At 43.6% G+C, this 72089-nt stretch overlaps 1 long non-coding RNA gene and 2 gene segments (V, D, J or C); all 3 read right to left on the reverse strand.

Annotated features, from left to right (window-relative positions):
- Positions 1-10601: 10601 nt before the first annotated feature.
- LOC147118595 (uncharacterized) lies at positions 10602-12431 on the reverse strand. Its single transcript, XR_015077822.1, has 2 exons — positions 11229-12431; positions 10602-11088 (listed from the first exon to the last, which is right to left on the reverse strand). It is a non-coding gene; the product is annotated as an uncharacterized LOC147118595 (long non-coding RNA).
- Positions 12432-15608: 3177 nt separating this feature from the next.
- Positions 15609-28175, reverse strand: LOC147118596 (Ig heavy chain C region-like). The segment is given in 5 exon segments: positions 15609-16064; positions 16585-16893; positions 18214-18525; positions 19773-20072; positions 28086-28175. Coding segments are annotated over 5 exon segments (1332 nt in total).
- Positions 28176-29316: 1141 nt separating this feature from the next.
- LOC147118597 (Ig heavy chain V region-like) lies at positions 29317-31114 on the reverse strand. The segment is given in 2 exon segments: positions 29317-29693; positions 31105-31114. Coding segments are annotated over 2 exon segments (387 nt in total).
- Between the last annotated feature and the right edge of the window lie 40975 nt (positions 31115-72089).

Genomic DNA, 72089 nt, shown 5'->3' on the forward strand with positions numbered 1-72089 from the left:
GCCTGTGTGTGTATAACAGTAAAGTGAAGAGAGCCTGAGTGTGTATAACAGTAAAGTGAACAGTGCTTGAGTCATAGAGTCATAGGCCTAGAAATTCAGTTGGCTGCGCCAGCCTTTAGCGCCTTAGGAGGAGCAGATCTCGAGCACTAGGCGCTTAGCGCCCGGGCGCAGCGTGATCTGCGCCTCACCCCAACTTCAGTAGACATTTAGCGCCGGCGCAAAGTCTTTGCGCGCGCTCATCTGCGCGCGCAGATCATGACGTCATTTCGTCGTGCAACGCCCTTTGTGCGCCCAGAACCGGAACTTCACTCGCGCCGCCCCATTGTGCACCGGGCGGCCCTAACGACTGTTGAGTGCAACGGTACACAGCCGAGGCGGGCTGCGGGGAGCGCAAATTTAAGGGCACTTACCCTGCACTATAAAGGGCAGCCATTTTGCAGCATTCACTCTTGTGCAACGGATTTTTGGAGAGAGACCACGGAAGAGAGCTTACTGCTTTGGCCCAACACTAGGACAGGTATTTTTGGCTTCAGGCCAGAGCTTTGCAATTATCTTTGCCTTCATTGAGATCTCAGTGTTTGCCAGCATATTATGGGGGCTGCATTGGGTGCCAACGCTGAGTTTCAGCCTTATGTCGGAAGGGCTTACAGACGCCGTGAGAGAGTGGCAGCCCTGGCTAGGCGCAGAGGGGGCAACAGGCGTCGCCAAGTGAGGCCTTACCCACCCAGGGTATACTGCCAGCAGTTCTCCTATCTCAACATGTCTGCCGCGCAGTGTGTTAGGAGGCTGCGATTCAGAAGGGAGGTGGTTGCAGACATCTGCCAGCTGCTTCACAGAGATCTGCGTCCACAGCTGATGCGCAGGACGTCTCTGTCGGTGGCAGTGAAGGGGACGGTGGCTCTCAACTTCTATGCCACCGGCTCCTTCCAATCCGCTGCTGGGGACATCGCTAACATCTCCCAGTTCGCCGTGCATTGCTGCATCTGCCAGGTGACCAATGCCCTTTTCAGAAGGAGACGTCAATTCATCACATTCCCCATGACCCTGGACAAGCAGCAGCAGCGTGCAGTGGAAGTTGCAAGAATAGCGGGCTTCCCCATGGTGCAGGGCGCCATTGACTGCACGCATGTGGCTTTGCGGGCACCTCTGGAGCATGCCGAGGATTACCGCAACCGGAAGGGCTACCATAACCTCAACGTACAGCTGGTGTGTGACCACAGGCAGCGCATCCTAGCTGTCAATGCCCGCTTTCCAGGCAGCAGCCACGATGCCTTTATCCTGCGACAGACTACTGTGGCTGACATGTTCCAGGCACAGCCTCCCCCAAGAGGATGGCTTATCGGGGCCAAAGGCTATCCTTTGTGTACCTGGCTCATGACCCCGCTCCGCGCGCCCACGACCCCTGCTGAAGAGGCATACAACGAGAGCCATCAAGCGACCAGGAACCTCATCGAACAAACAATCGGTGTCCTGAAGCAACGGTTCCGCTGTCTGGATCGCTCCGGGGGAGCCCTCCAGTATTCGCAGGAGCGAGTCTCCCAATTCGTCGTCGTTTGCTGCATGCTGCACAACCTGGCTATCCGCAGGACTCAGGCACTGCCACCTCACGTTGGACCACCACCTCAGGAGGAGGAGCATGAGGAGGAGGAGGAGGAGGAGGAGGAGGAGTACCAGCCCAGGAGGGAGGCAGAAGGTGCAAGGGCCGCCCGTCGGCGGCTTATTGAACGTCACTTCTAGGCCCCCTGTCAGGGAATGGCTTGTGCCAATGAAAGAACATGATTGCAGCCGCTCCGCAAGCCCTCAGCCGGTTAAGGCAACAAACACTTCAAAGATCAAACATGGACAATGTGAATAAATAAAATGGTTTATTGTACAAACTCAGGGCCCTTCCCACATGAAAACCAAAAACACATGAAACCCCCAAAAAACACACACACACACATGACTCACTCCCACAACCTGGGGAGGATTAACAAAAGATGTAAACAAAAATGGCCTTCATCCTCGGCCTTCACAAAACACCCATTCCAAAAAACACAACATTTGGACACACCCTCTATTTTGTGGCCCGCGAGGGCGATGCCTTCTGCAAACTTTGGCGGCCCCTGCATGCCCTGCTGCTCCTCCTCAAAGTGAGGCCAGTGGCTGTTGCAAGGCTGGGGGAAGGCTCCTGAGGGGCACATGTCGTGACGGCAGATGCCCTTGGGGGTCGGCCTAGACGAGGTCTGGCCGTCGAGGGGCCGGCTGGTGAATGCTGCAGCTGTGGCTGGGCAGCATCAGTCGCTGCAGCAGCTCATGGCAGCTCCACTGGGGGAGTGGCAGTGGCGGCTGGAGGAATGGGGGCAAGCTGGCGGATGGCAGGCGCTCGCTGGTCGCCTGAGACACTGGCACTCGCCCGGCCCAGCACTGCAGCATGCGCAGCAATCTGCCGAGGGACAGCCCGCTGTGCTGCTGCAGCGCACCGGGTGCCCTGGCGATGCCTGGCTGACACAGCGAGTGTGGCAGCAGTGAGTGCCCGTGTTGCCCTGTTCTGTGACCGCATCAGAGCAGCCAGTGACTGCACGGCACCACTGATCACCTGGCCAGTCGCTGCCTGACCTGCCCCGAATTCCGCCAAACTGGTGGCCTGTGAGGCGCCGAATTCGGTCACACTCCGAGACAGGGACTCGATGGCCTCAGGCATCCGTGCCACTACCCCCATGAGCTCCGTGTGCCGGCGCTCCGAGTCCGCGGACATGTCCTCGAGGCGGCGCATCTACTCGGCGTTGACCGTCTCCGGACTGGAGGCCGGACTCTCCCTCTGGGGAGAAGGCCGCCGAGCTGGCCGACCCTTCCTGCATTGCTGGACGACGCTGGGCCCAACAATTGGACTCCCCTCCGACCCTTCCCCCCCTCTGGGGAGAAGGGCGCTGAGCTTCGACCCCCCCTCCCGCGTTTCTGCAGGCCACTGGTCCCAGGAGCTACACTCCCCTCCGTCACTTCCCCCACGCTCCCCTCCAGGGAAGACATCTCCCCTACATTGGCATGGCTTGCCGTGGCTGAGGGTTCCCCTGATGGGCCGCCTTCCTCTTGCTCCTCCTCCTCCTCCTCTTCTGAGGGGCTGTCACTGGCAACTTCAGGGACCTCCTCCTCACCATCTGAAAGCAGGAAGGCACAAGAGTAGCTTTAGAGTGAGGAGAGGGCGTCAGCGAGGGGTGCATGAGTGGTGGCATTCAGCGCATTGGCCGGACAGTGGCAAAGGATGTAGATCTGATGCGCAAGTGGGACGAGAGAGGTCCAAAAGGTGATGTCCTTACCATTGGTGCCCAGAACAGTGTCGGCATCTCCAGATGCAACGGGGCCAATCACCTGGGCACCCATGATGTGCTCCATGCGCTGTTGCAGCTCGGTGAGTGGCTGGATCTGGGGCCCGCCTCCCCCGGTCTCAGTCCGGCTCCTCTTATTATTGGCCAGCTTGGCCTGCAAGAGAAAGGGTGGCCTCTAAGTACAGTGTGTAGCCCTGATCTTGTGTGCATCGCCTCCCATGGTGGAATAGCCTGGCCAGTGTGTAGCCCTGATCTTGTGTGCACTGCCTCCCATGGTCGAATAGCCTGGCCAGTGTGTAGCCCTGATCTTGTGTGCACTGCCTCCCATGGTCGAATAGCCTGGCCAGTGTGTTAAGTGCACAATGTGCAATTGATGTTCATGACTGTCCCATAGCTGCTGCATGAGGGCTGGCCATTAGGGCTTTCAGGTCCCTTTGCCCATAATGTGAGGTGCACATGCAAGGATGAGGAGGACACTGGAAAGGGTACTCACCCTGACAATCCTGGTGAGGTCATTTAGCTTTTTGTGGCATTGTACAGCACTCCTGGGGACCTCACTGTTGGATGTCACCCTGGTGGTGACATGCCTCCAGGCTTTCCGGTAGACGCGGGCCACCGGCTTCTTCCCATTGTCTGGAAACAAAATATGGCGTCTCTTCTCCACCGCGCCAACCAGCACCCTCAGACCATGCTCTGAGAAGCGCTGCGCTCATTCACGGGCCTTCTCCATCCTTTCAGGCGCTATTTGGGTCCAGCAGCAGTGTTCAGGCCTAGCTGGAGGGCTGCAGTGTCCAGGGCGTGGCAGCAGACCAACTCGACCCTTCCCCCTTAAGAGCTGGCCGGCGCCAGGGTGTCTGCTGTTAATCAAGAAATGGCCGCACCTGCGCAGCGCCCGGCCTCGGCGGTATCGCTCAGCACCTCTGGCTTAGCGCCTAAAGAGAGCCGTGCATCACCAGTTTTAGTGCTCGAGCAAACTCTTAGGGCGAAGCTAATGAATATCGGCGAAGTGGCCTCGAATTTGCGCCAGGCGCAAACTTTAGCGGCCGCCCGAATTTACCGCCCCAAAAGTGGCTATAATGAATTTCTAGGCCACAGAGTTTTACAGCACAGAAAGAGGCCCTTCGGCCCATCGTGTCTGCGCCGTCCATCAATCCCTGTCCAGTCTAAAACCATTTTCCAGCATTTGGTCCATAGCCTTGTATACAATGGCATTTCAAGTGCTCATCCAAATGCTTCTTGAATGTAGTGAGGGTTCCTGCCTCTACCACCCTTTCAGGCAGTGAGTTCCAGATTCCAACCACCCTCTGGGTGAAAAAGTTCCTCCTCAAGTCCCCTCTAAATCTCCTGCCCCTTACCCTGAATCTATGCCCCCTTGTTATTGACCCCCCTACTAAGGGGAAAAGTTCCTCTTTATCTACCCTATCTATGCCCCTCATCATTTTGTACACCTCAATCAGGTCCCCCCTCAGCCTTCTTTGCTCCAAGGAAAACAACCCCAGCCTGTTTAGCCTTTCTTCATAGCTGAGGCGCTCCATCCCAGGTAACATCCTGGTGAATCTTCTCTGCACCCTCTCCAAAGCAATCACATCCTTACTATAGTGAGGCGACCAGAACTGCACACAGTACTCCAGCTGTGGCCTCACCAGCGTTTTGTACAGCTCCATCATAACCTCCCTGCTCTTATATTCTATGCCTCGGCGAATGAAGGCAAGTATCCCATATGCCTTTTTAACCACCTTATCTACCTGTTCCGCTGCCTTCAGGGATCTATGTACATGTACACCAAGGTCCCTCTGACCCTCTGTACTTCCTAGGGTCCTACCACTCATTGTGTATTCCCTTGCCTTATTTGTCCGTCCAAAATGCATCACCTCGCACTTTTCAGGGTTAAATTCCATTTGCCACTTTTCCGCCCATCTGACCAACCCGTTTATATCGTCCTGTAGCCTGAGGCTTTCCTCCTCGCAATTTACCACCCCACCAATTTTCGTCTCATCCGCGAACTTACTGATCATACCTTTTACATTCTCATCCAAATCATTTATGTATATCACAAACAGCAAGGGACCCAGCACCGATCCCTGAGGTACCCCACTGGACACAGGCTTCCAGTCACAGAAACAACCTTCGACCATCACCCTCTGCCTCCTGCCACTCAGCCAGTTTAGGATCCAACGCACCAAGGCACCCTGGATCCCATGGGCTCTTACCTTCTGGACCAGTCTCCTATGCGGAGTTAATAACCGTAAAGTGAAGAGTGCCTGAGTGTGTATACCAGTAAAGTGAAGTGTGCCTGAGTGTGTATAACAGTAACGTGATGAGTGCCTGAGTGTGAAAAATGGTAAAGTGAAGAGAGCCTGAGTGAGTATAACAGTAAAGTGAAGAGAGCCTGAGTGTGTATAACAGTAAAGTGAAGAGAGCCTGAGCGTGTATAACAGTAACGTGAAGAGTGCCTGAGTGTGTATAACAGAAAAGTGAAGGCTGCCTGCGTGTGCATAACAGTAAAGTGAAGAGAGCCTGAGTGTGTATAACAGTAAAGTGAAGAGAGCCTGAGTGTGTATAACAGTAAAGTGAAGAGTGCCTGAGTGTGTATAACAGAAAAGTGAAGGCTGCCTGCGTGTGCATAACAGTAAAGTGAACAGAGCCTGAGTGTGTATAACAGTAAAGTGAAGAATGTCTCAGTGTATAACAGTAAAGTGAAGAGAGCCTGAGTGTGTATAACAGTAAAGTGCAGCGTGCATGAGTGTATATACAGTAAAGTAAAGAGAGCCTCAGTGTGTATAACAGTAACGTGAAGAGTGCCTGAGTTTGTTTAACAGTAAAGTGAACAGAGCCTGAGTGTGTATAACAGTAAAGTGAAGAGTGCCTGTTTGTGCATACAGTAAAGTGAAGAGTGACTGTGTGTGTATAACAGTAAAGTGAAGAGAGCCTGAATGTGTATAACAGTAAAGTGAAGAGAGCCTGAGTGTGTATAACAGTAAAGTGAAGAGCGCCTGAGTGTGTATAACAGTAAAGTGAAGAGAGCCTGAGTGTGTATAACAGTAAAGTGAAGAGCGCCTGAGTGTGTATAACAGTAAAGTGAAGAGAGCCTGAGTGTGTATAACAGTTAAGTAAAGAGAGCCTGCGTGTGTATAACAGTAAAGTGAAGAGAGCCTGAGTGTGTATAACAGTAAAGTGAAGAGAGCCTGAGTGTGTATAACAGTAAAGTGAAGAATGCCTGAGTGTGTATATCAGTAAAGTGAAGAGAGCCTGAATGTGTATAACAGTAAAGTGAAGAGTGCCTCAGTGTGTATAATAATAAAGTGAAGTGTGCCTGTTTGTGTATACAGTAAAGTGAAGAGAGCCTGAGTGTGTAACAGTAAAGTGAAGTGTGCCTGAGTGTGTAACAGTAAAGTGAAGTGTGCCAGAGTGTGTATAACAGTGAAGTGAAGAGTGCCTGAGTGTATATAACAGTAAAGTGAAGAGAACCTGAGTGTGCACAACAGTGAAGTGAACAGAGCCTGTGTGTGTATAAAGTAAAGTGAAGAGTGCCTCAGTGTTTATAACATTAAAGTGTAGAGAGCCCGAGTCTGTTTAACAGTAAAGTGAAGAGTGTCTGAGTGTTCATAACATTAATGTGTAGATAGCCTCAGTGTGTATAACAGTTAGGTGAAGAGTGCCTGAGTGTTTATAACAATAAAGTGAAGAGTGCCTGAGTGTGTATAACAGTAAAGTGAAGAGTGCCTCAGTTTGTATAACAATAAAGTGAAGTGTGCCTGTGTCTGTATAACAGTAAAGTGAAGAGTACCTGAGTGTGTATAACAGTAAAGTGAAGAGAGCCCGAGTGTGTATAACAGTAAAGTGAAGAGAGCCTGAGTGTGTGTATAACAGTAAAGTGAATCGAACCTGAATGTGTATAACAGTAAAGTGAAGTGTGCCTGAGTGTGTATAACAATAAAGTGAAGTGTGCCTGTGTCTTTATAACAGCAAAGTAAAGAGAGCCTGAGTGTGTATAACAGTAAAGTGAAGAGTGCCTGAGTGTGTATACATTAATGTGAAGAGAGCCTGAGTGTGTATTACAGTAAAGTGAAGAGAGTCTGAGTGTGTATAACAGTATAGTGAAGAGTGCATGAGTGTGTATAACAGAAGGGATCGAGAGGGAATATTTGAGTGTAACAGAACAGGTGGAGAGAGAGAGTTAGTTTGTTTGTATAACAGAAAAAGTGAAGACCGTCCATGTGTGTGTATAAAAGAAAAGCCTGTGTGTCAGATAGGCCCCAGACTGTTAGAACCATTTCCAGCATTTGTGCTACCCAGTGTGTCTGTGGCAGATATGTAACAATTGTGTACCAGCGCTGGGAGTGTTTGATGGGACAGTGTAGAGGGAGCTTTGCTCTGTGTCTAACCCGTGCTGTACCTGCCCTGGGAGTGTTTGACGGGACAGTGTAGAGGGAGATTTACTCTGCTATGTGCTGTACTGTATGAGGTTGTGATGGAGTAGAGCCCTGCTCTTTATTAGAACCTGGCATCTGTGTGTTACAGACCATAATATTAGAGGAGACAGCGAGGTACGCCTGGGCATTGTGCAGTCATTCATAAGAACATAATAATAACACAAGAATTAGGAGCAGGATTAGGCCATACAGCCCCTCGGGCCTGCTCCGCCATTCAATAGGATGATCCGAATCTAGACTCACGTCCACGTCCCTGCCCTCTCCCCATAACCCCTAATTCCCTTATCTGCTAGGAAACTGTCTATCTCCGTTTTAAATTTATTTAATTTTGCAGCTTCCACAGCTATCTGGGGTAGCAAATTCCATAGATTTACTACCCTCTGAGTGAAGAAGTTTCTCCTCATCTCAGTTTTGAAAGGGCAGCCCATTATTCTAAGATTATGCCCCCTAGTTCTAGTCTCACCCATCAGTGGAAACATCCTCACCACATCCACCCGATCAAGCCCCCTCACAATCTTATATGTTTCGATAAGATCGCCTCTCATTCTTCTGAACTCCAATGAGTAGAGTCCCAACCTACTCAACCTTTCCTCATACGTCAACCCCCTCATCTCTGGAATCAACCGAGTGAACCTTCTCTGAACCGCCTCGAGAGCAAGTATGTCTTTTCTTAAATATGGAAACCAAAACTGCACGCAATATTCCAGGTGTGGCCTCACCAATACCCTGTATAACTGCAGCAAGACTTCCCTGCTTTTATACTCCATCCCCCTTGCAATAAAAGCCAGGATTCCATTGGCCTTCCTGATCACCTGCTGCACCTGCATACTAACTTTTTGTGTTTCATGCACCTGGACCCCCAGGTCCCTTTGTACTGTAGCACTTTGCAGTTTCTCTCCATTTAGATAATAACTTGCTCTTTGATTTTTTCTACCAAAGTGCATAATCTCACACTTTCCAATATTATATTCCATCTGCCAAATCTCTGCCCACTCACTTAACCTGTCTATGTCCTTTTGCAGGTTTTTTATGTCCACCTCACTCACTGCTTTCCCGCCCATCTTTGTTTCGTTGGCAAACCTGGATATGTTGCACTTGGTCCCTTCCTCCAAATCGTTAATATAGATTGTAAAGAGTTGGGGTCCCAGCACTGACCCCTGCGGAACACCACTAGTTACTGATTGCCAGCCCAAGAATGAACCATTTACCCCAACTCTGTTTTCTGTTAGATAGCCAATCTTCAATCTTCCACCCATGCCAGTATATTACCCCCAATCCCGTGATTTTTTTATCTTGATCAATAATCTTTTGTGTGGAACCTTGTCAAATGCCTTTTGGAAGTCGAAATACACTACATCCACTGGTTCCCCTTTATCCACCGTGTATGTTATGTCCTCAAAGAATTCGAGCAAATTTGTCAAACATGACTTCCCCTTCATAAAACCATGCTGACTCTGTCCTATTAAATTATGTTTATCCAAATGCTCTGTTACTGTTTCCTTAATAATGGAATCCAACATTTTGCCAACCACAGATGTTAGGCTAACTGGTCTATAGTGTCCAGCTTTTTGTCTACTTCCCTTCTTAAATAACGGTGTTACATTAGCAGTTTTCCAATCTGCCAGGACCTTTCCTGAGTCCAGGGAGTTTTGGAAAATAACCACCAATGCATCCACAATCCCTACCGCCACTTCTCCCAAGATCCTAGGATGTCGGCCCGGGGGCTTTATCCACCTTAAGTCCCATTATTTTACCGAGTACCATCTCCTTAGTGATTTTAATCGTATTTAGCTCCTCCCCCCCCCATTGCCCCCTGTTTGTCCAGTGTTGGGATATTTTTAGTGTCCTCTACTGTAAAGACTGATACAAAATATTTGTTCAGCGTCTTTGCCATCTCCATGTTCCCCACCACTAGTTTCCCAGTCTCATCCTCTAAGGGACCAACGTTCACTTTAGCCACTTTTTTTCTTTTTATATAGCTGTAGAAACTCTTGCTGTCTGTTTTTATATTTTTTGCTAGTTTACTTTCATAATCTATCTTCCCTTTTTTAATTAATCTTTTAGTTATTGTTTGCTGGCTTTTAAATGCTTCCCAATCTTCTATCCTCCCACTAGATTTGGCTACTTTATATGCCCTTGTTTTCAGTCGGATACTATCCTTTATTACTTTACTAAGCCACGGATGGCTGTCTTTTCTTTTACTCCCCTTTTTCTTCAGTGGAATATATTTATCTTAAGATGTGAAATATCTCCTTGAACGTAGACCACTGCTCTTGTACCGTCTTACACTTTAATCTGTTTTCCCAGTCCACTTTAGTCAATTCTACTCTCATACCTTCATAGTCTCCTTTATTTAAGCTCAGTACACTGGTTTGAGATCCAACTCTCTCACCCTCAAACTGAATTTGGAATTCAACCATATTATGGTCACTCATTCCAAGGGGATCCTTTACGAGGACATTTTTTATTAATCCTGTCTCATTACACAGGACCAGATCTAAGATTGCCTGCCCCCTGGTTGGTTCAGTTACATACTGCTCAAGGAACCCATCCCTAATACACTCTATGAACTCTTCCTCAAGGCTGCCATGCCCAATTTCATTAGTCCAGTCAATATGAAAGTTAAAATCCCCCATGATTCCGCCTCTGGACCTTGACATAAAAAGGAAGGAGTAAAGGTGTATTTGCTCTGAGGGGGCACTGGGTGGCGCAGTGGCTCCTTAACCGAAGGGACTTGTGTTCAAACAGAACCCAGACAGGACGGGTGAAAAATACCGGTCAGGGAAATAAAACAATGTGTGATATGGAAAATGGAGCAGTGTGGAGGAACCTTGGAGAAAGGAATTCAGCAAAATCCAAATAATTCCATTTGTCATTCCAGATTTATTAACAATTTCACAGAGAAGAATTTACAGTGACTTTTAAAAAAGTTAACACATAATGAATATAACAACAGAGCGTCACATTGAGACCAGAACAGGCGGTCTGAGCTGCCAGCTCTCTGTACAACTGTAACAGACACCAGAGAGAGAAAACAGGGGCTCAACATAAAGGGAAGGGAACAATTGTGAAGTAGGAATGAGAAAAGTGACTTATTTACACATGAAATATTCAAACAACAGTGAAACTGTCAGATACATTTACATTATAGCCACGATTAGCTCAAACATTTCAAACACAGAGACGGAAATCCCGGTTATGATTTTCTCAGCTACAGTTCCGGATCTATTAATTGAAGGCATTTGACTCTGAGAATCACCAAGAGGATATATTTTATTTTCAGGACAAAGAGATGTTAATAAACAAATGAGGAAAATCCACGGCTTCCGAAATTCAACCGTTCACTTGACCTGTAAAAGAGGGATAAAAGAATGAAGCAGAGATTTAGTGGTTTGGGGCATTTATCTCAGGATTTTTATCAATGAAACTTTTAGAGATTTGTCAAACCGCTTCAGTCAGATCGAAGTGTGAGTGGATTGAATCTCCTCACCTTCACTAGAGTGACGGCAGCGCTGTAGGAAATGCTCAGGAAGAACAGGATGATGAATGTGGAAGCGGTTGTCCAGATGTTGCCGCTCTCTTCCTCATAGTCTTCAATGAAGATGTGGTCTGAGGAATCTATGGGATGCAGTGGAGGAAATATATTCAGATCGTTTATTAATCCAAGATATCATATTATATATTCCCTTTTCCTTAATATATAAGTTTGTTCTCTAATTTAATTTTCAATGTATATCTTGTGTTAAGCTAATCACTCTCAGCAATCTATCTCTGTTCCTAACTCCACAGTCGCTCTTCCTTTATGATCCTCCTACAGTCCGTGTTGGAAAATTTATTCAATGAAACACGCTAATTGATTTTGCATCAATTTCGTACGATCTAACATTCAGGAATAATATGATGAAATATCGAGGGAGGCTTACTGATTGATATCGATTATTTTAACGACACGTTTAGATAGCTATTTTCTTGGAGACGGTCAAGGGGGCTGGGTAAGAGATCAGATGTGAGTTATAATCTTGTTTATTTATTTTTTGTGGCAATGCTCTGGATATAATTAACTTGTATCAGTTTTCAACACGAACAATGATTCAGTGTATGTGTAGGACCAGAATAGAGAAATGTGAAATGTTATGGTATCAAGAATTATTCATTCAGAACAATCGTTGGAAACTGTGTTCGTTCAAAAAGTGCATTTTAATTCTACATTCTTCTATAGCCTGACGTTTTTTGCGCACATTCGTGTTTGCGTATGTGTGCATGACAATCTCTTGTTTTGTTTTATTCTGTGTTTGTGTGTTAATGTGTGTGTGCTCTGTATGTGTGTCTGTATGTGTTCAAGTGTAATTATCTGTGTGTTCGTGTGTGAGTTTGCGTGTTTGTGTAATTCTATATATGTGTATTTATGTGTAAGTGTGCGTGTATTTTTGTAAGTTTGTGTATGTTTATGTGTAAGTCATTGTATAAGTGTGTGTGTTTATTTGTAATTGTGTGTAAATTTATTTGTCAGTGTGTTTATGTTTAAGTGTGTGTGTGCTTTTGAGGAAGTGCGTCCATAGAAACATAGAAGATAGGAGCAGGAGTAGGCCATTCGGCCCCTCGAGCCTGTTCCACCATTCAATGAGTTCATGGCTGATCATCCAAATTCAGTACCCTGTCCCTGCCTTCTCCCCATATCCCTTGATCCCTTTAGCCTTAAGAAATATATCCAACTGCTTCTTGAATATATTTAATGTATTGGCCTCAACTGCCTTCTGTGATAGAGAATTCCACAGGTTCACCACTTTCTGGGTGAAGAAATTCCTCCTCCTCTCAGTCCTAAATGGCTTACCCCTTATCCTTAGACTGTGACCCCTGGTTCAGTACACCCCGCCATCGGGAACATCCTTCCTACATCTAGTCTACCTAGTCCTGTTAGAATTTTATAAGTTTCAATGAGACACCCTCTCATTCTTCTAAACTCCAGCGAGTATAAGCCCAATCGACCCAATCTCTCCTCATACGTCCATGTGTGTGTTTATGTATATGTTTATGGTTATGTGTGTTTGTGTATGTTCAGGTTTAAGTGTGTGTGTGCTTATGTGTAACTGTATGTGTTTGCATATAAGTGTGTGTGTGTGTGTTGAGTGTGAGTTTATGCGTGTGTTAATGTGTGTGTTTGTGTGTTTTTTTAAGGGTGTGCGCATGTGTATTTCTGCTACTCTTCAAAGTTTCAGAGAGTACCAATAACTGGGTCTGACAATCACGGTGCGACTTATATTCTGGGTATGTGTAATATTCTGTGTCAATGTGGTAATGCTTGTGTTTATGTGTAAGTCTGTGTGTGTTTATGTGTAAGTGTGCACTTACAGAAAACACACATACTTACACAAAATCGCAAACGCACTTACACATAAACATACACACACTCACTTTTACACGCATTCTTCCCCGTTCTGTGTAAATGTTTTCTGTGTGAGGCGCAATGTGATGTCAACCGATGGGCCTCAAACCATCAGGGACACAACCGTAAGAAATCCGCAGAGGATTCAATCACCAGTTCAGATTTGGACTATTAAAATTAAATCAGTTAGTTTATGAATAACAGGGAGAGATTTACCCCAAACACTAGTTAAAGCTAAGTTGTTGAATAAATATGTATTTTACAATGTGATTTTCATCCGGCAATTTTAATGTTTTTAGACTGTGAGTTAAAGCTGACTTTTACTGATTGTAATTGTGTTCATATAATAGAGATTGGTTCATCTCCCCTCTCTCTGGTGGGGGAGTGGTAGTGCAGTGGGTTAACAATTGCCCTTTCCCCTCTCTCGAGTGGGGGTACAGTGGGTTAACAATTTCCCTTTCCCCTCTCTCTGGTGGGGGACCAGGAGGTACAATAGGTTAACAATTACCCCTTCCCCTCTCTTGTGGGGGAGTGGGGATATAGTGGGTTAACAATTGCCCTTTCCCCTCTCTCTGGTGGGGGAGTGGGGGTACAGTGGGTTAACAATTGCCCTTTCCCCTCTCTCTGGTGGGGGACCACGAGGTACAATAGGTTAACAGTTACCCCTTTCCTGTCTCTCTGGTGGGGGAGTGGGGATATAGTGGGTTAACAATTGCCCTTTCCCCTCTCTCTGGTGGGGGAGTGGGGGTACAGTGGGTTAACAATTGCCCTTTCCCCTCTCTCTGGTGGGGGACCAGGAGGTAGAATGGGTTAACAATTACCCTTTCCCCTCTCTCTTGTGGGGGAGTGGGGATATAATGGGTTAACAATTGCTCTTTCCCCTCTCTCTGGTGGGGGAGTGGTGGCTGCAGTGGGTTAACAATTACCCTTTCCTCTCTCTCTGGTGCAGGAGTGGGGGTACAGTGGGTTAACAATTGTCCTTTCCCCTCTCTCTGGTGGAGGAGTGGGGGTAAAGTGGGGTAAAAATTACGCTTTCCCCTCTCTCTGGTGGAGGAGGGTGTACAGTGGGTTAACAATTGCCCTTTCCCCTCTCTCTCTCTGGTGAGGGAGTGGGGGTACAGTGGATTAACAAATGCCCTTTCCCCCCTATGGTGGGGAGAGTTGGGGTACAGTGGGTTAACAATTGCCCTTTCCCCTCTCTCTGGTGGGGGAGTGGGAGGTACAGTGTGTTTACAATTGCCCTTTCCGCTCTCTCTGGTGGGGGAGTTGGAGGGACAGTGGTTTAACAGTTGCCCTTTCCCCCCTCTCTGGTGGAGGAGTGGGAGGCACAGTCAGTTAACAATTGCCCTTTCCCCTCTCTTTGGTGGGGTAGTGGGTGGTACAGTGTGTTAACAATTGCCCTTTCCCCTCTCTTTGGTGTGGTAGTGGGAGGTACAGTGTGTTAACAATTGCCCTTTCCCCTCTCTCTTGTGGGGGAGTGGGGGTACAGTGGGTTAACAATTGTCCTTTCCCCTCTCTCTGGTGGAGGAGTGGGGGTAAAGTGGGGTAAAAATTACGCTTTCCCCTCTCTCTGGTGGAGGAGGGTGTACAGTGGGTTAACAATTGCCCTTTCCCCTCTCTCTCTCTGGTGAGGGAGTGGGGGTACAGTGGATTAACAAATGCCCTTTCCCCCCTATGGTGGGGAGAGTTGGGGTACAGTGGGTTAACAATTGCCCTTTCCCCTCTCTCTGGTGGGGGAGTGGGAGGTACAGTGTGTTTACAATTGCCCTTTCCGCTCTCTCTGGTGGGGGAGTTGGAGGGACAGTGGTTTAACAGTTGCCCTTTCCCCCCTCTCTGGTGGAGGAGTGGGAGGCACAGTCAGTTAACAATTGCCCTTTCCCCTCTCTTTGGTGGGGTAGTGGGTGGTACAGTGTGTTAACAATTGCCCTTTCCCCTCTCTTTGGTGTGGTAGTGGGAGGTACAGTGTGTTAACAATTGCCCTTTCCCCTCTCTCTTGTGGGGGAGTGGGGGTACAGTGGGTTAACAATTGCCCTTTCTCCTCTCTCTGGTGGTGGAGTGGGAGTACAGTGGTTTAAAAATTGCTCTTTCCCCTCTCTCTGGTGGGGTTCGTGTGTGGCCTTATTTCGGGTTCGTGTGTGGCCTTATTTCAGATCCCAGAGGGTGCGATGGTGCAAAATAAAACTGGCCCAAATTCTGAAGGCATGGACAGCACGAAAACAGGGACACTGAGATCTAAATGTGTTGTGTTTGTTTGTCTGAAATGGGAACTTTTTGATTCCCCCAGCGGGACGAAAGTTGCTGAAGTGACTTTGAGGAATCCTGTTGTGAAAGAGCTTCAGTCTGTCTCTAACCCGTGGTGTATCTGAGCTGGGAGCACTGGCTGTACAAGCCTTGGGCCCGAGACCGGCAAATATCCTGCTTCAGATAAACAGCCCTCCCCTTGGCAAAAGTAGGAACCAAAATTAATTGAGCGGCTGTGTGTGTAACTGACGATTGGAAGTAAAGGCCTTTATTGGTTTTATTCAAGAACTGAAATGCAATCGAGAGATTCTCATTGACAAGAATTGACGGTGTCCATCAGAACAAGGGAAATGTTGACAAAACTGGGTTTACCGCTGGATTTATTAACCGTTCTGTTGATGATCTTCAGGGGGATCGCTTCATGTCCCACCACACAGGAGTAGGAAGCGCCGCTGGCCCACTCCTCCGCTGCAATGGATAACAGGCTGTACATGAAGAAGGAACTGCTGCCGTTCTCCGCCATCACCTCGGTGTTCTTGTAGTTGCCGGAATTCACCGGCTTGTCATTGACGGTCCACTTGATGAAGATCTCTCGGGGGGAGAAACCTCTCACTAAGCAGGTGAGTGTGACGAACCTCTGAGCGGAGACTTCTTCTGCCGGGGGCAGGAGGACAGACACGGACGGTTCCCGCGGATCTTTAGCTGCAAAACAATCACAATAAAGGTCAATAAACTGGAGAATTCCAGAGACGGTGAAACCGGCGGTTAGATGTGAGAGAAATGTGCTTTGCGCTGAATGTTAAAGGATTCCCTTTTCCCCCTCTGTGTCCTGTCCGGTTTTCCAGCCCGGAGCAGAGGGAGATGCAATCCTTCTCTCTGGGAGCTTCAAGAGTTGGACTGGAAAATTATATAGAATTTACATCACAGAAACAGACCATTCGGCCCAACTGGTCAATGCCGCTGTTTATGCTCCACACGAGCCTCCTCCCACCTTACATCTTCTAACCCAAATAACACATCCTTCTATTCCTTTTTCCCTCATTTGACTTATCCAGCTTCCCTTTAAATGCATCATCTCGGGTCCCAGAGGGTTTAGTTAGTGGAATTACCCATTGAATTATCAGAGCAGTCCATTAAAACACTGAATAGAACGAATTGGGCCGTGCAGACTCGCCGGAAATAGTCACAGAGTCTCACTTATTGCTTCAATCTGACCGCTCACCTTTTTCCTTGTGGATGGAATCTCTTATAGGAGTCGGCATATCCTGATGACTCACCACGCAGGTGAACTCATCCCCTCTCAGCCAGGCTTGTGTCGAGATGTTTAAGTTGCTGATCACACTGTTGGGAGCCTCTCCGGGTTGGACGGCAATCTCTGATTTCAAAGTCTTCTTTTCTCGGGTCCAGGACACGTTGACTCCATAAGGAGCATTAGACACGACGCAGGTTAAGGTCACCGTCGCCTCCAGTAAGACCTGTTCCACTGACGGTTGTGGAAGAGTGATTTTTGGATCGTTACATTGGATCTCATCTGTGAAGCAGAAATGAAAGTCAAGGAAAGCTTCGCCTTCAGAATCAGGACACCAGTATTCTGCCTTCACTCTTTCACGGAGAATAAATCAAGTGCTTCCTGACGTCACCCCTGAACGGCTCAGTTCTAATTTTAAGGTTATGCCCTTTGTTCTGGACTCCCGCACCGGAGGAAATAGTTTCTCTCTATCTCCCCTATCATTTCCATGTATCAACTTAAACACCTCAATTAGATCACCTCTTAATCTTCTATAATCAAAGGAATACAAGCCTATTCTATGCAACCTGTCCTCATAATTTAACCATTTCAGCCCCGGTATGATTCGGGTGAATTTGCGTTGCATCCCCTCTAAAGCCAGTATATCCATCCTGATATGTGGTGCCCAGAATTGGACGCAGTTCTCTAAATAGGGTAGATGCCCTTTCTAGCAGTGGGTCCCTGGACAGTTACCAGTAAAGGGTTCCAGACACCTACTGCCGCTCCGAATATGATCAGCCAATCAGGATAAACCTGAGACCGAAGACACCTCATGTACTCTCTGACATCAGAGCAGAGGGAAACCTTCTTTGGCGAGGTTATGGAATCCTGAACCGTGAGGAATCCTGATTCAGAATATCGTGGATTCAAGTCTCACTCCAGATACTTAAACACACAATGTGAGCTGACACTCCCAGCACTGAGGGAGCGCTGCACTGTCGGAGGTGCCGTCTTTCGAAGGAGACGTTAAACCGAGGCCCTGCCTGCTCTCTCAGTGGGACGAAAACGATCCCATGGCACTATGTCGAGGAAGAGCGGGGGAGTTCTCCCAGGTGTCCTGACCAATATTTATCCCTCAACAAACATCACCAAATAATAAGACTATCTGATCATTGTCACGTTGCTGTTTGTGGGACCTTACTGTCTGCAAATTGGCCGCCGCGATTTCTACATTACAACAGTGACCACATTTCAGGAAGTACTTCCTTGGCGGAAAAGCGCTTTGGGAAAGGCGCTATGTAAAGGCAGTTCTTTCTTTTATTTTATATTGGAAGAAAACACAAACAGCATGATTGTAAATTAGAAATAGAGCTTTCTTGGGGTAAACCTGAGACTAAGGACACCTGACTCGCTGTTTGACATCACAGCTGAGGGAAACCTTTGTCGAAGTGCTGGAATCCTGAACCGTGAGGAACCCTGAGTCAGCACTGACATCGGAAGGAAACACAAACTGTGTGATTGGAAATTATAAATAGTTCTGTGATTTTTACTAATTCCAATAAAAGTCCTGACTGAGATCAGCGCTCAGAATGATCTGGGATTTCTCGGGGTTGTGTCTCTTACCCTTAGATCTGGAGATGTTTCGGCTTTGGGTGACACCTTGATGAGTGACCCGGCAGGTATAGACCGAGCCGGCGAACCACTCCCCGGCGGGGAATGTCAGCCGACTGGTCTCCGAGAAGTTCCCGTTCACTTCAAAGACGGGAGAGGTGACGATTCCCGAATCCATGAGTTGTCCATTTTGCAGCCAATTCACGGTCATTGACTTTGGACGGAAATCGATGATTGAACACACGGCGGTTGCAGACCTGCTGATGATGATTTCTTCACTGGAACTCAGGGTGAGGATCACCGTTGGATGATATACCACACGATCTACAAGAACATATATTTTATTGGGATTATTTGTTGCAATCCAAACAATTAAGAACTGTAAAGTGGTTTTTTACATAGAATCTACAACAGAATCAGGCCACTCGGCCCAACAGGTCGGTGTTTATGCTCCACGTGAGCCTCCCCTCTCCCTACTTCATCTCCCCATCTACACAACCTTCTATTCCTTTCTCCCTCCTGTACTTATCTGGATTCCCCTGAAACGCATCTCTGCTATTCGCCTCAACTACTCCATGTGGTAGCGAGTTCCACATTCTGCCTACTCTCTGGGTAAAGAAGTTTCTCCTGAATTCCCGATTGGATTTATTAGTGATTCTCTTATATTTATGGCCCCTAGTATCGGGCTCCTCCTCGAGCAGAAACATTGTCTCTACGTCTAACCTTTCAACCCACTTCATAATTCTAAAGACCTCTATTCGGTCACCCCTAGAGAAAAGATCCCAAGCCCGGTCAATCATTCTTGACAGTTACAATTATTCAGTTCTGGTATCGTCCTTGTAAATCTTTTTTTTCACTTCTCCAGTGCCTCTATCATTCTTGTAACATGGAAACCAGAACTGTACACAGTACACTAAGTGTAATTATGGAGATCAGACCTGTGCACAGAACACTAAGTGTGCTATGGATGCCAGACCTGTGCACCTAAACTAAGTGTGATATGGAGACCAGACTTGGACACAGTTCTCTAAGTGTGATATGGAGACCAGACCTGTACACAGTACACTAAGTGTGATTATGAAGACCAGACCTGTACACAGTGCACTAAGTGTGATAGGGAGAGCAGACCTGTACACAGTACCTTAAGTGTGATATGGAGATCAGACTTGTACACAGTACTCCAAGTGTGATATGGAGATCAGACCTGTACACAGTACTCCAAGTGTGATAGGGAGACCAGACCTGTACACAGTACACTAAGTGTGACAGGGAGACCAGACCTGTACACAGTACACTAAGTGTGATATGGAGACCAGACCTGTACACAGTACACTAAGTGTGACAGGGAGACCAGACCTGTACACAGTACACTAAGTGTGACAGGGAGACCAGACCTGTACACAATACACTATGTGATTATGGAGACCAGACCTGTACACAGTGCTCTAAGTGTGATATGGAGACCAGACCTGTACTCAGTACTCTAAGTCTGGTCAAACCAAAGTTATATAGAAGTTGAACATAACTTCCCTGCTTCTCACAGTTTCCCCCCTGTATCCCACAACACTAACCTGGCATTTCGACGCTCCAGTCGGACCCACTTTGTCGAACCTGGCAGTAGATTGTGCTGCTCCCCACCTCTGACTCGGTGATGGTTAACTGGCTGCTCAGGGTGTAGGTTCCCTTCTTGTTGAACACTGACGGGTAGGTCTTCAGTCCAGTGGTGATCGGCTCTTTATCTTTACTCCAGGAAAGGCTGGTGATTTCCGGGAAGTAGTCCATCGCCAAACAGCCATAGGTGACGGGGCCGCCGGTGTTGGGTTGTTCACAGGAGGCGAGCAGGGCGTAGAGGGTGGGAGGAGACTGTGTCGCTGGGAAATAATGGCCCATTGAACAAGTTAGACTCTGTAATCCGTGCTTATAACATAACCAATCAAGTCGACATGTGACTACAGGATGAACAAATTCCACCATTTGCCGATCAAAACCGAGATCAGCATTTGAGTTTCTGTGAGTTGTGAGACCCGACGTGAAACGCCTTCATGTAACTTCTTGTACATTAGAAACGTCAGGAGTCTGAAAGGGGCATTCTGTCCATGAGACCCCTTTATACCGAGTGAATGCCCGAATATTGTATCGGGACTTCCTCCAGCTCTTGATCCCCTGTTATGGAACACACCCCTCATTCCCCAAACACTTTCACATTCGATTCTTTCACATTCTGTCCACTGAGCTCCTCCCTACATCCTTTTGCTGTCAGCCTTTTATTATCAGCACAGAATCAGACTATTCCGTGATATCTAAGTGTTGTCATCTCTCCATTGTAAGACGCTGCCTTAAAACCTACCTCTTTGACCAAGCTTTTGATCAACTGTCAGAGTAACTACCCGCCATACTAAAGAATAAAATGATATCTCCTTATGTGGCTCGGTGTCAGATTGTATCTGCTGACGCTCCTGTGAATCGTCTTGGGAGGTTTACTACGTTAAAGGCGCTATATAAATGCAAGTTGTTGTTTTCAGGTGATACACTTGTTTGAATAGCGGTGGGGTTAGTTCTCCTAATCACACAACTCCTACAGCTAGATCTACTAGTTGTATTACCTTTAAAACAAATCCCAACATGTTTATAGAGCATGACCCAGAATTATAAAATAATACAACTTCACAGCACAGAAGGAGGCCATTCGGCCCATCACGCCTCTGAAAGATCTCTCCACCAATCCCGAGCAGCTTCCAATTCCCAATCTTCTTCTCAAATGTTCAATTTTATCAAGCTATTAAGGATTCTGCATGCAGCCCTCTTTCTGATAGGACATTCCATATTCAACAGCCCCTTGTGTAGAAAACTAGAATACCAGCTCCCTTCATTCTGTTGCTGCTGACTTTCAATCAGTGCCATTTACTCACCAACTCAACGACCCGGGAAATATCTTTCCCGAATCCCTTCATAAAACCTTTCATAATTCCAAAACCCTTTATCAGACCTCATCTAAATCTTCTTTGTTCCCTTGACAATAAAGGACGTTTACAATAAATGGGTGAAGTCTCCTTTAAAATGTGAACTAAATAATTCAGCGCACCGATTTGAATAGGGAACTTTTGCACAGCCTGGTTTTATAAGATTCAAGCTTTAGATCAATCGGGATTGATTCGAGTCTCTCTCTTTCCTTCTCAGAATTGGAGGGAGAACGATGCAGTGTGATTTGTGCTCTATCCCAATCTACTGAATGGATGTCTCCTGGGTTACCCCCTCCCACTCACTCAATTAAATAATCTGAATTAAATACTATTCCCAAAGCCGGTTATATGGAACGATGCTCTTTAAATGCTCCATTTAATTTTCCAAATTACTTTCCACCCTCCCACCAGTGAGAACAGGCGCTGCTTTCTGAGTGGTTACAGTCACTTCTTGTTGGTGTTTGTACCGAACATAATCTAAACATCGGGACAGGTTTCTTCTCTAAATATCTAATATTGGCAATCCTTAAACATTATAAATCCATTGGTTATCAGCGGGTTCTATGCAAGGAAGGACAAATGTAACTAATGTGCTGACTGCTGATGTGGGAAACTCTGGCTTCTGGTTTGTGCGGATAACTCAAACACCTGTGGCCTATTGGTCAGATACTGAAAGCTCGGTCTGCAGTGTGAAGTAACAGAGAGGGTTGGTGATGGTATTGCAATAAACGTTGTACATATAGACTTTCAAATGGCATTTTATAAAGTATCTCATAAAGATTTATTCGGAAAATAGATGCACATTGGATTAAAGGGATAGGGGTAACTTGGGGAACGTAATTGGCTGAGGGAGAGGAGGCAGAGAGTAGTGGTGACAGATGTTTTTCTTACTGGAGAGAAGTATGCAGTGTGGTCACCTTTGGTCGGCATTAGGACCATTGCTTTTCCTTTTTTATATATAAATTACCTGGACTTGTTTATAGGGAGTACAGTATCCAAGTTCACGGAAGATGGAAAACTTGGCAATGTAGTAACTTGTGAGCAGGATAGTAGCGAACTTTAGGAGGATATAGACAGACTGGTGAAATGGGCAGACATGTGGCTGATGCAACTTAATGCAGATAAGTGTGAAGTGATGCACTTTGAGGGGGTGCAAGAGCAGAGGGACCTGGGGTGCATAATCTCAAATCTTTGAAGGTGGCAGGGCAAGTTGATCAGGCGGTTACGGAAGTGTGTGGGATACTTGCCATTGTAAAAGGGGTATTGAATACTGAAACAAGGAAGTCCTGCTAAACCTTTACAAATCACTGTTTAGGCATCAGATGGAGTAATGTATACAATTCTGACCATCACAATTTAGGAAGGATGACAAGGCCTTGGAGAGGGTGAAGAGGAGGTTGACCAGGATGGCACCAGGGATGAGAGACTTTAGTTATGTGGATAGATTGGAGAAACTGGGATTGTTCCTTGGAACAGAGAAAGTTAAGGGGAGACCTAATATAGGTGTTCAAAATTGTGAGAGGTTTTGTCAGAGCAAGTCGGGAGACACGGTTTCCTCTGGCGAGTAGGTCGGTAACCAAAGGTCACAGATTTCAAATAATTGGCAAAATATCTAGAGGGGAAATGAGGCTCATTTTTTCAAACAGAGGGTTGTTAAATTCTGAAATGCACAAGGCAACTGGACATGTAGTTGAAGAGGACTCATTGGAGGGTTATGAGGAAAAAGCTGGGACGTGATTGGACAGCTCTTTCAGAGCCAGTACAGGCAAGACGGGCCGAATGGCCCCTTCTGTGCTCTGAGATTCTGTGATTCTACACGGCTCGGCGGAATTAGTTCTTCCCGATTTAATGGAAGGAAACGCTTCATAATGTTGATCACCTTTATCAGATCTATTTTATCGTGGGCTATAATGCAAGAGGATGTTTAAAATAAAGGAACTGCGGAATTTGACTCAAATGATCCAATCGGATCCCTTCACATAGTCTTAAAGCTTATTGTGACTGACGACTCATCGCAGGCTGACTGTGTCTCTTTAAATGTTTCACAGAGGTGCGGCTCAGTGACTGTGAGCCTTGTGCTGTGACCCAGACCAACAGCTGCACCTCACCCGAGTGTGTCCCTGCCTGTTACCTCTTTAAAAACAATTGAACGAAATAATGTTTTCAAATATAAGGTTCCCATGATGGTTATTTGGAGCGGGAGTCTAGTCATTCTCTATTTAAATTGTCAAAATATCTTCCAGTCTCCCATCGGATCAGAACAGGCGCTGCTTTCTGGAGCGTTACCGTCACTTCCTGAAACTGTTTGTTCTGAAAGTGAGCTCAGGATCAGGCCAATCTCAAAATCTCAAAATGTTTAAAGTTTATCAATTCATTAAAAAATGGGCAGTTTTATTTGCAATAAATAAGTTTCATCGGAGCAATGGAATGTTTTATTTTTATATATCTGGCTCGGAAACTCCCACTTTATTAGTTGGATGCACATTAAGGTTCCTTGAACAACACGGGACAAAGCACTCACAGATCTGTTACACTACAGATACAGAGTAAAGCTGCCTCTGCCCGGCCCTGGCATACGCTGTACCGTCAGGTATAGGAAGCGATTGAGTCCGAACAATGGCAAGTCTGCCCAGCACTGTCAAACACTCCGGGTAAGGCACCGCACTGGTTAAATACAGAGTAAAGCTCCCTCTGCATTGCACAATCAAACACTCCCAGGGCAGGTACAACATGGGCTAGATACAGAGTCATTTCGACCTCTACACTGAACCAGCAAAGATTCACGGGGCGTAACAGCACGGGTTAGATACAGAGTAAAGCTCCCTCTACATTGTCCCATCAAACACTCCCAGGGTAGGTACAGTACGGGTTAGATACAGAGTAAAGCTCCCTCTACACTGCCCCATCAAACACTGCCAGGGCAGGTGCTGCACGGGTTAGATACCGAGTAAAGCTTCACCTACACTGTCCTATCAAACACTTCCAGGGCAGGTACAGCATGGGTTTGATACAGAGTAAAGCTCCATCTATATTGTCCCCATCAAACACTCCCAGGGCAGGTACAACACGGGTTAGATACAGAGTAAAGCTCCCTCTACACTGTCCCATCAAACACTCCCAGGGCAGCTACAGCACGGTAAGATACATAGTAAAGCGCCCTCTACACTGTCCCATCAAACACCCCCAGGGCAGGTACAGCACGGGTTAGATACAGAGTAAAGCTCCCTCTCCACTGTCTCATCAAACCCTCCCAGGGCAGTTACAGCACGGGTTAGATACAGAGTAAATCTCCCTCTACACTGTCCCATCAAACACTCCCAGGGCAGGTACAGCACGGGTTAGATACAGAGTAAAGCTCCCTCTACACTGTTCCATCAAACACTCCCAGGGCAGGTACAGCACGGGTTAGAAACTGATTAAAGCTCCTTCTACTGTCTGCCAGACGTGTTTCTGAAATTCTCCTTCTGACTGTCACAAACTGGGTTACTGAGCCCATTTCTGAGAAACCTCCTCAAACTTAAAGTCAAGCTATCGCATTTCTCACAGATACAAGCTTCTGAAATAAATGAATCGAATTATACTCCATGAAACACACGAGAACAAACCAGCAGGTTTACAACCGGTCAGGAGGACTCCTGATTCTGAGAGTGAGCTTGCGCACAGAAGCAGAACAGAAACAAACGGTGCAACAATCGTGCTCTCGGCAGATAGATCTGTTCAATCTGTCAATTTGAATGAGGCAGTTTGATTTCTAATTGACCTCTTGTCAATTTTCGACCACCTCAACTCTGCACGTTTTTTGAAATTAAACTGATATTAATTTGAAAAACTCTCTCCGACTTCCAACCATTTCTCCTTCCCTGTCTACAATTTTGCAAACCGAGTAAGCTTTAGCTTCCCTGAAAACAAGTTTACTGAAATAAATCCCATTCCAGGGTAATTTGCTGCATAAAACAGAGACTCTGTGACAGAGTAAGAATTTAACGAACTTGGAACAACTGGGTTAATATAATTTCATAATTAAATATAACCAGCAAAATAACCGCGGCAAAACACGAAGTTTATTCATTAAATCTGCGGCGACACCTTCTCGAGCTGAGCACAGCCGAGTAAGGCATGTATTGTTTCTAAATTAATTTTAGAAATAATTAAAAATTCTCTCCAACCCTTGAGATTTTACAGTAACTGTAATCATGTCCAGTATACAACGCAATTGTGGGAGGTCATTTATGTTTAATAAATTCACACTGACATTATATTCTAAGTTAATATTGATGTTAGCTGCATTATATTAAAATTAGTTGATATTAATTTTAATCCTGTTTCTGCCTGGTAACTTGTGAACTTATAGGGTTTAAATTAAATTAACATGACACTCATCAATATTAAAATATTAAGAATCATATTAATAGATAAAGACATTCAGACAAATATGTTATTTTAACTTAAATCAAATTACATTTGAATAAGTTAAATGGTCACTAACTTCTAATACATCCCCGCTCTCTATCTACATACTTGTAAACTCTGCATGTATCGGAACTCCCTGATATAACATAAACTCCATCTTTTCTCAGAGTGGATTTCACATGATGGATTCAGGAGTGGACTATTTTAAATAGTTCAAAGTCTGGCCGTGGTCACATCTCAGTAACTACCGATGGACTGTAACACCGTGTGTTTACTAAAGCAGGGCTCTCGAGTTTAAACATTGTCCTCAATCTTAACTATAAAAAATATTTTCATGAATTAAAAGACAACCGGACAGTTTGCAGTCAGTAAAAGAGCCTCCGCTGTTTAATAACACAAACAAACATTTTATACTTTACTCCAGTAATTCACACAATGCCCGTAAATTAATTATTAAATATATTCTGCAATTTATTGAAAATGAGTTCCAGAATGATCAGTGTAAAACTGGCGGAGAACAAATCAGTCAGAACATCTGCGACACTGAAATTTAATGAGCAAATAGAGGAGAGATTTTGTTGATCAATTTAACATTATTGAGAATTAAACATAACTCTCAGATGTAATCTGTTCACTGTCTATAGTTCTATCCCGTATACAGCACAGTAATGGGAGACAAGATGTTGTTGTTAAATTCAAAACTAACATTAACCTTTTGTAATTGAATTAATCTGCTTGAATATCAATGAGTTATTTGTCTGTCTCCATCCTTATGCAGTCTGCACCTTCGGTGAATTTAAATAGAATCATATGAACAATTCTTTGACTGCCAGCGACGTCTATCTCTCAGCCTGAGATCTTACAAATTGTTTAAGATCAGTTTAGTGACAATTGTCTCGCTATCAAACAACAAATAATATTGAAGGAATTACATTGTTTCCGTTGTCCTGTAAGAATTTAATAACCTGGCAGGTTTCTTACATTTATAAACTTCTATTTACAACTCACATTTAATGAATAATTAAATACAATCTCTCATTTAGCTGTGTAAAACTGGGAGATAACAATTAATGTCAAACCCTCATTGAACTGAACACTGCGGTGGAATCAGTTTGCTGTTATTAAAATAATTTCAGACATCATCAGAAATTGTCTCCCGCCTCTAAAGTTCTCCGCTCAGGTTAATTGTGACCAGTGCTCAGCAGAATTGTGGAACGCGAATAATGTTTAATACATTAACATTAATACTACATCATATTTAGTGATATTGGGCAATATTACCGCATTCTAATTGTTTGAGTTATATTAATTTAACTCTCCTTCAACCGGCAAATTGTTAATTATGTAATTCGTAATTACAGTAACATTTCACCTATTAAATGTGAGCACCGTGAACCATAGATTAATAGTTGAATCTGTAATTCTCACTTAAATAAAAACACGTATTAAATTATTTTAAATGATTTTTGAATTATAAAACCGGCTTGTTGTCTGCCTACAATCATCTTTCAAACAGTTTTAAACAGATCAGAAAATCTGCAGCAGTTCGATGTCATCGAGATTAAACATTGCAGAAACTCCAAAGTTTCACAAACTTTACTTATTCAAAGTACCCCAGTCACACACTCTCCTCAGCAGATAAACAGCAAATCACATCACTGAGGGTCTGAATTCCGCAACAGAACGTTCTGTGGAGAAGCAGCTTAATTCTATAAACCCTTTCAGCAGAATCAAATGTAACATTGCAAAAAAATTTCAGTACAGAATCCAGCGAATCCATCTATCACTGAACGAATTAATTATTGAAATAAACATAATGATAAAATAATGACTGCAGAATTTTGAGTAGATAGATCATGTTTAATAAATTACTTTTGATATCGCATATTGTTGTAATATTGGGAGTAATTCATACATTAAAAAAATTAACTTATATTAATTTAAATCTGATTTAGGCAACAAATTTGTAAATTATTTAGTTATTAATTAGAATAACATTTCACGTATTGAATATGACCATTGGTGAACATTAGATTAATAGATGACAATGTAAATATCACAAATAAAAATACGTTAAAATTTCTTCAGATTATTTTTGACCGCTAAAGCTTTCTGTTTTTTGCCTACAATCTATTTCAAACACATTTAGTCACATAATGTTTACATTTGATCAGAAAACATACAACCATTAGATGTCACCGAGATTAAACATTGTAGAATCGCCACAGTTCAACAACCATTGTGTATTTAAAGTAACCCTGGCGCATAGTCTCATCAGCAGATAAACACCAAATCACATCAACCAGGGGCTCAATCCCTCAACAACACCTTTTCTGAAGAAACTGTTTAAATCTAGCATCCCTTTGCAGCAGAGTCAAATGAAACATTGCAAAAAATCTCAATACAGAATCCACCGAACCCAAGTTTCAGTGAATGAATGAATTATTGAAATAAACAGAAATACAAAATAAAGGCACAAATACAACAGTTGCTGAAAGAGTGAATGTTTCTTACCTGCCGTCACCGTCACCATGGTGCCTTGTCCCCAGTAGTCGAGTTGTCACAGTGTTACATTCCCTGGGCTGGGTCACACAATAACCGGCTCTGTGTAAAACAGACAGAAATCCAACATTAGATTAAATATTCACATCCCAGGGGCAAAGCAACGTCACGATGGATCTTCATAAAATGATAAATGTGTTAATGGATACTTTTCACTTTATAAATTCCCTGATGTTTTATATTTCACAGAGTGACCCATGAAAAGTTAATGAAATCACCAACTGATCAATGATTAATTATCACAGTTTATCCATATTAAACTGTGCTCGTAGACAGTGCTGGACAGAAATAGACCTTCACTGCATCTACAGCTGGATTGTGAAAGCGAACACTGACCCAGACTCACTCAATTAGTGCTGAGGGTTTTTGTATTGACAGTAACTGCTGTGCCATCCAGTATACCACAGTGAGACACACCGTGCCAAATACTCCGGCGGACTGTTAACTGTAAAATACAGAGATGAAATTCCACAGCGCTCTCAAAACCCTGATTCCGACTCCCCTAAGAGTGAATCAGTGAGATATTTCAGTTTGTGCTGGTCATTACCTTTATAAAGGGGATTGGAAAACTTCTGAAGCATCTGTGCAGATTTAGCACGACAATCAACACTAATAAAGCAGAACACTTTTATATACATTTTTATAAATCTCTCTTACTTCTATCCATTATTTTAATTTAAGCCTCATTTTCTCCGACGCTCCTGCCGTGGCAGTGATCGCAGGTGTGAGCAAACTCCCTGTCTGAGGTTTTTGTATGAGGAGCTCGCTCTGTACAGCACCGTGACCCCACTGTAGTACCACAGTGATAGGAACCCGCACAAATACTGCACTCACTCCCTGCTCAGTGCCGCCTCTCATCATTCGCTTCAAATAGACATTCACTTCTGATCTGGTTTAGAATTTATCCAACAGTTTACACAACGTAACAGAAAGTGAACACAGTCCCAACCAACTCCCTCCAGGTATCAGCCATATTGAAACGAGCATTAAATCCAGCTCTGCCATTGCCGACACTGTGAACAGTAAACATGAGCACAGCCACAACCTCTCCTCAGTACATCGGTTACTGTGCTAGATTTTAACCATTGAATTTTCAGTGTGTTAATTCAGTAAGAAGCGGCGTGTGGTCTGGTTTTGAACAATGCTGTTAAGATCGCATTTAATACAATTACTGACCATCCGATTATGATGGAAGTTGGTGAATGTCCCCTCGTTCTGTTCTTGTACGGGTCCAGCCCTGGTTCCTCTCGCTGTGGTCTCTTGCACAGTAATAGATGGCGGTGTCTTCCGTCCTCAGGTTCTTCATGTCCAAAGCGAAGATGCTGTTTGAAGTGTCTTTGGACGCAGTAAATCGGCTCTCAATCCCTGGGGCGTAATACTTGCTCGATGGAATATGGTAGTAAACCAGCCACTCCAGCCCCTGTCCGGGAACCTGGCGGACCCAGTTCATGCCATAGCTGCCAAGATTGAACCCGCTGGTTTTACAGGTCAGTCTCAGGGAGCCTCCGGGTTTCCTGGTCTCTGCCTCTGGCTGAGTCAACACGACATCCGACTGGACACCTGTAAAAACAATCAAAAACCCCGAGGATTAATCCTGGAGAAATGATTCCTGACTCTGTAACATTCCAGAGAGAGACTGACACTGAGACAGTAACAGTGAGAGACTTGGACAATAAAAACTACTCACCCGATAAGAAAGCCAGCAACAGACTGAGAGAAATCGCCGACCTCATCCTCCTGGCAAAGTGTGGGAAATGGTTCTGGCAAGAACTCACTGAGCAAACCCGCTCCCGGACTGTTGTATTGCGGTCCCAGTGACCGGCAGTTAAATACCCGGTAGAAGGGGGCGAGGTTACAGGCGCCGCCTATTGATCTCTGATAGAGGCGGATACTGGATCCACGTCACTCTGTCCACATCACCAACAGAATGGACTCACATCTGGACTGTCAACGAAATCCCTTTATTTCCTCACTCCTTCACAGCGGATGTGAATCTCTAATATTAAATTACATTATCAGGGTCTAAAGAGACTGCCAGTATGTGTTACCCCACCCCCCGCTATCTATCCCTTCACTCTGTACCAATAAAGTATCCCTATATTATGAATTGGTTTAGGTCTATGTATCTGAAGGCGGGAGGTGGATAATCTAATTCTATTTACAATGTGGAGGGCTATACTTACACGATTTGGGTCCGCAAATGAATAGAAAGCACTCACATTTTACAAGTGCCTCATTGCATTTCTCTAACTGCCTTGAGTCTGTGACCCAAGACAGCCCTTTATAAAATTAGGTGTAAAGTCCGCTTGTCTGATAATTAAGGAGTGACTGACGGAGAATAAGAATTTTGGGGCCCGCCCGCTTCAGATCAGCTTTTGGTAAAGAGAAGCTGGTGAATTAGAGCTGATAACGCGATCAGCAAAGGCTGGCATCTAAATCTTTCCAGCTAACGTTAATAGCGCCCGACTGTGTAACATACACTGGTATCAGGAATATCGTATTTCAGGACACAGCGGTATGTTACTGAAAATCAGAAGAATAAATGCTTCATCTCCCGCTGAAACAGATCACAAACTGAGCATTTCTCTGCCCTTTGATAGCCGGGCTCTGAGAGGGCTTGTTTAGGAATTCAAATCAGCACAAGTTAAACTGCACAGTGCGCGGCTGCTAATCGGTAATAAGAGAGCCCTTAGTTTCAATCAGGCCCACAACTCTGTGAGAATATTCAAGGAAGTGCAGTGGGTTCGAGGCAATTCCACCTGTTGCTTTATTTACTTTGCGATTCCCACTGATCTCATTACAGTGTGGGTGTGGAGTCATTAAAATCTTTCTCCAGCACTTTGTGCAGTGCTGAATAAACCGACTGAATTATCCAGAATTATCTTTATTGGAATCTTGAAAATTAATTAGCATATGAATTCATTTACTTTTTTCTGATCATATTTTAGAATATTGTGAGCAAGGAATTTACCGAAAATCATTCTTTAGATGTTATAACATGTAAAATGTTTCTTTCTTGTAATAGCGCTGCTGAATAACTTAATGTTCAAATAGTTAAATCCCATCTTGTTCCCCAACTCATATTCACGCCAATCTGCCCCACACAGCATTTGGCAGCAGCCCAACCGACTGCCGTCAGGGAGGCTCGAACACCCAATGACATTTACAGGAAGCATCTGGGGTTCTGTGCAGTGAATCAAAGATCTGTTTCCTCACGACTGATCGCTTGGCTGAATGCCAACTTCAAAACATTAACATTGTGAGTTAGACCTATTGATAAACAAATCTGACCAGCAACAGTACTGGAGTCAATTTAATTGTTTAGTTGTATAACTGTGTGTAACTGTTCTCATCTCTCGGGATAGGAAATATATCCAGCGTCTCAGACATACAGACAGATAGATGGACAGATAGAGAGAGAGAGATTGATAGATAGATAGATAGATAGATAGATAGATAGATAGATAGATAGATAGATAGATAGATAGATAGATAGATAGATAGATAGATGGGTGGATAGATAGATAGATAGATAGATAGATAGATAGATAGATAGATAGATAGATAGACTGGTTGGCCCACTGTTCGAGAGCTGTGTGCAGTGCTTGACGTCGCATTATAGGAATGGCATTAAAGTTCCAGAGACTGTAACAGCTCCGATTCACTGGGACAGCCCTAGAAAGGGTAGTTACGGTAATGATGAGAGTCTTCAGATTTTCATTTAAGCTAAAGGAGAAATAAAGATTAAATTTACTTCAATCCACCCATTAGGAAGGATATCAAGGTCTTGGAGAGGGTGCAGAGGAGATTTACTAGAATTGTACCAGGGACGAGGGAATTCAGTTATGTGGAGAGATTGGAGAAGCTGGGGTTGTTCTCCTTATAGCAGGGAAGGTTAAAGGGAAATTAATAGAACTGCTGAAAATCATAAAGGGTTTTGATACAGTTGATAGTGAGATAATGTTTCCACTGGCAGCAGTGTCGATAACCAGAGGACCCAGATTTAGGATAATTGGCAAAAAAACAGCGGGGATCTGAGGAGATTTTTTTTGCAGTGAGTTGTTATGACCTGGATTGCATTGCCTGAAAGGGTGACGGAAGCAGATTCAACAGTATCTTTCAAAAGGGAATTGGATAAATATTTGAAAGGAAACATTTACAGGGCTTTGGCGACAGAACAGGAGAGTGGAACTAATTGGATAGCTGATTCAAAGAGCTGGAACAGGCACAGGCACGATGGGCCGAATAGCCTCCTTCTGTGCCATAAGATCCCAGGATTCTGTGAATTGAAATTGCATTAATCACAAGTTTTGTAATTGAAATCTTGACGTTGCTATTTGTGATATTCGGTTGTGAACGCTTAACAGCGACGGTAGTAACCGATGTTATAACAGTGGTTATAAAATGTCACCTGAGCCCATTAAGCATTTCAGTAGCAGCTAGGATAAAGTGACTTTATTCTGGTTTCAGAATCAGTAGATTGTGGACTTTACCTCAACTTCAGCTCCTGAGCACATTAACAAGGCTTCCAATCGGTGCAGCATTGAAAAGGAACGACCTTTCCTGAACCAATAATCTCTCCGGGCCCGCCACACCTTGTCTGTTGAGATGGATATTAAAGCTCCCAGGGCCCCACACTGTGTCCCGGTCAACATTCCTCCCTCCAACCAAGTTCAACAGAAACACATTAACAGGCACCGAGCCACTATGCTCTTTTACTGATCTTTCTGAGCGCAAATCGGCCACATTCACCTGTAATTAGTTGCACTTTAAATCCTTTGGGACCTCCCGCCGAATGTGACGAGGTGGTACATCAATGCAAGATCTTTCTTGATACATTAATATCAGAAATAGTAATTAACATCATCATTACCTAATACGAGCAATGGCAAACCTTGGTCACCAGGTGGCAGCTATCTTTTGCCCTGCCAGTACACTTTACACCTAATCCCAGCCAATTACCATCTCGTCTAGCTTCTAATCTCTTTTGCTTCTTTTGCTTCTTTTATTCTTTTTTCCGATCGCAGCCCTGCCTCCGATCTAGTTTCTTTTCTTTCCAGTTTTGAAGAAGGGTCCAATCCGAAACGTCAACTCAAATTTCTCTCCACGGATGTTGCCTGACCTGCTGAGTTTTTCCAGCATTTTCTGTTGTTATTTTAACTCAATTGATTACCTTGCACAAATCAAGTACTGCCTCAATTATTACTGCACTCGACCCTGTCTCTCTTTATACTACTCTGCCTCAGTTATTCCTGCATTAGAACATGCCTCAGTTATTACTGCACTAGAACCTGCCTCAGTTATTACTGCACTAGAACATGCCTCAGTTATTACTGCACTAGAACCTGCCTCAGTTATTACTGCACTAGAACCTGTCCCAATATATATTGCATTACACGCTGTCTCAGTAATTAATACACTAGGCCCTATCTCAGTTATTACTGCACTAGACCCTGTCTCTGTTTATATTAAACAGGACTCTGTCTCTGTTTATATTACACTAGGCCCTGTCTCTGTTTACATTACACGAGACCCTGTCTCTGTTTACATTACACTAGACCCTGTCTCTGTTTACATTGAACTAGACTCTGTCTCTGTTTATATTACACTAGACCCTGTCTCTGTTTATATTGAACTAGACTCTGTCTCTGTTTATATTACACTAGACCCTGTCTCTGTTTATATTACACTAGACCCTGTCTCTGTTTATATTACACTAGACTCTGTCTCTGTTTATATTACACTAGACCCTGTCTCTGTATATATTACAACGAGATCCTGTCTCTGTTTATGTTACACTAGACCCTGTCTCTGTTTGTATTGCACCAGACACTGTCTCAGTTAATATTTCACGAGACACTGTCTCTTTTTAAATTACACTGGACCCTGTCTCTGTTTATATTACGCAAGACCCTGTCTCTGTTTACATTACACTAGACCCTGTTTCAGATATTATTGCACTAGACCATGTCTCTGTATTTATTACACGAGACCCTGTCTCTGTTTATTTTACACTAGACCCTATCTCTGTTTATATTACACAAGACCCTGCCTCTGTTTACGTTACACGAGACCCCATCTCTGTTTATATTAGACTAGACCCTGTCTCTGTCTATATTACACTAGACCCTGTCTCTGTTTATATTACACGAGACACTGTCTCTGTATATATTACACTGGACCCGCTCACTGTTTATATTACACTAGACCCTGTGTCTGTTTATATTACACAAGACCCTGTCTCTGTTTACATTACACTAGACCCTGTCTCTGTTTATATTACACTGGACCATGTCTCTGTTTATATGACACTAGACCCTGTCTCTGTTTATATTACACTAGACTCTGTTTCAGATATTATTGCACGAGACCATGTCTCTGATTATATTACGCTAGACCCTGTCTCTGTTTATTTTACACGAGACCCTGTCTCTGTTTATATTACACTAGTCTCTGTCCCTGTTTATATTACACTAGACCATGTCTCTGCTTATATTACACAAGACCCTGCCTCTGTTTACGTTACACTAGACCCTGTCTCTGTTTACATTACACTAGGCCATGCCACAGTTTATATTACAGTAGGACCTGTCGCTGTTTATATTAAAAAGGACACTGTCTCGATTTACATTACACTAGACCCTGTCTCTGTTTATATTGAACTAGACTCTGTCTCTGTTTATATTACACTAGTCCCTGTCTCTGTTTATATTACACGAGACCCTGTCACTGTTTATATTACACAAATCCCTGTCCCTGTTTACATTACACTAGACCCTGTCTCTGATTATATTACACTGGACCATGTCTCTGTTTATATGACACTAGACCCTGTCTCTGTTTATATTACACTAGACTCAGTTTCAGATATTATTGCACTAGACCATGTCTCTGATTATATTACGCTAGACCCTGTCTCTGTTTATTTTACACTAGACCCTGTCTCTGTTTATATTACACTAGACTCTGTCCCTGTTTATATTACACTAGACCATGTCTCTGTTTATATTACACAAGACCCTGCCTCTGTTTACGTTACACTAGACCCTGTCTCTGTTTACATTACACTAGACTCTGTTTCAGATATTATTGCACTAGACCATGTCTCTGATTATATTACGCTAGACCCTGTCTCTGTTTATTTTACACTAGACCCTGTCTCTGTTTATATTACACTAGACTCTGTCCCTGTTTATTTTACACTAGACCCTATCTCTGTTTATATTACACAAGACCCTGCCTCTGTTTACGTTACACGAGACCCCATCTCTGTTTATATTAGACTAGACCCTGTCTCTGTCTATATTACACTAGACCCTGTCTCTGTTTATATTACACGAGACACTGTCTCTGTATATATTACACTGGACCCGCTCACTGTTTATATTACACTAGACCCTGTGTCTGTTTATATTACACAAGACCCTGTCTCTGTTTACATTACACTAGACCCTGTCTCTGTTTATATTACACTGGACCATGTCTCTGTTTATATGACACTAGACCCTGTCTCTGTTTATATTACACTAGACTCTGTTTCAGATATTATTGCACGAGACCATGTCTCTGATTATATTACGCTAGACCCTGTCTCTGTTTATTTTACACGAGACCCTGTCTCTGTTTATATTACACTAGTCTCTGTCCCTGTTTATATTACACTGGACCATGTCTCTGATTATATTACGCTAGACCCTGTCTCTGTTTATTTTACACGAGACCCTGTCTCTGTTTATATTACACTAGTCTCTGTCCCTGTTTATATTACACTAGACCATGTCTCTGCTTATATTACACAAGACCCTGCCTCTGTTTACGTTACACTAGACCCTGTCTCTGTTTACATTACACTAGGCCATGCCACAGTTTATATTACAGTAGGACCTGTCGCTGTTTATATTAAAAAGGACACTGTCTCGATTTACATTACACTAGACCCTGTCTCTGTTTATATTGCACTAGACTCTGTCTCTGTTTATATTACACTAGTCCCTGTCTCTGTTTATATTACACGAGACCCTGTCACTGTTTATATTACACAAATCCCTGTCCCTGTTTACATTACACTAGACCCTGTCTCTGATTATATTACACTGGACCATGTCTCTGTTTATATGACACTAGACCCTGTCTCTGTTTATATTACACTAGACTCAGTTTCAGATATTATTGCACTAGACCATGTCTCTGATTATATTACGCTAGACCCTGTCTCTGTTTATTTTACACTAGACCCTGTCTCTGTTTATATTACACTAGACTCTGTCCCTGTTTATATTACACTAGACCATGTCTCTGTTTATATTACACAAGACCCTGCCTCTGTTTACGTTACACTAGACCCTGTCTCTGTTTACATTACACTAGACTCTGTTTCAGATATTATTGCACTAGACCATGTCTCTGATTATATTACGCTAGACCCTGTCTCTGTTTATTTTACACTAGACCCTGTCTCTGTTTATATTACACTAGACTCTGTCCCTGTTTATATTACACTAGACCATGTCTCTGTTTCTATTACACAAGACCCTGCCTCTGTTTACGTTACACTAGACCCTGTCTCTGTTTATATTACACTGGACCATGTCTCTGATTATATTACGCTAGACCCTGTCTCTGTTTATTTTACACTAGACCCTGTCTCTGTTTATATTACACGAGTCTCTGTCCCTGTTGAAATTACACTAGACCATGTCTCTGATTATATTACGCTAGACCCTGTCTCTGTTTATTTTACACTAGACCCTGTCTCTGTTTATATTACACTAGACTCTGTCCCTGTTTATATTACACTAGACCATGTCTCTGTTTCTATTACACAAGACCCTGCCTCTGTTTACGTTACACTAGACCCTGTCTCTGTTTATATTACACTGGACCATGTCTCTGATTATATTACGCTAGACCCTGTCTCTGTTTATTTTACACTAGACCCTGTCTCTGTTTATATTACACGAGTCTCTGTCCCTGTTGAAATTACACTAGACCATGTCTCTGTTTACGTTACACTAGACCCTGTCTCCGTTTACATTACACTAGGCCATGCCACAGTTTATATTACAGTAGGACCTGTCGCTGTTTATATTAAAAAGGACACGGTCTCTATTTACATTACACTAGACCCTGTCTCTGTTTATATTACACAAGACCCTGTCTCTGTTTATATTACACTAGACCCTGTCTCTGTTTATATTACACAAGACCCTGTCCCTGTTTACATTACACTAGACCCTGTCTCTGTTTATATTACACTGGACCATGTCTCTGTTTATATGACACTAGACCCTGTCTCTGTTTATATTATATTAGACTCAGTTTCAGATATTATTGCACTAGACCATGTCTCTGATTATATTACGCTAGACCCTGTCTCTGTTTATAATACACTAGACTCTGTCCCTGTTTATATTACACTAGACCATGTCTCTGTTTATATTACACAAGACCCTGCCTCTGTTTAAGTTACACGAGACCCTGCCTCTGTTTACATTACACTAGGCCATGCCACAGTTTATATTACAGTAGGACCTGTCGCTGTTTATATTAAAAAGGACTCTGTCTCTATTTACATTACACTAGACCCTGTCTCTGTTTATATTGAACTAGACTCTATCTCTGTTTATATTACACTAGACCCTGTCTCTGTTTATATTACACGAGACCCTGTCTCTGTTTATGTTACACGAGACCCTGTCTCTGTATATATTACAATGAGATCCTGTCTCTGTTTATGTAACACTAGAACCTGTTTCTGTTTATATTACACTGGACCCTTTCTCTGTTTATAATACACTGGACCCTGTCTCAGTTTATATTACACTAGACCCTGTCTCTGTTTATATTACACTAGAACCTGTTTCTGTTTATATTACACTGGACCCTGTCTCTGTTTATATTACACTAGACCCTGTCTCTGTTTAAATTACACTAGACCCTGTCTCTGTTTATATTACACTAGACACTGTCTCTGTTTATATTACACTAGACCCCGTCTCTGTTTGTATTACACTAGACCCAGTCGCTGTTTATATTACACTAGACCCTGTCTCAGTTTATATTACTCTAGACTCTGTCCCTGTTTATATTACTCTAGGCCCTGTCTCTGCTTTAATTACACATGACCCTGTCTCAGTTTATATTACACTGGACCCTGTCTCTGTTTTGTATTACACTAGACCCTGTCTCTGTTTATATTACACTAGACCCTGTCTATGTTTATATTACACGAGACCCTGTCTCTGTTTATATTACACTCGACCCCATCTCTGTTTGTATTACACCAGACCCTGTCTCTGTTTATATTTCACTAGACCCTGGCTCTTTTTAAATTACACTGGACCCTGTCTCTGTTTATATGACATTCGACCCTGTCTCTGCTTATATTACTCTAGATTCTGTTTCAGATATTTTGCACTCGACCATGTCTCTGTATTTATTACACTAGACCCTGTCTCTGTTTATTTTGCACTAGACCCTGTCTCTGTTTATATTACACTAGACCCTGTCTCTATTTACATTACACTAGACCCTGCCTCTGTTTATATTACACTGGACCATGTCTCTGTTTATATGACACTAGACCCTGTCTCTGTTTATATTATACTAGACTCAGTTTCAGATATTATTGCACTAGACCATGTCTCTGATTATATTACGCTAGACCCTGTCTCTGTTTATTTTACACTAGACCCTGTCTCTGTTTATATTACACAAGACCCTGCCTCTGTTTACGTTACACGAGACCCTGCCTCTGTTTACATTACACTAGGCCATGCCACAGTTTATATTACAGTAGGACCTGTCGCTGTTTATATTAAAAAGGACTCTGTCTCTATTTACATTACACTAGACCCTGTCTCTGTTTATATTGAACTAGACTCTATCTCTGTTTATATTACACTAGACCCTGTCTCTGTTTATATTACAACGAGATCCTGTCTCTGTTTATGTTACACTAGAACCTGTTTCTGTTTATATTACACTGGACCCTTTCTCTGTTTATAATACACTGGACCCTGTCTCAGTTTATATTACTCTAGACCCTGTCTCTGTTTAAATTACACTAGAACCTGTTTCTGTTTATATTACACTGGACCCTGTCTCTGTTTATATTACACTAGACCCTGTCTCTGTTTAAATTAGACTCTGTCCCTGTTTATATTACTCTAGGCCCTCTCTCTGCTTAAATTACACTAGACCCTGTCTCAGTTTATATTACACTGGACCCTGTCTCTGTTTTGTATTACACTAGACCCTGTCTCTGTTTATATTACACTAGACCCTGTCTATGTTTATATTACACTAGACCTTGTCTCTGTTTATATTACACTAGACCCTGCCTCTGTTTACGTTACACGAGACCCTGCCTCTGTTTACATTACACTAGGCCATGCCACAGTTTATATTACAGTAGGACCTGTCGCTGTTTATATTAAAAAGGACTCTGTCTCTATTTACATTACACTAGACCCTGTCTCTGTTTATATTGAACTAGACTCTATCTCTGTTTATATTACACTAGACCCTGTCTCTGTTTATATTACACGAGACCCTGTCTCTGTTTATATTACACTAGACCCTGTCTCTGTATATATTACAATGAGATCCTGTCTCTGTTTATGTAACACTAGAACCTGTTTCTGTTTATATTACACTGGACCCTTTCTCTGTTTATAATACACTGGACCCTGTCTCAGTTTATATTACACTAGACCCTGTCTCTGTTTATATTACACTAGAACCTGTTTCTGTTTATATTACACTGGACCCTGTCTCTGTTTATATTACACTAGACCCTGTCTCTGCTTAAATTACACTAGACCCTGTCTCTGTTTATGTTGCACTAGACACTGTCTCTGTTTATATTACACTAGACCCCGTCTCTGTTTGTATTACACTAGACCCAGTCGCTGTTTATATTACACTAGACCCTGTCTCAGTTTATATTACTCTAGACTCTGTCCCTGTTTATATTACTCTAGGCCCTGTCTCTGCTTTAATTACACTAGACCCTGTCTCAGTTTATATTACACTGGACCCTGTCTCTGTTTTGTATTACACTAGACCCTGTCTCTGTTTATATTACACTAGACCCTGTCTATGTTTATATTACACTAGACCCTGTCTCTGTTTATATTACACTCGACCCCATCTCTGTTTGTATTACACCAGACCCTGTCTCTGTTTATATTTCACTAGACCCTGGCTCTTTTTAAATTACACTGGACCCTGTCTCTGTTTATATGACATTCGACCCTGTCTCTGCTTATATTACTCTAGATTCTGTTTCGGATATTTTGCACTCGACCATGTCTCTGTATTTATTATACTAGACCCTGTCTCTGTTTATTTTGCACTAGACCCTGTCTCTGTTTATATTACACTAGACCCTGTCCCTGTTTATATTACACTAGACCATGCCTCAGTTTATATTACACTAGGCCCTGTCGCTGTTTATATTAGACTAGACCCTGTCTCTGTTTATATTACACTAGACCCTGTCTCTGTTTATATTACACGAGACACTGTCTCTGTATATATTACACTGGACCCGCTCACTGTTTATATTACACTAGACCCTGTCTCTGTTTATATTACACAAGACCCTGTCTCTGTTTACATTACACTAGACCCTGCCTCTGTTTATATTACACTGGACCATGTCTCTGTTTATATGACACTAGACCCTGTCTCTGTTTATATTACACTAGATTCTGTTTCAGATATTATTGCACTCGACCATGTCTCTGATTATATTAAGCTAGACCCTGTCTCTGTTTATTTTTCACTAGACCCTGTCTCTGTTTATATTACACTAGTCTCTGTCCCTGTTTATATTACACTAGACCATGTCTCTGCTTATATTACACAAGACCCTGCATCTGTTTACGTTACACTAGAGCCTGTCTCTGTTTACATTACACTAGGCCATGCCACAGTTTATATTACAGTAGGACCTGTCGCTGTTTATATTAAAAAGGACACTGTCTCTATTTACATTACACTAGACCCTGTCCCTGTTTATATTGAGCTAGACTCTGTCTCTGTTTATATTACACTAGATCCTGTCTCTGTTTTTATTACACTAGACCCTGTCTCTCTTTATATTACACAAGACCCTGTCTCTGTTTACATTACACTAGACCCTGTCTCTGTTTATACTACACTGGACCATGTCTCTGTTTATATGACACTAGACCCTGTCTCTGTTTATATTACACTAGACTCAGTTTCAGATATTATTGCACTAGACCATGTCTCTGATTATATTACGCTAGACCCTGTCTCTGTTTATTATACACTAGACCCTGTCTCTGTTTATATTACACTAGACTCTGTCCCTGTTTATATTACACTAGACCATGTCTCTGTTTATATTACACAAGACCCTGCCTCTGTTTACGTTACACTAGACCCTGTCTCTGTTTACATTACACTAGGCCATGCCACAGTTTATATTACAGTAGGACCTGTCGCTGTTTATATTAAAAAGGACTCTGTCTCTATTTACATTACACTAGACCCTGTCTCTGTTTATATTGAACTAGACTCTATCTCTGTTTATATTACACTAGACCCTGTCTCTGTTTATATTACACTAGACCCTGTCTCTGTTTATATTACACTAGACCCTGTCTCTGTATATATTACAACGAGATCCTGTCTCTGTTTATGTTACACTAGAACCTGTTTCTGTTTATATTACACTGGACCCTTTCTCTGTTTATAATACACTGGACCCTGTCTCAGTTTATATTACTCTAGACCCTGTCTCTGTTTAAATTACACTAGAACCTGTTTCTGTTTATATTACACTGGACCCTGTCTCTGTTTATATTACACTAGACCCTGTCTCTGTTTAAATTAGACTCTGTCCCTGTTTATATTACTCTAGGCCCTCTCTCTGCTTAAATTACACTGGACGCTGTCTCTGTTTATATTACACTAGACCCTGTCTCTGTTTAAATTAGACTCTGTCCCTGTTTATATTACTCTAGGCCCTCTCTCTGCTTAAATTACACTAGACCCTGTCTCTGTTTATATTACACTAGACCCTGTCTATGTTTATATTACACTAGACCTTGTCTCTGTTTATATTACACTAGACCCCATCTCTGTTTGTATTACACCAGACCCTGTCTCTGTTTATATTTCACTAGACCCTGGCTCTTTTTAAATTACACTGGTCCCTGTCTCTGTTTATATTACACTGGACCATGTCTCTGTTTATATGACACTAGACCCTGTCTCTGCTTATATTACTCTAGATTCTGTTTCAGATATTTTGCACGAGACCATGTCTCTGTATTTATTACACTAGACCCTGTCTCTGTTTATTTTACACTAGACCCTGTCTCTGTTTATATTACACTAGACCCTGTCCCTGTTTATATTACACTAGACCATGCCTCAGTTTATATTACACTAGGCCCTGTCACTGTTTGTACCAGACAAGACTCTGTCTCTGTTTGTATTACACTGGACCATGTCTCTGATTATATTACACAAGGCCCTGCCTCTGTTTACGTTACACTCGACCCTGTCTCTGTTTATATTAGACTAGGCCCTGTCTCTGTTTATATTACACTGGGCCCTGTCGCTGTTTGTACCAGACAAGACTCTGTCCCTGCTTATATTAGACTAGACCCTGTCTCTGTTTATATTACACTAGACCCTGTCTCTGTTTATATTACACTAGACCCTGTCTCTGTTTATATTACACTAGACCCTGTCCCTGTTTATATTACACTAGGCCCTGTCTCTGCTTAAATTACACAAGACCCTGTCTCAGTTTATATTACACGGGACCCTGTCTCTGTTTTGTATTACACTAGACCCTGTCTCCGTTTATATTACACTAGACCCTGTCTATGTTTATATTACACTAGACACTGTCACTGTTTATATTACACTAGACCCTGTCTATGTTTATGTTACACTAGACCCTGTCTCTGTTTATATTACACTAGACCCTGTCTCTGTTTATATTTCACTAGACCCTGTCTCTGTTTATATTACACTCGACCCTGTCACAATTTATCTTTCACTAGACCCTGTCTCTTTTTCAATTACACTGGACCCTGTCTCTGTTTATATTACACTGGACCATGTTTCTGTTTATATGACACTAGACCCTGTCTCTTTTTATATTACACTAGACTCTGTTTCAGATATTATTGCACTAGACCATGTCTCTGTATTTATTACACTAGACCCTGTCTCTGTTTCTTTTACACTAGACCCTGCCTCTGTTTACGTTACACTAGACCCTATCTCTGTTTATATTAGACTAGACCCTGTCTCTGTTTATATTACACTAGACCCTGTCTCTGTTTATATTACTCTAGACCCTGTCTCTATTTGTATTACACTAGTCACTGTCTCTGTATATTTTACACTGGACCCGCTCACTGTTTATATTCCACTAGACCCTGTCTCTGTTTATATTACACAAGACCCTGTCTCTGTTTACATTACACCAGACCCTGTCTCTGTTTATATTACACAAGACCCTGTCTCTGTTTACATTACACTGGACCATGTCTCTGTTTATATGACACTAGACCCTGTCTCTCTTTATATTACACTAGACTGTTACAGATATTATTGCACTAGACCATGTCTCTGTATTTATTACACTCGACCCTGTCTCTGTTTATATTACACTAGACTCTGTCCCTGTTTATATTACACTGGACCATGTCTCTGCTTACGTTACACTAGACCCTGTCTCTGTTTATATTAGACTAGACACTGTCTCTGTTTATGTTACACTAGACCCTGTCTCTGTTTATATTACACTAGACCCTGTCTCTCTTTATATTACACCAGGCCCTGTCTCTTTTTATATTACACCAGACCCTGTGTCTGTTTATCTTACACGAGACCCTGTCTCTGTTAATATTACACTAGGCCCTGTCTCTGCTTAAATTACACTCGACCCTGTCTCAGTTTATATTACACTAGACCATGTCTCTGTTTATATTACACAAGACCCTGCCTCTGTTTACGTTACACTAGACCCTGTCTCTGTTTACATTACACTAGACTCTGTTTCAGATATTATTGCACTAGACCATGTCTCTGATTATATTACGCTAGACCCTGTCTCTGTTTATTTTACACTAGACCCTGTCTCTGTTTATATTACACTAGACTCTGTCCCTGTTTATATTACACAAGACCATGTCTCTGTTTCTATTACACAAGACCCTGCCTCTGTTTACGTTACACTAGACCCTGTCTCTGTTTATATTACACTAGACTCTGTTTCAGATATTATTGCACTGGACCATGTCTCTGATTATATTACGCTAGACCCTGTCTCTGTTTATTTTACACTAGACCCTGTCTCTGTTTATATTACACTAGTCTCTGTCCCTGTTTATATTACACGAGACCATGTCTCTGCTTATATTACACAAGACCCTGCCTCTGTTTACGTTACACTAGACCCTGTCTCCGTTTACATTACACTCGGCCATGCCACAGTTTATATTACAGTAGGACCTGTCGCTGTTTATATTAAAAAGGACACTGTCTCTATTTACATTACACTAGACCCTGCCTCTGTTTATATTACACTGGACCATGTCTCTGTTTATATGACACTAGACCCTGTCTCTGTTTATATTATACTAGACTCAGTTTCAGATATTATTGCACTAGACCATGTCTCTGATTATATTACGCTAGACCCTGTCTCTGTTTATTTTACACTAGACCCTGTCTCTGTTTATATTACACAAGACCCTGCCTCTGTTTACGTTACACGAGACCCTGCCTCTGTTTACATTACACTAGGCCATGCCACAGTTTATATTACAGTAGGACCTGTCGCTGTTTATATTAAAAAGGACTCTGTCTCTATTTACATTACACTAGACCCTGTCTCTGTTTATATTGAACTAGACTCTATCTCTGTTTATATTACACTAGACCCTGTCTCTGTTTATATTACACTAGACCCTGTCTCTGTTTATATTACACTAGACCCTGTCTCTGTATATATTACAACGAGATCCTGTCTCTGTTTATGTTACACTAGAACCTGTTTCTGTTTATATTACACTGGACCCTTTCTCTGTTTATAATACACTGGACCCTGTCTCAGTTTATATTACTCTAGACCCTGTCTCTGTTTAAATTACACTAGAACCTGTTTCTGTTTATATTACACTGGACCCTGTCTCTGTTTATATTACACTAGACCCTGTCTCTGTTTAAATTAGACTCTGTCCCTGTTTATATTACTCTAGGCCCTCTCTCTGCTTAAATTACACTAGACCCTGTCTCAGTTTATATTACACTGGACCCTGTCTCTGTTTTGTATTACACTAGACCCTGTCTCTGTTTATATTACACTAGACCCTGTCTATGTTTATATTACACTAGACCTTGTCTCTGTTTATATTACACTAGACCCTGCCTCTGTTTACGTTACACGAGACCCTGCCTCTGTTTACATTACACTAGGCCATGCCACAGTTTATATTACAGTAGGACCTGTCGCTGTTTATATTAAAAAGGACTCTGTCTCTATTTACATTACACTAGACCCTGTCTCTGTTTATATTGAACTAGACTCGATCTCTGTTTATATTACACTAGACCCTGTCTCTGTTTATATTACACGAGACCCTGTCTCTGTTTATATTACACTAGACCCTGTCTCTGTATATATTACAATGAGATCCTGTCTCTGTTTATGTAACACTAGAACCTGTTTCTGTTTATATTACACTGGACCCTTTCTCTGTTTATAATACACTGGACCCTGTCTCAGTTTATATTACACTAGACCCTGTCTCTGTTTATATTACACTAGAACCTGTTTCTGTTTATATTACACTGGACCCTGTCTCTGTTTATATTACACTAGACCCTGTCTCTGCTTAAATTACACTAGACCCTGTCTCTGTTTATATTGCACTAGACACTGTCTCTGTTTATATTACACTAGACCCCGTCTCTGTTTGTATTACACTAGACCCAGTCGCTGTTTATATTACACTAGACCCTGTCTCAGTTTATATTACTCTAGACTCTGTCCCTGTTTATATTACTCTAGGCCCTGTCTCTGCTTTAATTACACTAGACCCTGTCTCAGTTTATATTACACTGGACCCTGTCTCTGTTTTGTATTACACTAGACCCTGTCTCTGTTTATATTACACTAGACCCTGTCTATGTTTATATTACACTAGACCCTGTCTCTGTTTATATTACACTCGACCCCATCTCTGTTTGTATTACACCAGACCCTGTCTCTGTTTATATTTCACTAGACCCTGGCTCTTTTTAAATTACACTGGACCCTGTCTCTGTTTATATGACATTCGACCCTGTCTCTGCTTATATTACTCTAGATTCTGTTTCGGATATTTTGCACTCGACCATGTCTCTGTATTTATTATACTAGACCCTGTCTCTGTTTATTTTGCACTAGACCCTGTCTCTGTTTATATTACACTAGACCCTGTCCCTGTTTATATTACACTAGACCATGCCTCAGTTTATATTACACTAGGCCCTGTCGCTGTTTATATTAGACTAGACCCTGTCTCTGTTTATATTACACTAGACCCTGTCTCTGTTTATATTACACGAGACACTGTCTCTGTATATATTACACTGGACCCGCTCACTGTTTATATTACACTAGACCCTGTCTCTGTTTATATTACACAAGACCCTGTCTCTGTTTACATTACACTAGACCCTGCCTCTGTTTATATTACACTGGACCATGTCTCTGTTTATATGACACTAGACCCTGTCTCTGTTTATATTACACTAGATTCTGTTTCAGATATTATTGCACTCGACCATGTCTCTGATTATATTAAGCTAGACCCTGTCTCTGTTTATTTTTCACTAGACCCTGTCTCTGTTTATATTACACTAGTCTCTGTCCCTGTTTATATTACACTAGACCATGTCTCTGCTTATATTACACAAGACCCTGCATCTGTTTACGTTACACTAGAGCCTGTCTCTGTTTACATTACACTAGGCCATGCCACAGTTTATATTACAGTAGGACCTGTCGCTGTTTATATTAAAAAGGACACTGTCTCTATTTACATTACACTAGACCCTGTCTCTGTTTATATTGAGCTAGACTCTGTCTCTGTTTATATTACACTAGATCCTGTCTCTGCTTTTATTACACTAGACCCTGTCTCTCTTTATATTACACAAGACCCTGTCTCTGTTTACATTACACTAGACCCTGTCTCTGTTTATACTACACTGGACCATGTCTCTGTTTATATGACACTAGACCCTGTCTCTGTTTATATTACACTAGACTCAGTTTCAGATATTATTGCACTAGACCATGTCTCTGATTATATTACGCTAGACCCTGTCTCTGTTTATTATACACTAGACCCTGTCTCTGTTTATATTACACTAGACTCTGTCCCTGTTTATATTACACTAGACCATGTCTCTGTTTATATTACACAAGACCCTGCCTCTGTTTACGTTACACTAGACCCTGTCTCTGTTTACATTACACTAGGCCATGCCACAGTTTATATTACAGTAGGACCTGTCGCTGTTTATATTAAAAAGGACTCTGTCTCTATTTACATTACACTAGACCCTGTCTCTGTTTATATTGAACTAGACTCTATCTCTGTTTATATTACACTAGACCCTGTCTCTGTTTATATTACACTAGACCCTGTCTCTGTTTATATTACACTAGACCCTGTCTCTGTATATATTACAACGAGATCCTGTCTCTGTTTATGTTACACTAGAACCTGTTTCTGTTTATATTACACTGGACCCTTTCTCTGTTTATAATACACTGGACCCTGTCTCAGTTTATATTACTCTAGACCCTGTCTCTGTTTAAATTACACTAGAACCTGTTTCTGTTTATATTACACTGGACCCTGTCTCTGTTTATATTACACTAGACCCTGTCTCTGTTTAAATTAGACTCTGTCCCTGTTTATATTACTCTAGGCCCTCTCTCTGCTTAAATTACACTGGACGCTGTCTCTGTTTATATTACACTAGACCCTGTCTCTGTTTAAATTAGACTCTGTCCCTGTTTATATTACTCTAGGCCCTCTCTCTGCTTAAATTACACTAGACCCTGTCTCTGTTTATATTACACTAGACACTGTCTATGTTTATATTACACTAGACCTTGTCTCTGTTTATATTACACTAGACCCCATCTCTGTTTGTATTACACCAGACCCTGTCTCTGTTTATATTTCACTAGACCCTGGCTCTTTTTAAATTACACTGGACCCTGTCTCTGTTTATATTACACTGGACCATGTCTCTGTTTATATGACACTAGACCCTGTCTCTGCTTATATTACTCTAGATTCTGTTTCAGATATTTTGCACTAGACCATGTCTCTGTATTTATTACACTAGACCCTGTCTCTGTTTATTTTACACTAGACCCTGTCTCTGTTTATATTACACTCGACCCTGTCCCTGTTTATATTACACTAGACCATGCCTCAGTTTATATTACACTAGGCCCTGTCACTGTTTGTACCAGACAAGACTCTGTCTCTGTTTGTATTACACTGGACCATGTCTCTGATTATATTGCACAACGCCCTGCCTCTGTTTACGTTATACTCGACCCTGTCTCTGTTTATATTAGACTAGGCCCTGTCTCTGTTTATATTACACTAGGCCCTGTCGCTGTTTGTACCAGACAAGACTCTGTCCCTGCTTATATTAGACTAGACCCTGTCTCTGTTTATATTACACTAGACCCTGTCTCTGTTTATATTACACTAGACCCTGTCTCTGTTTATATTACACTAGACCCTGTCTCTGTTTATATTACACTAGACCCTGTCCCTGTTTATATTACACTAGGCCCTGTCTCTGCTTAAATTACACTAGACCCTGTCTCAGTTTATATTACACGGGACCCTGTCTCTGTTTTGTATTACACTAGACCCTGTCTCCGTTTATATTACACTAGACCCTGTCTATGTTTATATTACACTAGACACTGTCACTGTTTATATTACACTAGACCCTGTCTATGTTTATGTTACACTAGACCCTGTCTCTGTTTATATTACACTAGACCCTGTCTCTGTTTATATTTCACTAGACCCTGTCTCTGTTTATATTACACTCGACCCTGTCACAATTTATATTTCACTAGACCCTGTCTCTTTTTCAATTGCACTGGACCCTGTCTCTGTTTATATTACACTGGACCATGTCTCTGTTTATATGACACTAGACCCTGTCTCTTTTTATATTACACTAGACTCTGTTTCAGATATTATTGCACTAGACCATGTCTCTGTATTTATTACACTAGACCCTGTCTCTGTTTCTTTTACACTAGACCCTGCCTCTGTTTACGTTACACTAGACCCTATCTCTGTTTATATTAGACTAGACCCTGTCTCTGTTTATATTACACTAGACCCTGTCTCTGTTTATATTACTCTAGACCCTGTCTCTATTTGTATTACACTAGTCACTGTCTCTGTATATTTTACACTGGACCCGCTCACTGTTTATATTCCACTAGACCCTGTCTCTGTTTATATTACACAAGACCCTGTCTCTGTTTACATTACACTAGACCCTGTCTCTGTTTATATTACACAAGACCCTGTCTCTGTTTACATTACACTGGACCATGTCTCTGTTTATATGACACTAGACCCTGTCTCTCTTTATATTACACTAGACTGTTTCAGATATTATTGCACTAGACCATGTCTCTGTATTTATTACACTCGACCCTGTCTCTGTTTATATTACACTAGACTCTGTCCCTGTTTATATTACACTGGACCATGTCTCTGTTTACGTTACACTAGACCCTGTCTCTGTTTATATTAGACTAGACACTGTCTCTGTTTATGTTACACTAGACCCTGTATCTGTTTATATTACACTAGACCCTGTCTCTCTTTATATTACACCAGGCCCTGTCTCTTTTTATATTACACCAGACCCTGTGTCTGTTTATATTACACGAGACCCTGTCTCTGTTAATATTACACTAGGCCCTGTCTCTGTTTATATTACACTAGACCCAGTCTCTGTTTATATTACACTAGACCCTGTCCCTGCTTATATTACACTAGGCCCTGTCTCTGCTTAAATTACACTCGACCCTGTCTCAGTTTATATTACACTGGACCCTGTCTCTGTTTTGTATTACACTAGACCCTGTCTCTGTTTATATTACACTAGACCCTGTCTATGCCTATGTTAGACTAGACCCTGTCTATGCTTAGGTTACACTAGACCCTGTCTCTGTTTATATTACACTAGGCCCTGTCTCTGTTTATATTACACTAGACCCTGTCTATGTTTATGTTACACCAGACCCTGTCTCTGTTTATATTACACTGGACCCTTCTCTATTTATATTACACTAGACCCTGTCTCTTTTTAAATTACACTGGACCCTGTCTCTGTTTATATTACACTAGTCCCTGACACTGTTTATATTACACTAGACCCTGTCTATGTTTATGTTACACCAGACCCTGTCACTGTTTATATTACACTGGACCCTTCTCTATTTATATTACACTAGACCCTGTCTCTTTTTAAATTACACTGGACCATGTCTCTGTTTATATTACACTGGACCATGTCTCTTTTTATATGACACTAGACACTGTCTCTATTTATATTGCACTAGACTCTGTTTCAGATATTATTGCACTAGACCATGTCCCTGTATTTATTACACTAGCCCCTGTCTCTGTTTATATTACACTGGACCATGTCTCTGTTTATATGACACTAGACCCTGTCTCTGTTTATATTACACTAGACCCTGTCTCTGTTTATATTACACAAGACCCTGTGTCTGTTTATATTACACTAGACCCTGTCTCTGTTTATATTACAGTAGACCCTGTCTCTATTTGTATTACACTAGACCCTGTCTCTGTTTATATTACACTAGACACTGTCTCTCTTTATATTACACTGGGCCCTGTCTCTGTTTATATTACTCTAGATCCTGTCTCTGTTTAAATTACACTAGACCCTGTCTCTGGATAAATTACACTCGAACCTGTCTCTGTTTATATCACACTAGACCCTGACTCTGTTTATGTTACGCTACACCCTGTCTCTCTTTATATTACACTGGACCCTGTCTCTGTTTATATTACAGTAGACCCTGTCTCTGTTTATATTACAGTAGACCCTGTCTCTGTTTATATTACACTGGACACTGTCTCTATTTATATTACACTGGACCCTGTCTCTGTTTATATTACAGTAGACCCTGTATCTGTTTATATTACAGTAGACCCTGTCTCTGTTTATATTGCACTAGACACTGTCTCATTTATTACTGCACTCCTCCAACTCTCTGTTTGTGGCAAACTCTGTGCTGTTAAAGTTTACTAATTCACACTGGTGTTGTACTGTGCCAAATGATCGCAGTGTTTAATGTTAAGGATATTTTTGCTGCTGTATTTCCAATCAGCTTTAACGGGACCCACTGATTGTCTGAAACAACCTGGAACCGTGACCTCACAGCTCCGAATTCACTAACGCTCATTTGGTTAAGAGGGACAACTGAAAAAATCACAGACAAAATGTTAGTTTTATATATATTTATGTGTGTGTGTGATTGCCCTAATTTTTGCAAGTGCATTCTACAAATTTAAATGATTATTTTCACCAGTTATTTTTCTGCATTTTATTTTCTTTTATTCAAAATGAAATTGCAAATCTTTTAATAACTTTAACATTTATTGATAACCCATTCTCTGAGGGCTCTTGGTTACAAAGCGATATCACACTGACTATTCCGTTACCAAGGTGATCCTGTCTGTCCGCAGCATTCAGTTGGAAAGGGGATTAAATCACAGCGAGGATAATGAGCAGCTGCCCACCAGACTCTGCGCTTTATTGTCAAGTGGTCACATCAGCATCACACAGAATCTCCTGATACACACGTCGAGTAGGTGATGATTGGTGTAAGTAATGGTAGAAATTAAAATCTACCTATACCTGATATCCCTCTGCACTGTCCCATCAAACACTCCCACGACGGGTACACATTTGTTAGATACAGAGTAAAGCTCCCTCTGCACTGTCACATCAACCACTCCCAGGGCAGGTACAGCACAGGTTAGATACAGAGTAAAGCTCCCTCTAGACTGTCCCATCAAACATTCCCAGGGCAGATACAGCATGGGTTAGATACAGAGTAAAGCTCCCTCTACACTGTCCCATCAAACACTCCCAGGGCAGGTACAGCATGGGTTAGATATAGAGTAAAGCTACCTCTACACTGTCCCATCAAATACTCCCAGGGCAGGTTCAGCACGGGTTAGATACAGAGTAAAGCTCCCTCTACACTGTCCCATCAAATACTCCCAGGGCAGGTTCAGCACGGGATAGATACAGAGTAAAGCTCCCTCTACACTGTCCCATCAAATACTCCCAGGGCAGTTACAGCACAAGTTAAATACAGAGTAAAGCTCCCTCTACACTGTCCGATCAAACACATCCAGGGCAAGTACAGCAGGGGTTAGATAAAGAGTAAAGCTCCTTCGACACTTTCACATCAATAACTCCTAGGGCAGCTACAGCACGGGTTAGATACAAAGTAAAGCTCCCTCTACACTGTTCCATCAAACCTTCGCAGGACAGGTACAGCATGGTTTCGATACAGAATAAATTGCTTCTACGCTGTCCCATCAATGAATCCCAGGGCAGGTACAGCTCACTTTAGATAGAGTGTAAAGCTCACTCTATACACTACCATGAAGCTTTCGCATGCCAGTTAAAGCACTGGTTAGATACAGAGTAAAGCTCCTTCTACACTGTCCCATCACACACTCCCAGGGCAGGTACAGCATGGGATAGATACAGAGTATATCTCCATCTACACTTTCCCGTCAAACATTCCCAAGGCAGGCACAGTAATGGTTACATTCAGAGTAATTCTCCCACTATACTGTCCCATCAGAATTAACCGGGAATGTATTGCATAGGTTAGATACATAGTAAAAGTCCCTCTACAATGTCCCATAACACATTCCCAGAGCAGGTACACCACACGTAAAATACAGAGGAACGCGCCCTCTATACTCTCCCATCAAACACTCCAAGGACAGGTGCAGCATGGGTTAGATACGGTGTAAACTTGCATTTACACTATCCCATCAAGTACGCCCCAGTCAATTATAGCACTGATTAGATACAAAGTAAACCTAACTCTACACTGACCCATCAAACATTCCCAGGGCAGGTACAACTCATGTTAGATACAGAATAAAACTCCCTCTGTGCTGTCGCATCAAACACTTCCAGGGCAGGTACAGCACGGGCTAGATACAGAGTAACCATCCATCTACACTGTCACGTCAAACATTCCCAGGCAGGCAGAGTACGGGTTACATAGAGTCATAGAGTCATAGAGTTTTACAGCACAGAAAGAGGCCCTTCGGCCCATCGTGTCTGCGCCGCTCTTCCATCCCTGTCCAGTCTAATCCCATTTTCCAGCATTTGGTCCATAGCCTTGTATGCAATGGCATTTCAAGTGCTCATCCAAATGCTTCTTGAATGTTGTGAGGGTTCCTGCCTCCACCACCCTTTCAGGCATTGAGTTCCACATTCCAACCACCCTCTGGGTGAAAAAGTTCCTCCTCAAATCCCCTCTAAATCTCCTGCCCCTTACCCTGAATCTATGCCCCCTTGTTATTGACCCCCCCACTAAGGGGAAAAGTTCCTCTTTATCTACCCTGTCTATGCCCCTCATTATTTTGTACACCTCAATCAGGTCCCCCCTCACCCTTCTCTGCTCCAAGGAAAACAACTCCAGCCTGTCCAGCCTCTCTTCATAGCTGAGGCGCTCCATCCCAGGTAACATCCTGGTGAATCTTCTCTGCGCCCTCTCCAAAGCAATCACATCCTTCCTATAGTGAGGCGACCAGAACTGCACACAGTACTCCAGCTGTGGCCTCACCAGCGTTTTGTACAGCTCCATCATAACCTCCCTGCTCTTATATTCTATGCCTCGGCTAATGAAGGCAAGTATCCCATAAGCCTTTTTAACCATCTTATCTACCTGCTCCGCTGCCTTCAGGGATCTATGTACATGTACACCAAGGTCCCTCTGACCCTCTGTACTTCCTAGGGTCCTACCACTCATTGTGTATTCCCTTGCCTTATTTGTCCATCCAAAATGCATCACCTCGCACTTTTCAGGGTTAAATTCCATTTGCCACTTTTCCTCCCATCTGACCAACCCATTTATATCGTCCTGTAGCCGGAGGCTTTCCTCCTCGCAATTTACCACCCCACCAATTTTCGTGTCATCTGTGAACTTACTGATCATACCTTTTACATTCTCATCCAAATCATTTATGTAGATCACAAACAATAAGGGACCCAGCACCGATCCCTGAGGTACCCCACTGGACACAGGCTTCCAGTCACAAAAGCAACCTTCGACCATCACCCTCTGCCTCCTGCCACTCAGCCAGTTTAGGATCCAACGCGCCAAGGCACCCTGGATCCCATGGGCTCTTACCTTCTTGACCAGTCTCCTATGCGGGACTTTGTCAAAAGCTTTACTGAAGTCCATGTAAACCACATCCACAGCATTTCCCTCATCCACCCCACTAGTCACCCCCTCGAAAAATTCGATCAGATTTGTTAGACATGATTTACCCTTGACAAAGCCATGCTGACTATCCCCGATTAATCCTTGCCTCTCCAAGTGGAGATTAATTTTGTCCCTCAGAATTACAGGTAGTTACAGGTAGGTTAAAGCTCCCACCACACTATCCCGTCAAACACTCCCAGGGCAGGTGTAGCACAGGTAAGATAAAGAGCAAAGCTCCCTTTCCACTGTCCCGTCAAACACTCCCAGGACAGGTAAAACATTGGTTAGATACAGAGTAAAGCTCCCTCTACAGTGTCCCATCAAAGTGTCCCAGGCCAGGTTCAGCACGGGTTAGATACAGAATAAAACACCCTCTACACTGTCCCATCACTCACACCCAGGGCAGGTGCAGTACGAGTTAGATACAGAATAAAACTCCCTCTACGCTCTCCCCTCAAACACTCCCAGGGCTGGTACAGCACAGGTTAGGTACAGAGTAAAGTGCCTTCTACAATGTCCCATCAAACACTCCCAGGGAATGTACAGTACAGGTTAGATACAGAATAAAACTCCCTCTGCACTTTCCCATCAATACACCCAGGACAGGTACAGCACAGGTTAGATGTAAGTAAAGCTCACTCTACAGCACCCCGTCAAATATTTGCAGGGAAGTTACAGGATGGGTTAGATATGGAGTAAAGTTCCCTCAACACTCTTCCATCAAAAGCTCACAGAGCAGGTACAGAACAGGTTAGATACAGAATATACCTCGATCTGCACTGTCCTATCATACATTTATTCCATGGTCAGGGACAGGAGGGTGTAACTATGAGTGAGGCAGCTACGGGGATCCAGGAAGTAGTGTTGGAGGAGCCGCAGCTCTTGTCCAACAGGTTCGAGGTTGTTACTCCCTGTGAGGACTGGAACGGGGACTGCAGGGAGGATGAGCAACCTGGCCACAGCACTGTTGCACGAGGGGAAATTCAAGTGGGGGGAGTAAAAAGAAATGTGTTAGTGGTAGGGGATAGTATCATTAGGGGGATAGATAGGTTTCTTTGCAGCCGAGAGCAAGAGGCCCGAAGGCTGTGTTGCCTGCCCGGTGCCAGGGTTAATGACAGCTCATCTGGGCTGGAGAGAAACTTGGAGTGGGAGGGGGAGGATCCAGTTCTCGTGGTCCATGTTGGTACCAACGACATAGATAGGACAAGGAAAGAGGTTCTGCTGAGGGAGTATGAGCAGCTAGGGGCCAAATTAAAAAGCAGAACCACAATGGTAATAATCTCTGGATTACTACCTCAGCCAAGAGCAAATTTGGCTAGGGTAAATAAAATCAGGGAGTTAAATGCGTGGCTCAAATATTGGTGTGGGAGAAATGGGTTTTGCTTCTTGGGACACTGGCACCAGTACTGGGAAAGGAGAGAGCTGTTCCGTTGGAACAGACTTCACCTGGCTAGTGCTGGGACTAGAATCCTGGCGAATCGAATAACTAGGGCTGTAGAGAGGGCTTTAAACTAATTAGTGGGGGGGAGGTTTCATGAAAGCAAAAAATAAAAATGTCATCGAAGAAAGCAATAGAGTAAGGTAGCAGTGGGGGAATTAAAAACCAGAGCGTGTCAGGAAGGGACAGAATATATAAAGATAAAGGTAAAGTAGTAAAGGGAGTAAAAGCAGGAATAAATTGTCACAAATCATATTTAAAAGTTCTTTACCTGAATGCACGCAGCATTCGTAACAAAATAGATGAGTTGACGGTACAAATAACTACACATGGGTATGATCTGGTGGCCATTACAGAAACATGATTGCTAGGTGACCATGACTGGGAACTAAACATCCAGGGGTATTTGACAATTAGGAAGGACAGACAGGAAGGAAAGGGAGGTGGGGTGGTTATGTTAATAAAGGATGGAATCACTGCAATAGTGAGAAATGATATTGGGTCAAAGGATCAGGATAGTGAAACAGTTTGGGTGGAGATAAGGAATAATAAGGGGAAAAAGTCACTAGTGGGCGTAGTCTATAGGCCTCCAAACAGTTGTAACTCTATTGGTCGGAGTATAAATCAGGAAATATTTGGGGCTTGTAATAAGGGAACAGCTATAATCATGGGAGATTTTAACTTTCATATTGACTGGACAAATCAATTTGGGCAGGGGAGCCTTGAGGAAGAGTTCATAGAGTGCATTAGGGATGGGTTCCTTGAGCAGTATGTTACTGAACCAACCAGGGGGCAGGCAATCTTAGATCTGGTCCTGTGTAATGAGACAGCATTAATATAAAATGTCCTATTAAAGGATCCCCTTGGAATGAGTGACCATAACATCGTTGAATTCCAAATTCAGTTGGAGGGGGAGAGAGTTGGATCTCAAACCAGCGTACAAAGCTTAAATAAAGGAGACTATGAAGGTATGAGAGCAGAGTTGACTAAAGTGCACTGGGAAAATAGATTAAGGTGTAAGACGGTACATGAGCAGTGGTGTACATAGAAGGAGATATTTCACAACTTTCAAGAAAAATATATTCCACTGAGGAAAGAGGGGCGTAAAAGAAAAGACAGCCATTTGTGGCTAAGTAAAGTAATAAAGGATAGTATCCGGCTGAAAACAAGGGCATATAAAGTAGCCAAATCTAGTGGGAGGATAGAAGATTGGGAAGCATTTAAAAGCCAGCAAAGAATAATTAAAAGATTAATTAAGAAAGGGAAGATAGATGATGAAAGTAAGCTAGCAAAAATATAAAAACAGATAGCAAGAGTTTCTAAAGTTATATAAAAAGAAAAAGGATGGCTAAAGTGAATGTTGGTCCCTTAGAGGACAAGATCGGGAAATTAGTAGTGGGGAACATGGAGATAGCAAAAACTCTGAACAAATATTTTGTATCACTCTTTACAGTAGAGGACACTAAAAACATCCCAACACTGGACAAACAGGGGGCTATAGGGGAGGAGGAGCTAAACACGATTAAAATCACTAAGGAGATGGTACTCAGTAAGATAATGGGACTTAAGGCAGATAAATCCCCCGGACCTGATGGCTTACATCCTAGGGTCTTGAGAGAAGTACCGGTAGGGATTGCAGATGCATTGGTGGTAATTTTCCAAAATCCCTGATTCAGGCAAGGTCCCAGCAGATTGGAAAACTGCTAATGTAACGCCCTTATTTAAAAAGGAAGGTAGACAAAAGGCTGGAAACTATAGACCAGTTAGCCTAACATCTGTGGTTGGTAAAATGTTGGAGTCCATTATTAAGGAAGCAGTAACAGAACATTTGGATAGGCATAATTTAATCGGACAGAGTCAGCATGGTTTTATGAAGGGGAAGACATGTTTGACAAATTTGCTCGAATTCTTTGAGGACGTAACAAACAGGTTGGATAAAGGGGAACCAGTGGATGTGGTGTATTTGGACTTCCAAAAGGCATTTGACAAGGTGCCACACAAAAGATTACTGCACAAGATAAAAAAATCACGGGATTGGGGGTAATATACTGGCATGGGTGGAAGATTGGCTATCTAACAGAAAACAGAGAGTTGGGATAAATGGTTCATTCTCGGGTTGGCAATCAGTAACTAGTGGTGTTCCGCAGGGGTCAGTGCTGGGACCCCAACTCTTTACAATCTATATTAACGATTTGGAGGAGGGGACCAAGTGCAACATATCCGAGTTTGCCGATGATACAAAGATGGGAGGGAAAGCAGTGAGTGAGGAGGACATAAACAACCTGCAAAAGGACATTGACAGGCTAAGTGAGTGGGCAGAAATTTGGCAGATGGAATATAATGTTGGAAAGTGTGAGGTTATGCACTTTGACAGAAAAAATCAAAGAGCAAGTTATTATCTAAATGGAGAGAAACTGCAAAGTGCTACAGTACAAAGGGACCTGGGGGTCCTGGTGCATGAAACACAGAAGGTTAGTATGCAGGTACAGCAGGTGATCAGGAAGGCCAATGGAATCTTGGCTTTTATTGCAAGGGGTATAAAAGCAGGGAAGACTTGCTTCAGTTATACACGGTACTGAAATACTGTGTACAGTTTTTGTTTCCATATTTAAGAAAAGATATACTTGCTCTTGAGGCAGTTCAGAGAAGGTTCACTCGGTTGATTCCGGAGATGAGGGGGTTGACTTATGAGGAAAGGTTGAGTAGGTTGGGCCTCTACTCATTGGAATTCAGGAGAATGAGAGGCGATCTTATCGAAATATATAAGATTGTGAGGGGGCATGATCAGGTGGATGCAGGTAGGATGTTTCCACTGATGGGTAAGACTAGAACTAGGGGGCATAATCTTAGAATAAGGGGCTGCCCTTTCAAAACTGAGATGAGGAGAAACTTCTTCACGCAGAGGGTAGTAAATCTATGGAATTTGCTACCTCAGAGAGCTGTGGAAGCTGCAACATTAAATAAATTTAAAACGGAGATAGACAGTTTCCTAGCTGATAAGGGAATTAGGGGTTATGGGGAGCGGGCAGGGAAGTGGATGTGAGTTTAAGTTCGGATCAGCCATGATCCTATTGAATGGTGGAGCAGGCCCGAGGGGCCGTATGGACGATTCCTGCTCCTACTTCTTATGTTCTTATGTTCTATTTCTAGGGCAGGTAAAGTACGGGCTGGACACAAAGTAAAGATCCCTTAACATTGTCGCATCAAACAATCCCAGGGCAGGTGCAGCACTGATTAGATACATAGTAAAGCTTCCACTACGCTGTCCCGCCAAACAGTCCCAGGGCAGGCACAGTAATGGTTCCAGATATGGTAAAGCTCCTGCTATTGCCCCATCAAACACTCACAAGGCCGGGACAACACAGAATAGATTCAGAGTAAACTCCGGCTTCCCAGTCCCATGAAACATTCCAAGTGCAGGAACAGCACGGGTGTGATTCACAGTAAACCTCTTTCCACACTGTCCCATCAAATGCTCCCAGGATCGGTAGAGCACGGGTTACATAGAGTGAAAAGCTCCCGCTACATCGTCCCATCAAACACTCCCAGGGCAGGTGCAGAACGGGATTGATACAGAGTAAAGCTCCCTCTACAATGCCCATCAAGTACTCTCAGGGTAGTTGCAGAATGGGTTAGATAGAGTAAAGCTCCCTCTACAATATCCCAACAAGCAGACCCAGCACAGTTACAGCACGGGTTAGACACAGAGTAAAGTCCCACTACACTGTCCCAACAAGCAGACCCAGCACAGTTGCAGCACGGGTTAGACACAGAGTAAAGAACCCGCTACACTGTCCCGTCAATCATTTCCAGGGCAGGTATAACACGGGTAAGATATATAGTAAAGCTCCCTTTACACTGTCCCATCCAACACTCCCAGGGCAGGTGCACCACACGTCAGATACAGAGGAAAGTGCTCTCTACACTCTCCCATCAAACACTCCAAGGGCAGGTGCAGCATGGTTTAGACACAGAGCAAATCTAACTCTACACTGACCGAGCAAACATTTTCAGGGCAGGTACAGCTCATGTTAGATACAGAATAAAATTCCCTCTGCGCTGTCGCATCAAACGCTCCCAGGGCAGGTACAGCACGGGCTAGATACCGAGTAAACGTCGGTCTACATTGTCCCGTCAAGCATTCCCAGGGCAGGTATAGCACAGATAAGATAAAGAGCAAAGCTCTCTCTACACTGTCCCATCAAACACTCCCAGGGCAGGTACAGCACGGGTTAGATACTGAGTAAAGCTCCCTCTACACTGTCGCATCAAACACTCTCGGGACAGATACAGCACGGGTTAGATACAGATTAAAACTCCCTCTACACTGTCGCATCAAACACTCCCAGGGCAGGTACAGCACGGGTTTGTTACAGAGTAAAGCTCCTTCTACACTTTCCCATCAAACACTCCCAGGGCAGGTAAAGCACTGATTCGATCCAGAGTAAAGCTCCTGCTACACTGCCCCATCAAAGTGTCCTAGGCCAGGTTCAGCACGGGTAAGATACAGAATAAAACACCCGCTATACTCTCCCATCATTCACAACCAGGGCAGGTACAGTACGAGTTAGATACAGAGTAAAGCTCCTTTTACATTGTCCCATCAAACACTCCCAGGGCGAGTACAGTACAGGTAAGATGCAGAATAAATCTCCCTCTGCACTCTACAATCAATAAACCCAGGACAGGTACAGCACAGGTTAGATGTAAGCAAAGCTCACTCTACACTGTCCCATCCAATATTCACAGGGCAGGTACAGGAGAGGTTAGATATGGAGTAAAGCTCCCTCTACACTCTTCCATCTAAAGCTCCCAGAGCAGGAACAGAACAGGTTAGATACAGAATATATCTCGACCTACACTGTCCTACCATACATTTCTTGGGCAGGTAAAATACGGGCTAGATACAAAGTAAAGTTCCCTTAACACTGTCGCATCAAACAATCCCAGGGTAGGTGCAGCACTGATTAGATACAGAGTAAAGCTTCCTCTACGCTGGCCCGACAAACAGTCCCAGGGCAGGCACAGTAATGCTTACAGATATGGTAAAGCTCCCGCTATTGCCCCATCAAACACTCCCAAGGCAGGTACAACACGGAATAGATTCAGAGTAAAACTCCGGCTACACAGTCGCATTAAACATTCCAAGTGCAGGAACAGCACGGGTGTGATTCAGAGTAAACCTCTTTCTGCACTGTCCCTTCAAGTACTCCCAGGATCGGTAGAGCACGGGTTACATACAGTGTAAAGCTCCCGCTACACTGTCCAATCAAACACTCCCAGGGCAGGTACAGCACTGGCTAGATACAGACTGAAGCTCCATCTACACTGTCCGATCAAACAAAGCTGGGGCAGGCATAGAACGGTTAAATTCCGAGTAAAGCTCCCTCTACACTGTCCCATCAAACACTCCCAGGGCAGGTACAGCACGGGTTAGATACAGAGTAAAGCTCCCTCTACACCGTCCCATCAAATACTCTCAGGGTAGGTGCAGAATGGGTTAGGTACAGACTTAAGCTCCATCTACGATGTCCCATCAAACACACCCAGGGCAGGCACAGCACGGGTTAGATACAGAGTAAAGCCCCCTCTACACTCCCCCATCAAACACTCCCAGTGCAGGCACATTAAGGAATAGAGATAGAGTAAAACTCCCGCTACACTCTTCCATCAAACACTCCCCAGTCCAGCACAGAACTGGTTAGGTACAAATAAATCTATCTCTACACTGTCGCATCAAACACTCCCAGGGCAGGTACAGCACATGCTAGACACCGAGTAAACGTCCGTTGACACTGTCCCGTCAAACATTCCCAAGGCAAGCAGAGTAGGGAGTTAGAGGTAGGTTAATGCTCCCGCCACACTGTCCTGTCAAACATTTGCAGGGCAAGTAAAGCACTGGTTAGATACAGAGTAAAGCTCCCTCTACACTGTCCCATCAAAGTGTCCCAGGCTAGGTACAGCACGGGTTAGATACAGAATAAAACACCCTCTACACTGTCCCATCACTCACACCCAAGGCAAGTACAGTACGAAATAACAACAGAAAATGCTGGAAATACTCAGCAGGCGACGAAACATCCATGGAGAGAGAAAAGAGTTAACGTTTCAGGTGTGGGACCCTTCATCAGGGTCCCAGACCTGAAATGTTAACTCTGTTTCTCTCTCCACGGTTGCTGCCATGTCTGCTGAGTATTTCCAGAATTTGCTGTTGTTATTTCAAATTTCCAGCATCCGCAGTATTATGCTATTGTACAGGTACAGTACGAGTTAGATACAGAATAAAACTCCGTGTACACAGTCTGATCAAACATTGCCAGGGCAGACATAGCACGGGTTAGATTCAGAGTAACGTTCCCTCTACACTCTCCAATCAAACACTCCCAGGGCAGGTACAGCAAAGTTTACATATAGCGTACAGCTCCCTCAACACTGTCCTATCAAGCACTCCCAGGAGAGGTACAGCATGGGTTAGAAACAGAGTAAACCTCCCTCTACACTGTCCCATCAAACACTCCCAGGGCAGGTACAGTACGAGTTAGATTCAGAGTAAAGTTCCCTCTACATTGTCCCATCAAACACTCCCAGGGCAGGTACAGCAAAGGTTACATATAGTGTACAGCTCCCTCAACACTGTCCTATCAAGCACTCCCAGGAGAGGTACAGCATGGTTTAGAAACAGAGTAAACCTCCCTCTACACTGTCCCATCAAACACTCCCAGGGCAGGTACAGTACGAGTTAGATACAGAATAAAATTCCTTCTACACTGTGCCATAAAACACTCCCAGGGCAGGTACAGTACGAGTTAGATACATAGAAACATAGAACATAGATTTAGGAGCAGGAGTAGGCCATTCGGCCCCTCGAGCCTGATTCGCCTTTCAATACGATCATGGCTGATCATCGAAGTTCAGTACCGGGTCCCTGCTTTCTCCCCATACCCCTTGGTCCCTTTAGTCTTGAGAAATATATCCAACTCCTTCTTGAATATATTTAATGAATTGGCCTCTACTGCCTTCTGTGGTAGAGAATTCCACAGGTTCACCGCTCTCTGGGTGAAGAAATTCCTCCTCATTTCTGTCCTAAGAGGTCTACCCCTTATCCTTAGACTGTGACCCCTGGTTCTGGATTCCCCGACCATCGGGAACATCCTTCCTGCATCTAGTCTGTCCATTCCTGCCAGAATTTTATAATGTCAATGAAATCCCCTCTCATTCATCTAAACTCCAGCGAGTACAAGCCCAATCGACCCACTCTCTCGTCATACGTCAGTCCTGCCATCCCAGGTAACAGCCTGGTGAATCTTCGCTGAACTCCTTCCATGGCAAGAATATCTTTCCTGAGATAAGGCGACCAAATCTGCACACAATACTCCAGATGTGGTCTCACCAAGGCCCTGTACAACTGCAGCAAGACATCCTTGTTCCTGTACTCAAACCCTCTCGCTACGAAGGCCAACATACCATTTGCCTTCTTAACCACCTGCTGCACCTGCATGCTTACCTTCAGCGACTGGTGCACAAGGACACCCAGGTCTCGTTGCACTTCCCCTTCTCCCAATCTATTGCCATTCAGATAATATTCTGCCTTCCTGTTTTTGCCACCAAAGTGGATAACCTCACATTTATCCACGTTATATTGCATCTGCCATGCTTCTGCCCAATCACCCAACCTGTCCAAATCATCCAGGAGTTTCTCGGCATCCTCCTCACAGCACACACGCCCACCCAGCTTTGTGTCATCTGCAAATTTGGAGATATTACATCTAGTTCCCTTGTCTAGATCATTAACATATATATTGTGAATAGCTGGGGCCCAAGGACCGATCCCTGCTGTATCCCACTAGTCACTGCTTGCCACTCAGAAAAAGACCCGTTTTTTCCAACTCTTTGCTTTCTATCTGCCTACCAGTTCTCTATCCAAATCAATACCTTGCCCCCAATCCCATGTGCCTTAACTGTACACGCTAATCTCCTTTGTGCGGCCTTATTGAAAGCCTTCTGAACGTCCAAATACACCACATCCACTGGTTCTCCCTTATCTATTTTACTAGTTACATCCTCAAAGAATTCCAGTAGATTAGTCAAGCACGATTTACCTTTTGTAAATCCATGTTGACTTTGTCTGATCCTGTCACTGTGTTGCAAGTGCTCTGCTATTACATCTTTTATAATGGACTCTAGCATTTTCCCCACTACCGATGTCAGGCTTACCGGTCTGTAATTCCCTGTTTTCTCTCTACCACCTTTTTTGAATAGTGGGGTAACATTAGCTACGCTCCAATCCATGGGTACTGTTCCAGATTTCATCGAATTTTGGAAGATGACCAGCAATGCATCTACTATTTCTCGGGTCACTTCCTTAAGTGCCCTGGGATGTAGAGTATCAGGCCCTGGGGATTTATCGGCCTTCAATCCCATCAATTTCCCTAACACCATTTCCCTACAAATACTGATTTCTTTCAGTTCCTCCCTTTCATCAGATCCTATGTTCCCCGACATTTCTGGGAGATTATTTGTGTCCTCCTTTGTGAAGACAGAACCAAAATATGTATTTAATTGGTATGCCATTTCTTTGTTCCCCATTATAAATTCCCAATTCTGACTGCAAGGGACCTACGCCTGACTTCACCAATCTTTTTCTCTTCAAATATCTATAAAAGCTTTTACAGTCAGTTTTTATGTTCCATTCAAGCTTACTCTCATATTCTATTTTCCCTTTCTTAATTAATCCCCTTGTCCTCCTTTGTTGAATAATAAACTGCTCCCAATCCTCAGGTTTACTGCTTTTTCTGGCCAATTTATATGTCCTCTCCTTGGATCTTATGCTGTCCCTAATTTCCCTCGTTAGCCACAGAACAAAACTCCCTCTACGCTCACTAGTCAATCACTCCCACTGCAGGCACATTAAGGAATAGAGATACAGTAAAGCTCCCGCTACACTGTCCTGTGAATCATTTCCAGGCCAGGTATAACAGGGTAAGAAACAGAGTAAAGTTCTCTCTACATCGTCCCATCAAACGCTCCCAGGGCAGGTACAGCACGGGTTAGATACAGAGTAAATCTCCCTCTGGACAGTCTCATTAAACACACCCAGAACTCGTACAGAATGTGTTAGGTACAGAGTAAAGCTCCATCTACACTGTCCCATCAAACACACCTAGGGTAGATACAGCACAGGTTAGATACAGAGTAAAGCGCCCTCTATACTGTCCGATCAAACACTCCCATGGCAGGTAGATCGCAGGTTAGATACAGAGTAAAGTTCCTTACATACTATCCCATCATACACAGCCAGGGCAGGTACTGTACGGGTTAGATACCAAATAAAGTTCCCTCTACACCCACCCGGGGCAGGTACAGCACGGGTTATGAGCAGAGCAAAGCTCCCTCTACACTGTCCAATCAAATGCTCCCAGGGCAAGTACAGTACAGGGTAGATACAAAACAATTCTCCCTCTGCACTCTCCCTTCAATACACCCAGGACAGGTACAGCACAGGTTACATGTAAGGAAAGCTCCCTCTACACTGTCCCATCAAACACTCACAGAGCCGGTACAGCCCGAGTTAGATACTGAATAAAATTCCCTCTACACTGGTTCATCAAACATTCCCAGGGCAGGTACAGTACAGGTCAGATACAGAGTAAAGCTCTGACTACACTGTCCAATCATAGACATCCAGTGCTGGTGCAGAATGGGTTAGGATAGAATAATGCTCCCTCTACACAGTCCCATCAATCACACCCAGGGCAGGTAGAGCAGGGATTAGCTACAGAGTAAAGCTCCCTCTACCCTGCCCCATAAACCCTACCAGGGCAGGTACAGTACAGGTTAGATACAGAGTAAAGCTGCCTCGACACTATCCCATCAAACACTCCCAGGGCAGGTGATGCCGGGTTACATACAAAGTAAATCTGCATCTGCACTGTCGCAACAAACACTCCCTGGACAGGTACAGCATGGATTAGATAGAGAGTAAAGCTCCCTCTACACTGTCCGATCAAACACTCCCGGGGCAGGCACAGCACTGTTTAGATACAGAGTAAAACTCCCTCTACACTGTCACATCAAACACTCCCAGAGCTGGTACAGCCCGCAATAGATACAGAATAAAACTTCCACTATACTGTCCCATCAAACACTCCTAGGGCAGGTACAGAACGGGTTAGATACAGAGTAATGCACCCTCTACACAGTCCCATCAAACATTCCCAGGCTGGCACAGTAGCGGTTAGAAATAGGGTAAATCACCCACCACATTCTCGCATGAAACCTTCCCAGGGCAGGTATAGCACAGGTTGCATACAGAGTAAAGCTCCCTCTACACTGTCCCATCAAACACTCCCACGGCAGGTACAGCACGGGATAGGAAGAGAGTAAAGCTCTCTCTATACTGTCCTATCAAACACTCTCAGGGCAGGTACAGCACGAGTTAGATACATAGTAAAGCTCCCTCTATACTGTCCAATCAATCACTCCCATGGCAAGTACAGCACGGATTAGATAGAGAGTAAAGCTCCCTCTAAACTGTCACATTAATAACTCCCAGGGCAGCTACAGCACTGGTTAGATACAGAGCAAAGCTTCCTTTACACTGTCCCATCAAATATTTGCAGGACAGGTACAACACGCTTCAGAAACAAAATAAACTCCCTCTACACTTTCCCATCAATCACTTCCAGGGCAGGTACAGCTCACATTAGATAGAGAGTAAAGCTCACTCTACACACTCCCATGAAACTTTCGCAGGCCCAGTACAGCACTGGTTAGATACAGAGTAAAGCAACTTCTACACTGTCCCATCAATCACTCCCAGGGCAGCTACAGCACAAGTTAGAAACAGAGTATATCACCATCTACACTGTCCCGTTAAACATTCCCAAGGCAGGCACAGTAATGGTTACATTCAGAGTAAAGCTTCCGCTATAGTGTACTTTGAAAATTATCCATGCATGTATAGCACGGGTTAGGTACATAGTAAAGCTCCCTCTACACTGTCCCATAAAACGCTCCCAGAGCAGTTGCAGCACATGTGAGGCACAGAGGAAAGCTCCCTCTACACTCTCCCATCAAAAACTCCAAGGGCAGGTGCAGTGTGGGTTTGATACAGAGTAAACCTGCATTTACACTATCCCATCAAGTAATGCCCAGTCAAGTAGATAACTGGTTAGATACAAAGTAAATCTAACTTGACACTGACACATCAAACATTCCCAGGGCAGGTACAGCTCATGTTAGATACAGAATAAAGGTCCCTCTGCGCTGTCCCATCAAACACTCCCAGGAGAGGTACAGCACGGGGTACATAGAGAGTAAAGCTGACTCTACACTGTCCCACCAAACGCTCCCAGGGCAGGTACAGCACACATTAGATACAAAGTAAAGCTCCCTCTACACTGTCCCATCAAACACTCCTAGGGCAGTTATAGCACGAGTTAAATACAGAGTAACACTCCCTCTACACTCTCCCCTCAAACACTCCGAGGGCAGGTACAGCACGGGTTACCTGCAGAGTAAAGCTCCTTCTACAATGTCCTATCAAACACTCACGGGGCAAGTACAGTACAGGTTAGACACAGAATAAAACTCCCTCTGCACTCTCCCATCAATACACCCAGGACAGGTACAGCACAGGTTAGATGTAAGCAAAGTTCCCTCTAGACCGTCCCATGAAATAATCCCAGGTCAGGTACAGCACGGGTTAGATATGGAGTAAAGCTCCCTCTACACTCTCCCATCAAAAACTTCCAGAGCTGGTACAGAACGGGTTAGATATAAAATATAGCTTGACCTGCACTGTCCTATCAAACATTTCTAGGGCAGTTAAAATACGGGTTAGATACAGAGTAAAGCTCCCTTAACATTGTCGCATCAAAAAATTCCAGCGTTGCCATATTCCCTTTTGCCTTCACATATTTGCTCTGCCTTCCCAGCTGACTTGTTTTTTCCTCCGTATTTGGCTGTAATTCACCCCCTACTATAGCTCCACTCTGTATCCCATCCCCCTGCCAAGTTAGTTTAAACCCCACCCCCCCAACAGTGCTAGCAAACCACCCCGCAAGGATATTGGTCCCCCTCTGGTTCAGGTGTAAACCGTCTGACTTGTACAAGTCCCACCTTTCCCAGAAGCAGACCCAGTGATCCAGGAAACTAAAGCCCTCCCTCCTGCACCAACTCTTTAGCCACGCATTCATCTGTTCTATCTTCCTATTCCTATACTCACTGGCACGTGGCACCGGGAGTAATCCAGAGATTACAAACTTTGAGGTCCTGCTCTTTAATCTTCTACCTAGCTCCCTAAATTCTTGCTGCAGGACCTCATCCCTCTTTTTACCTATGTCGTTGGTACCAATGTGGACCACGACCTCTGGCTGTTCGCCCTCCCCCTCCAGAATGCCCTGCAGCCGCTCAGTGACATCCTTGACCCTGGCACCAGGGAGGCAACAAATCATCCAGGATTCACGTCTACGGCCACAGAAACGACTATCTGTTCCTCTTACTATAGAATCCCCTACCACTATTGCTCTCCCACTCTTTTTCCTCCCTTCCTGGGCAGCAGGAGCACCCCCAGTGCCAGGAAGTTGGCTTCTGCTGCCTTCCTCTGGTAAGTCATCCCCCTCAACAGTATCCAAAGCGGTATACCTGGTTGAAAGGGGGATGGCCACAGGGGTCCCCTGCACTACTTGCCTGTTTCTATTGTTCCACCTGGTGGTCACCCATTTCCCTTCTGCCTGTGCAGCCCTACCCTGTGGTGTGACCAACTCACAGTACGAGTAATTCGCGACCCTCTCAGCATCGTGAATGCTCCACAACCCATCCACCCACAGCTCCAGTGCCACAAGATGGCCCGTTAGTAGCTGCAGCTGGATGCATTTCTGGCACACGTGTTGGTCAGGGACACTGGCAGCGTCCCTGAATTCCCACATAGAGCACTCGTCCCATCAAACACTCCCAGGACAGGTGCAGAACGGGAAAGATACAGCTTAAATCTTCCTCAACAATGCCCATCAAATGCTCTCAGGGTAGGTGCAGAATGGATTAGATACAGAGTAGAGCTCCCTCTACAATATCCCATCAAACACACCCAGGGCAGGCATAGCACACATTAGATAAAGAGTAAGGCTCCCACTGCACTCCCCATCAAACACTCCCAACGCAGGTACAGCAAAGGTTACATATAGCGCAAAGCACCCTCAACACTGTCTCATCAATCACTCCCAGGACAGGTACAGCATTGGTTAGAAACAGAGTAAACTGCCCTCTACAGTGTCCTATCAAAAACTCCCAGGGCAGGCACAGTACGAGTTAGATACAGAATAAAACTCCCCTACTCTATCCCATGAAACACTCCCAGGGCAGGAACAGGACGAGCTAGACACAGAATAAAACTCCCTCTACACTGTCCCATGAAACACTCCCAGGGCAGGTACACCACGGGTTTGATACAGACTAAAGCTCCCTCTACACTGTCCCATCAAACACTCCCAGGGCAGGTACAGCACGGGTTAGATACAGAGTAAATCTCCCTATAAACTGTCCCCTCAAACATTTCGAGGGCAGGTATTGCACGGGTTAGGTACATAGTAAAGTTCCCTCTGCACTATCCCAACAAAGACTCCCAAGGCAGGTACAGATATAGGGCAATGCCCCTTCTACACTTTCCCATCAAGCACTCCCAGATCTGGTACAGCACGTGTTAGATACAGAGTAAAACTCCCTCTACACTATCCCTTCAAACACTCCTGAGGCAGTTAAAAGACGAGTTAGATAAACAGCAAAGCTCCCTCTACACTGTACCAACAAACATTCCCAGGGCAGGCACAGCACTGGTTAGAAACAAAATAAAACTCCTTATTCACTCTCCCATCAGACACTCCCAAGGCAGCTACAGCACGGGTTAGATAGAGACCAAAGCTCCCTCTGAACTGTCCCATCAGACACTCCCAGGGCAGCTACAGCACGGGTTAGATAGAGACCAAAGCTCCCTCTACACTGTCCCATCAGACACTCCAAGGGCAGGTTCAGCACACGTTAGATACAGAGTAAAGCTCCCTCTACACTTTCCAATCGAACACTACCAGGGATGTTACAGCACGGGCTAGATACAGCTTTACTCTGTATCTAATCTGTGCTTTACCTGCCTTGCGTACATTTCATGGGAGCGTATAGAGGGAGCTTTGCTCTCTATCTAACGTGTGCTGTACCTACATAAGAACATAAGAACATACGAAACACGAGCAGGAATAGGCCATTTGGCCCCTCGAGCCTGCTCTGCCATTCAATAAGATCCTGGCTGATCTTGGGCTCAAAGCCACTTCCCCGCCCGCTCCCCATAACCCTTTACTCCCTTATCGTGCAAAAATCTGTCCATCTCCACCTTAAATATGTTTAGTGACCCAGCCTCCATAGCTCTTTGGGGCAGACAATTCCACAGATTTACGACCCTCTGAGAGAAGAAATTCCTCATCATCTCAATTCTAAAAGGGCGAACCTTTATTCTAAACCTGTGCCCCCGAGTTCTAGATTTCCCCATGAGGGGAAACATCCTCTCTGCATCTACCTTGTCGAGCCCCCTCAGTATCTTATATGTTTCAATAAGATCACCTCTCATTCTTCTAAATTCCAATGAGTATAGGCCCAGCCTGCTTAACCTTGCCTCATAAGTCCACCCCTCATCTCTGGAATTAACTTAGTGAATCGTCTCTGAACTGCCTCCAAAGCAAGTATATCCTTCCTTAAATAAGGAGACTAAAACAGTACGCAGTACTCAAGGTGTGGTCTCACCAATGCGATGTACAGTTGTAGCAGGACTTCCCTGTTTTTATACTCCAACCCCTTTGAAATAAAGGCCAACATTCCATTTGCCTTTTTGATTAATTGCTGTACCTGCATGCTAACTTTTTGTGTTTCATGCACAAGGAGCCCCAGGTCCCTCTGAACTGCAGCATTTTGTAATCTCTCTCCATTTAAATAATAATTTGCTTTTTTATTTTTCATGCCAATGTGTATAACCTCGCACTTTCCCACATTGTACTGAATCTGCCAAATGTTTGCCCACTCACTTAGCCTGTCTATATCTCTTTGCAGATGCTTTGAGCCCTCTGCACAACTTGCTTTCCCACCCATCTTTGTATCATAAACAAACTTGGCTACATTACACTTGGTCCCTTCATCCAAGTCATTAATATAGATTGTAAATAGTTGAGGCCCCAGCACTGATCCTTGTTGCACCCCACTAGCTACTGTTTGCCAACCAGAAATGACCCATTTATCCTGACTCTCTTCTTTCTGTTAGTTAGCCAATTCTCTATCCATGCTAATATATTACCCCCAATTCCGTGAGATCTTATCTTATGCAGTAACTTTTTATGTGGCACCTTATTAAATGCCTTCTGTAAATCCAAATACACCACATCTACTGGTTCACCTTTGTCCACCCTGCTCGTTACATCCTCAAAGAACTCCAGCAAATTTGTTAAACATGATTTCCCTTTCATAAAACCATGCTTGACTGCATTATGATTTTCCAAATGCCCTGCTATTGCTTCCTTAATGAAGGACTCCAGCATTTACCCAACGACAGATGTTAGGCTAACTGGTCTATAGTTTCCTGCTTTCTGTCTCCCTCCCTTCTTAAATAGGGGTGTTACATTTGCGGTGTTCCAATCTGCTGGGACCTCTCCAGAGTCCAGGGAATTTTGGAATATTGCAACCAATGCATCCACTATCTCTGCAGCCACTTCTTTTAAGACCCTGGGATGCAGGCCATCTGGTCCAGGGGACTTGTCGTCTTTTAGTCCCATTATTTTACCAAGTGCTTTTTCCTTAGTGATAGTGATCATCTTTCGTTCCCCCCTCCCTGTGGCCCCTTGGTTATCCATTTTTGGGATGTTGTTAGTGT

This window comes from Somniosus microcephalus, chromosome 4, assembly GCF_052327205.1.
Source record: "Somniosus microcephalus isolate GS21.2 chromosome 4, FLI_Smic_1.0, whole genome shotgun sequence".
Lineage (NCBI taxonomy): Eukaryota > Metazoa > Chordata > Chondrichthyes > Squaliformes > Somniosidae > Somniosus > Somniosus microcephalus.